At 33.5% G+C, this 72,089-nt stretch overlaps 1 protein-coding gene across 2 annotated transcripts; it reads right to left on the bottom strand.

The window, feature by feature from the left end:
* Window positions 1-19,579: 19,579 nt before the first annotated feature.
* Window positions 19,580-47,863, bottom strand: LOC146993792 (uncharacterized). Of its 2 annotated transcripts, none has more exons than XR_015043895.1 (3): window positions 47,812-47,857; window positions 32,012-35,357; window positions 19,580-20,466 (listed from the first exon to the last, which is right to left on the bottom strand). XR_015043895.1 is itself a non-coding variant. In XM_085826542.1 (3 exons), the coding sequence occupies exons 2-3, from the start codon at window positions 32,193-32,195 to the stop codon at window positions 20,426-20,428; spliced, it is 225 nt and encodes a 74-aa protein (XP_085682668.1). In that variant the 5' UTR covers window positions 32,196-35,357; window positions 47,812-47,863; the 3' UTR covers window positions 19,580-20,425. The 2 variants fall into 2 exon arrangements, 1 of the variants encoding a protein (XP_085682668.1); XM_085826542.1 differs by having other exon boundaries at window positions 47,812-47,863.
* Between the last annotated feature and the right edge of the window lie 24,226 nt (window positions 47,864-72,089).

Raw genomic sequence — 72,089 nt, forward strand, 5'->3', positions numbered from 1 at the left:
GATGAAGAACGACTCAACCTACTTCAAAAATACAAAAAAGAAAAGCCTCCTATAAAAAGCAAATAATATCTGCAAAACGTTAAGCATGGTGCAACTATTGTTTAAACAACCAGGATACGTATGGCTCATTGTACAAAATTTAAACCAACAAAATCTTACACCCAACGCAACTTACAGTCACTAATACGGGAAATAATGATAAAAATGTTACGAAGATCACTTTAGAAAACATCCTTGATGTTATTCTACCAAATGAAAGCATATGTGATGATTCAACTGAACAAAGATTAATTCGTTTTAATCTACTTCCACGAAAATGATATCCCATTTACATCCATGGAACTCAATCGAATTATTAAAAAACTCAATAACAAAAATGCTCCTGGAGCAGATAGAATCTGCATTAAAATTATACATAAAACTAATCGTAAGCTAATTCTAATCTGCAATGAATGTCTTCAACTTTGTATTTTACAAGACTGCTTAAAAACAGGACAAATCACACTCTTCCTCAAAAAGAAAAAAGCTCCTGATAATCCTAATTCCTATCGGCCAATTAACCTTCTTCAAGCTCTTCGACATATACTTGAACGTTGTATTATAGGAAGACTTGAATACCATTTTCACCATCAAAAATTCATCAAGGAAAATCAGTATGGATTTAGGCAGCAAAAATCTACCATTCATGCAACCAATGCAGTCCTAAATCAAATCGATGTTAATAAAATCAATAACCTACACTCCGCAATAATCAGCTTAGATCTTAAATCAGCCTTTGATTCATTATAGCGGCCTTCAATTAAAGAAGCACTTAGAAATATTGAATGTAATTATAATATCTATCAAATAATCAATAATTTCCTTGATAATCGCCATAATCTCATTTTATATAATTATACTTTTATCAGAAGAAAACAAGTTCGTGGATGTTCACAAGGTGCATGTATGAGCGCAGAATTATGGGATATTACATTTAATAAAATTATAAAAAGTGTCTGGCTTCCTTTTGCTAAAATTCTGCTTTCGCCGATGATGTCGCATTTGTTATCAGTGGAAGGTCCAATTTAATCCTTCGAAGAAATTGTCAAGAAATTAAAGCCATATTCCAGCAAAAATGCAAGAAAATTAAACTTGAAATTTAATCCTCCAAATCTAGAATCATGACAAATAATAAACCTGGATAAAATATTACTAAGCAACTTTCTGTTAAAATAAATGGCGAAAGAAATCAAGCATACTAAATCAATCAAATACCTAGGAAATTATAATACATGAAAACAACATCTTATCGAATATCTCAAAGAACTTAAAATTCGTACACATTCTATAAGTCAAAATCTTTGACATGTGCATGGCACAAACTGGGGTTTAAATCGCCATATCACCAAATTACTATATCGTACAGTAATAACCAAAATTATTACCTACGGCTCTGCCATCTGGACATTCCCTATAACCACAAGAAAAAAAAATTCTTACCTCAACACAACGACAATTTACACTTAATATTACGAGAGGCTTTCGAAATACCTCCAGTACTACTCTTAATATCTTAGCTGGAACTATTCCACTCCATGTCGAATCCATTCAGGAAGCAATTTATTTTACAATATATCAACTTCGCCATAATATTACTTATAACAAAACCATATACATCACAGAGGATTACGAAATGTGCCCTGCTCCTTACAATAGAACTCTCCTGCTGTATCACACACAAAAATAAAAACAGCAATAAACACTAAAACTAAAAACAATTCAATTGAAGTATTTAATTATAGAATCAAATATTAATACTGACCGTCAATCTGCCATCTATGCTATCTCTAACCCAGAAAATCAGACTTCTATTGCTTATGACATCAATAATATCTCTAAAAAAACAGATAATTTAAAAATTCATATATCATGGATAAAAGGCCATAGTAGAAATGCCGGTAACTTGCAAAGAAGACAAACTTGCAAAGAAGCTGTTCCTAATCAAGAAAGCAATTTTCTATATACGAAATTTCCCAAATCTTATCTTCGACTGCTCATAAAAGAACAAATTCCCAAATATGCCAAGAACAATGGAATAACGCATCTACAGGTCGACGAAATTACTAGTTCTAGCCCTATTGCAATACTGACACCAAGAGTACATAATCCTTTTTAACATGTAATATTACTGGCCATGGGCCATATCGTGTTTATTTTCATCAAAGAAACTTAATAGACACTGACTTCTGTATATGCTGCTAGAAAGGAGACAGTGATCACTGTCTTTTCTCATCTCTTCTCAAGAACACTTTTCATATTCGCGCCCCCAGAAATATTGATATATCATTCAAAAGAACGATCAGCAAACTTCAACATCTTCATTCTAATATGAAACAAATTTACCAAAACTTAACACAATTGGATTAAATCTATGCAGAGTAACCCCATCTACAACAGACGAAATATAACAAAATATTTAATTTTCATCTCTGTAGAATTTTAAGATAATTCTCGATCTTTGTCACAAATACTTATTTGTACTGATCGTAATAAAAAAAGCCTTGCAAAATCCATAATAAACAGAATGAAATATAAAACTGAGTCGTCAGAGTAAACTAGAACTGAAAAGGTGAGCCATGATATTGATTTGCTGTGTCATGACAAAAATGAGCTATGAATATTGTATGAGTCATGTAAAATATATGAACTTAAACGAGAAACTTTTTATGATCTCTGTAATCATGAACACTTTAGTGACTTATGAACTCTGCCTAATGAATACTGAAAACTATTTGTGATCATGAACTCTAAAATACAATTTTATTCTCTTCTACATATTATACTTCTATTTTATTTATTTTATTATATGATGTATCATATATTATTCTATATTTTAGCACTTTATTCAAAATTATAATTTTATTATATGATATATTATGTACTATTCTATACTTTATTCATTAAGCTATATTTTATTTCCCATATTTTAAGTATTATTCAGTATTTTTCATGATATATTCTGTTTTAGCATTTTATTCCAAATTTGGAAAATTCAAAATTTTGTTATAATGGCACATTATGTGTTATTGTATACTTGATGTATTATTCTACATATATTTTTCTTCTATTTTAAGAATTATTCCAAATTTGCCATATGATATCTCTACATATAATAAAAGAAAGAGTCTGTCTGTGTGTTGTGTGTGTTTCTTTCGTTCGCGCTGCGCGTAAGCTAATAGACACACGGCTACAAAATTTGCTACATAGGTGTATCTAGACAAGGGCCGGTGCACCTTGAAGCGATTTTTTCGAAATTCGAATTTGAATTTTTTTTATTTTATGTTTTGTGATGAAATCGCGTCATTTTGAGACATAATGGGCTATAGGAAAGCGAGATTTTACTCTACACACTCCATTTTCAAATCGTCATGAAACGTAAGCACTTAGATATTTTACGAAAATTCTGCGCGGAATTTTATGTTTTTTGAGTTGTTTTCATGTTAATTTTTGCTTATTTCACTGTTTGTAAGATACTGAAAAGTTTTGCAAATTTTTAACGCAAAGTTGGTTAATTTTTTATTAGGATATAATTATTTGCATTAAGGGGTGTAGGGTTTATATTTATTTTAACTAACATTTACTTTAAGTTTAAAATATCTTTCCTTTCATGCCTTACTTTCCTCTGGAATTGCCAATGCCAGAGTATGTAAATTTTAGTAGAACACGCAAAGGATTCAAATTGTCCGGGGAAGTACTCTGAGTTAAATAGAAGGGAAACGAGTTCGAAGTTGTGCTTTCTTGCTTCACGAGCGTGGAGGTGGCTAGTTAGAAATTGAAGAACCACGCGTTTCGGCCTGTGTGCTTGCCTCGGTAGATTGTTAATTTTTCAACGTAATATTCAGAAGTTTGCTGAATTATCAGCGGTATCTTAGAACGCGGTGAGGTTAGTTACGTTTAGAGAGCCTCGTAGTTAGTCACTTGTTATTATTCTTTTTTTAGTTTCTTATTTTTATTTTACCGCCGGGTCGGCGTAGTTTGTGAGCGTCAAGAGCACGCATTTGTAATTTCTAAAGTTGAATAAAAAGGGATATAAACCTTTGCCTACTTTCCAGTTCTTAGCAGTCACCACTATTGTTGCGTGCAGGTTGGAAACGCGCAACATAACATTAGCGCCCCAACACTTGTCGAACTGAAATTGCCGAAAATTGGATGGAAGTTGGAACAACAAGAAATGGCAAGCCAATTGGAAGGATTTGGATACCTGGTCCAGACGATAACAGCGTCAATCAAGCCAAACGTCAATTTCGACGGAAAAAATTCGGTGGCGATATTTCTAGAATGCCTCGACAATCACTTCCAGCTCTACCCTGTGCCTGAAAGACAAAACGTTGGCATCGCCACATCTGCACTAAGAGGACAGGCCGCGCTATGGTGGAAGAATATAGGCAAATTTTTATTAGGAGAATTCGGAGGCCAGACATATACATTTGAAAATTTCAAAAAATCGTTATTAAAGGCCTTCTCCATAGTGAAAGATCGAGCAAGGCTAGAAGCCGAACTGTATAGTTTTTACCAACGGAATATAGAAGAGTTGATGGACTTTATTCTGCGAAAAATTAAGCTGACGGATATGCTGTATGGAAAGAAACCCGACGCGGAGATTATTGAAATAATCTTACCAAGATTGTTACCTGCAGTTCAAGACTACTTCGAAATTAGAAACCCAAGCACATTGCAGGAGCTCTTCGAATTAGCGGTCAAGTTCCAAAATCACAGAATAGCGGAAAAAGCTAGAGGGGCATCGTATTCTCAAAGTATCCGAAGGCAATCTTCAAATGAGCAGACCAGAAATGCAAACCGCTCTTATGGGGGAAAGAGCTATCAAGCTAACTCATCGAAGCTCGAAGGTCAAGGCCCAAAAAGGAAATTTGAAAACAACCGTCCGCGTACCCAGAAGGCAGAAGTTGAAAGAAAAGCTTTAAGCGAGTAGAGAGGGGCCTGTGAAAGCGAGGGTCCAGACCCCGGAAGTTTTGAAAAACCCTCAAGAAGACACTTAAATACGGTCATCGTAAAGAACTCACAATTACCAATTATACAAGTCCTGGTTGGCCATGTACCAGTAGAAGCCCTCATCGATACAGGAGCAGAAGGTAATTTTATGAGTGATATTTTTTTAAGAACTTTAATAGGTTTCGATTATTTAAAAATAAAAACACAGAAACCATAGCAGCGCAAGGACAAACTTGTCATTGTATTGGAAAACTATCTTTAAAAATTCAAGTTCAAAACGAAAGCCTTAAAGTATTAATTTTTGTAGTAAAAAATTTGCAAAGTCCACTTATTTTAGGTATGGAGTTTTTAAAAGCCGCGAAGGCCAAACTGAATTTGCAGGAAAGTTCTATCGTGTTGGAGATGGATCGGAGGGTGGTGGAACCAGTGGAACAACCGCAAGTTGACCTTAGCCATTTGAGTGACCATGAAAGTCAAGCCATCCAGCAAGTGGTGAGTACTTTTTCAAAACTTGTTTTCAGAACGGCCTGGTAGCTGTCAAATATTTACGCATGAGATACAGTTAACTGCCGACAAACCCTGTAGGACTAAACCTTACCGCTATGATAAACAAAAAGACCAAATCATAGAACATATTCAGGAAATGTTAAAGAACAAAATAATAACGCCCATAAATAGTGAGTACGCGAGTCCAGTCGTACTATGTAGGAAAAAGAACGAGTTTCCTCCTTCGGATAAAAGGGCTTGGAGGTTTGCTATCGATTACAGAAAACTTAATAGTATTACTAAATTCCCAGTTTACCCTTTGCCGGTTATAGAGGAAATTATTAGAGAGATTAAATCTACAAGATACATGACTACTTTGGACTTAACGTCTGGCTACTATCAAATAGCTATGAGACCCGAAGACATACATAAAACCACGTTTATAACAAAATCGGGCACTTATGCATTTTTACGCATGCCCTTTGGGTTGTGTGGGGCCCCATCAACATTCCAGAGAGCTATGGACATTGTTCTAAAGCCTGTCCTAGGAAAATCGACTTTAATATATCTAGATGATATAATTATAACGAATAGTACGTTGAAGAAGTTTCAAAATTATTAAAAGAGGCCGGTCTTACAATTAACGCCTCAAAATGCAAGTTCGCAACTAAAGAATTTAAATATCTGGTTTATAAAATTTCGCAAAAGGGTATAGAAACTCAAGATTCAAAAATAAAAGCAATCAAGCATTTCCCACCTCCCAACACCGCCAAGAAACTTTCTTCTTTCCTTGGGTTTATGTTCTTATTATCGGCCATTCATAAAAGATTTTGCTGATATTGTTGAACCTTTGTTAGTAATTAAAAGAAAGAAAAGTAAATTCACGTGGACAGCAGAAGCAAATACCGCATTCGAAAGGTTAAAAGAAGCGCTCATCAATGCCCCTGTTTTGAAATTCCCGGAGGGGGACGAAAACCTGGAAATTGCAGCAGATGCGTCGGACTATGCTGTGGGTGCGGTTCTTATGCAAAATGGCCATCCTTTGGCATTTTTTAGTAAAACGTTGAATCATACACAAAGGAATTATACAGCTACAGAGAGAGAAACATTAGCCGTATTAATGGATGTACACAAATTTCGAGTTTATTTCGGCAAAGCGCCAGTAACAGTCTTTTCGAATCATGCGGCTGTTGGTAGACTTTACTCGGGGAAAAACCTAACGCCCAGGTTAATAAGATGGGCTTTAAAACTCCAAGAATATAATCTCATAATTAAATATAAACCGGGTAAGGAAAACAATGTAGCTGACGCACTTTGTCGTATAAAACTGGACGATGAAGGCAGTGAACTTAAATGCGCTGTGTTGACTTCAAAAATTTTAGTTTCTAGAGATACAATTATTGCTGAATTTAAAGCTGATCCTGAATTTGGAAGTATCTATGCGTATTTGAAAGACCCCGAAAGCTTTGAACACACAGATATCGATGCGATAAGAAATAGAGCAGAAAACTATGAAATAATAGATAATTTATTATTTTATACGAAAACAACAAACGAAAATCTCGAATACAAACCAGTCATCCCAGCCAAGCTTCGGTTAAGCGTTTTGAAGGAATTACACGACGCGAAAACAGCGGGTCATTTAGGGGTCAGAAAGACTTTAAAAAGGGTACGCGAGGCGGTATATTTCCCGCAATTATACAAAATAGTGACTGCGTATGTCAGGTCCTGCAATAAATGTCAGTTAATAAATTATATTAATTACAGCCCGGCCGGTACATTCGCGCTACATTTCCGAATAAAATTTTAGGCATAGATCTTCTTGGTCCTTTTCCCCAGAGTGAGTTAAATAAAAATCGTTTTCTTTTAGTAATTGTAGATCATTTTTCAAAATGGCCGGAAATTCTTCCACTTAAACGCGCGTCAGCCAAAACAGTCGCAGATGCATTCTTACACAGATACATTTTAAAATACGGTGCACCGATAAAAGTCATTAGCGATAACGGTAAACAATTCGTTAGCCAAATATTTGAAAACATATGCACTGGACTTGGCATACGCCATATCAAAATGGTTCCGTATAGACCACAGGCAAACATAGCAGAAGGAGTTAAAAAAAACATTGTAAAAATAATTCGAAGTTATGTTAGCACTCATCACAAGCGCTGGGATGGCTACATAAATGTGTTAGCTTATGCTTTAAGAACGGCAAATCACGATACTACGGGAAAACTCCAGCAGAATTATTTTTAGGACGAAAGTTAATTACGCCATTAGATAAATTATTCTTTGTGCAACAAAGAGAGCAAGAATTTAAACAGAAAGATGTGCAAACACTTATTGACCAGGCGGTTAAAAGCTCGGATACGGCAAGAAATAGGCAGAAAGTATATTATGATAGAAAACGCCGTGAAGCAGATTTTAAAGTTGGAGATAAAGTGTTGAAGCGGAAATTTTCTTTATCAAGTGCCCCAGATAATTTTACTGCAACGTTAGCTCCAAAATTTGAAGGCCCCTATGTAATTCAGGAAATCAAGGGAGTCGTATTGTACCTTAAGAACGAGAGAGGGGAAATCTGTAAAGCAAGTCCCGACCAGGTGAAAAATATTATAATCAAAATGATTTTGAAATCCTTGTTTCTTGCAGGACTGTTTTCTTGCAGGACTTCTTTTGAAAGTTTCTTGCAGGACTCAAGCGTAAAAGAAGTAGAAGGTCCAGAAGTAACGTCACCCGTTCCACAACCCAAGAAGCAGAGAACTGAAGAGAAACCTAGCCCTTCTATAAGTCATGCGACGGTACCGAAAAGAAGAAATGAAAACGTCAGACTCCAGCATTTTAATGGTCTTATTAAGTCTATTTAAATGCTTTTTCGTGTTGGAATCCCAGGTTAAATGAAACCTCTTTCTAAGCCTATTCCGTTGTTTAATTTGTTTTTGATGTGAGGCGGCAATTTGTCAGGGAAGTGAAGAAAGAATCTTACGAGCGGCTTTATTATAAGCTGTATGAAATTTAATGGTCAGCTTGCTAATAGCAAAATTAATATCCTGAGTCGTCTTGAGGCTATTAGTGTCTGGTGGATTTTTGCAGAGCAAGCCATTAAAAGGTTTTCAGGCAGTGGTCTTAAGATAGTCTATATTTTTAGTAGTGTCTGAGGTGGCGATTATAGGATAGTGATCTGAATTTAACGCTTGAAATACTTTCAGATAAATTGGGACAGAAGTAGTGGAAATACCTAAGCCTAAGATGTCTCCTCTTGCTGGATTATCTGGGAGGAATGTGTACTCAGTTTGTGCGTAGAAATAAACAAGGTGTATATTAAGAAATTCGAAGACTTTTCACCATTACAATTAGTTTTTCTGCAAAAACCACTGAGTGGTTTTTTTTTTTTTTTTTTTTTTTTTTTTTTTTCATTGAGATCACCTGCAAGTATTACCTGCTTATCTGTATCCAAAATACTTGCAAGAATGCGCTCTTCCAAGGGATTCTGCCCTACGGTAAAATAATATCATAATATGGTAATAGCACAAAAACAATGACCAGTTCTTGTCCGTTATTCCTATTTTCATTAATCATGCAGGATTGCAGCGAATTTTTAACATAGATGGCGACCGCTGCCACCTCTGTGACTCAGTCTATCGCAACGATAACACTTGAAAGTTGGAAATATTCACTCCAGTGCTTGGTGTAGAATGCGTAGTAAACATAAGACTGATATATCGATCTTATGTTTAATTAAAAAATTAGTGAGTTCCTTAAGTTTGTATTGGACGCTGCATGCGTTCCACGTCACTAATTTAATAGTGTTCCTGATGGGTCTGATTCTTCCCATAATCAGTGTTTAGGAGATTGTATTTCTGTTGATTGGTTTGTGCCATTATCAGGATATTAAAAATACTAGAAGGCCGGGCTGTCATACGAAATAACCGCTGTTCTAGATATTATAAATTGTAATTAAAATGACTTGTGCAAAGGTGTCTGCTAATTTAAACAGAATTACCCAGGGCAGTCGGCGACGACACCCCTTTGCTTACTGCCCCACGGGGTTTCCCCGATCTACTTGCTTAAATGCTTAAAGCAGAGTGCAATGAAGACAACCAGTGGCGGCAGTGGCGGTGCATTTCTTAAGAACCACCGCTAGCTCAATAAATAATAGTAATTTAAATAATAAAATGTTAATTCACATGTCAAAGATCTCTTTGTACAGAACATTTCTTGTGTAGATCTTTCCATCATTTTTAAGTTCGCCTTGCAGAGGACCATCCATTATTTTTAATTTTACGTCCGTTCTTTCATGAACTCTTGAACAGGCAACATAAAGTTTACCGTGTCCAAATGCAGGCTCAGGTAAAAAAATGCCAACAAGCTTAAGCGTTTGACCCTGAGATTTATCTATGGTCATAGCAAAGGTAAGTTTTACAGGAAATTGTCTACGTCTCAATTGAAACGGGAACCCTGTGCCGTGGCAACTTCGCCCCATTGGCTAGTACAGTTACGCAAACAACCAATAAACTATCGGCGACAAACAGACACTTAAGCCGCATATATATATATGGGGTGAAGTAACATCATCTTCTCCGAAACGGCTGGCTCCCGGCCTTAGCGAAGCACACCGTTGGATTCCGCAGGTCCGTGGCACGCCATTTTGACCATTCGCGTCTTCTTGGGGGCTTTAATTAGCCGAGATATTAATTAAAAACTAATTTTCCCCTACGTTTTCCGTACATTTTCCACTTTCGTTTTTGGGTTTTCCTTATTAGAGGGATTTGGCTACGTGCCAAATTTTTTTTTCTCGACTATCTACGGAACGGCGCCGAATCGAAATTTCAGACGCGTATCTTTGGATTCCAAAAAATTCTCCGAATCCATCGATACCGTTCTCATCTTCATACGACTTTAATCGGCAGATATATTAATTAAAAACTGCGAAAACGTTAATTTCCGCGCTCATTTTTCCGAGTGGCAACAATAAACTAACGGCGACACACACTTTAGCCGCTTATATATAAAAAGATGTGAATTCAATATCCACTTGGAAATATGCCATGTGATCAATGACACATAAATAAAACCTTTTAGTGTGCGAGGAAAATTTTCTGAGTTTCTAGTTTAATTCATAAAATGATTATTGTACGTACTACTTTTAAAAAGGACGTGTTTAAAAATGTGAACTGCGGTCCTTATCTTTAGAGTTTGTCTAGAACTAATATATGTACTGTAGTGAATAGTGTGTGAAAACTAATGTATGTGTAACAAGGAATATGCGACAACAGTTGGTAAATAACAGGAAACAGCTTTTGAATTCCCACCATATTTTTATTGATCTATTTTTCCCTTCATCATTGCTTTCATTTCACCTTTTAGGTACTCAATATGTCAGGCCTATGATTACAAAAAATTATCACATCACACGTTATTCATGGCTACATCAGTTAAACACGTATTAATTTAAATACCCTTTTTTCACATATTTCAGTGGAGTCAGTGTCATGTGTCAACTAACTATGCTGTGCCTGTAGTTCAAATTTTTCAACTTGCTGCCCTATGGGAAAAAACTGGTTTTGGAGCTGGGTCGGCTATGTCAGTTTTCCCCGTTAGCTCAGATAATCCCCCGTGGGAACAGTTCTTAAAAGATTTTTTAAACCATGTACGCTAACTGGTTTGTCCACTAATGCTTAAACCGCAGAGCTGGCTTCGGCCCCCGATATACTATCTGGGTATACTCATACGGAATTGCATGCCATTCAATTATCATACTGCATAAATCAATTAATAGGGGATTACAACTGAATATCGAAATACTTACAATGTTGTTGCATTACATATGGTGAAGAGATACATGTGCGTAGATTTACATCGAGTTACAAAGTTAATAATAGGCATTCATATGATATTGGTACAATTATATGTATAGAAATTCAAACAAAATATAGAGAAATGCTAGTAATTGCCACCTATGAGGTACAGACAGAACAGTGTAGGAGCTTTACGAATATACATTAGTTGAGAGTTATGTACTGTGTAGGTCATGTGCTAGTGCACACCTCCATATGAAGATGATGCATTATAATGTAATTACAGTTGACAGTCAGAAGTAAGTAGCCGTGCGGTAGCTGATGTCTCTAATTAGTAAAGTTTGATGAGTCAATGTTGGCCATAGTCACTGAGATACGATGTGACTAGTCAGCAAATGTCTGCCAGTAGATGAATGCTGAATAATGCAGGGCCCAGGAACAGGAGTGCAAATTTGCAGTAAAGACCATAGTGGTCAACTTAAAAGCCCTTAGGGTTCAGTGCAGTACACACACTGGCAGACATTTGCTGGCTGGTCACATCGTATCTCAGTGACCATGGCCAACACTGACTCATCAAACCTTACTAATTAGAGACATCACCTTACTAATAATCTTACTAATTAGAGACATAGCCTTGATCTTTAACTGGTCTTGTCTTAGTCTCTTTGTAGCTTGAAACCTTTCTGTAGTTTGTAGTAGTCTCTTTGTAGTTTACCATTGGTGCCAGTAACTGTCATTAGGCTTTTTGAGCCTGTATTGGGCTCTGAGGGTGCATGAAAAGAATAGATGGTCAGGGTCAGCTACTTCACCATATTCGCAGGTGTCATTATCTACGAATCCAAAGCGAAATTTGTACGTGAGGAATGGGCCATGCCGCAGTTGAAAACTGCATCATAAAATATGTGTGGGACTGTGTATCGGTCTTGACTTTTGGGATAAACTGAAAGATCCGACGACTCGTGGTGCCGTGATCTTATCTTTGTTGCCATGAGACAGTAATTGTTCTTGCGTCTGTCTTTTGATGAAAGAGATCGGCTTTAACCCTTTTGCCGTCCTCTCCTGTCCGTGAAAATTTGCTCCCAGCGGCCGTCTGTTTTTCGTAGTGTGTAATATTTATTTCTCTGTACATCATAACTTTCCATACATGACTTTCGTAGTGGATGAACGTCAATGAATATTAAGTAAAATTATAAGGAAATAAAGCATAATGGGAAAATAATATCTCTGCTTATTTCTAACAGTAGGATAATTTGATAACATTTGATCCAGGCGGTCCACTCCCCCCACTTTGTTGTTGTAATCTTTTAGAATATTTTTTTTTTTTACAGTTCTTTTCCCTGTTCCAACATCAATCATCGTTATTATGGACTGTACTCATCAAACGTATATCCTTCTTGTCTTTCCAATCCACAACCTCATTTTTTTCTCTTTTTGTGCTGAGTAGACGTTGAAGCCATCTCATCTCTCGCTGTCTTGTATCTTATGTAAAATGGCGCGAATATTCATAAAACCCGGGGCAAATTCAATTAGAAATAGAATGCTTGATTAGTGCTACCCTCTAGGAGGTACAGAAAACGGCGCAGCTCCCGTCCTCCTAATCGACTTGATTTAATGACTTTTTAGGGGAGCGCCGAACCATAACCATAAACGAGGACATCCAGCAGCCCAGCCATGTTCCATCCTCTAGGAGGTATTAGAACAAACAAAAATAAAAACTCAAGCAAGTAAACATTTAGAAAGCGTTTTAAACGTTTGAAAGTTTTAAAATGTAGAACGCTTGAGCCGCGTTACGGACGACGAAGTTAATGTGCCTTTTTCATTGACGTCAGTGGAGCAGGCTGCCTCCTTTGACGACTGTGGAAAAGTACAAAGTCGAGCAAATGCAATTAAGATTTTCTTCTAATATTTGATCTAAAGAAATGTCCCTATGTTGTTCAAATTCACCCACTTTATTCTGCAAGGTAATTCTTATACTGTGTATATTATGGTATGTGCATTAAGTGTTGATATCACTAAAACGTGTGCTGAACGAATGTTTTGCACACACTTTTTAAATGTACACATAAATACAATTAAATCATTCGCAGTAAATCAATAATAGAAACTTTTATTCTTTGATGAAACAATTTACTTAACTTGTTAGGTTTTATGCATTTTTATCACACACATATATTTTCATGTCATTTTACATATCTCCTAATTAATATTTCTTTCTTTCACTTTCTCATTTCCTGAAAACTAGTGCTGCTGTTTAGTGTTTCTTATTAAGCTTTAATTAATATATGTTCAGATTTTTTTCCTCAGAAATTTACCTCATGTTATATTACAAATAGGCATTATTTCAATATGTTTGGAAGAGTAATATATTGAATTCGGATCTTCACTTTATTGTAATGTATACACATGATGTCATAAACTATGTCTTCAAAATTATCCCTACTAATATGATGGTGAAAAACTGCAGTTGCTTATCATACTGTCAAGCTCAATTTTCCATCTGTTAAACTATTAACATGATCCAAGCCAGTCTGATATTTATAAAAAAACATACTGAGGTAACACAGTTTAATGCATAGGTAATTATTTTAGATTTGGATGTAATGTTAATGTTTATGTCAGGACAGTACAGCTATTTTGTAATTGTAAGCCTCTTCTTTTTTTAATTGCAATCTATTGGTGTAAGGAAAATATAAAATAAAATTATGTAAAGTGTCATGCACATATTTCACATAAACAGAATTTACTTTTGCTTTGGATATATTGCTATATTTATGTCAGGACAATCCAGCTATTTTAGATTCATAAGTCACATTTTTTTAGTTGCAATCTACTGGTATGTGGGAAAAGTATAAATAAAAATTATGTAATGAATGGGTGGTCAACGCCATAGATGGCACAATGTTTTTAAATTTTGAGTTATCTATTATATATTAAAGGTTATAAATACTGCATTCATATTTTTTAATACAATAAAATTCTACTGTCTCGTGAAATCTCTTAGATAACTGTAAATCAACAATATAAATTCTTTCATGCAGATGTATTATTATTTAATAACTATTTAACAGGAATTAAACAATAATTGAAATTATGAATTCCTTATGTCAACTTTGTCTAAAAATATCATAATGATCATTTCCAGGTTTTTGAGTGCTTTATATTTTTCCTGTTATTTGCATAACTTAGCATGCAGTCAAATGCCCACATACAAAACAAACATTCATTGGTTTTCGATACTTTACTAGTGACCAAATAATGCTCCACTTTGTCGTCACATACCTTTTCAAAAAAAAGACATCATTAGAAGTTGCTTTATACTTTCAAATAATCAAAAACAATATTCTTTTTCAGAATTTCAGTTATTAATGTAAATGCTAACACTATTACATTTTATATTTTCAGAAAATATAGACATACCAATGAAATATTAACCCCTTCTTCTGACAAAAATTTAAAAAAATGCAAAAACAATTTTATTATAAAGGAAATTAAAAAAAAACATCTCTCCATCTCAAGCTCCCGCTCTCCAAAAACTGAATAAAATCTCCCATGTTATTTCACCATTTGTGATATTTTATACGAAACATTCGGCAGTATTCTGAAGTCCAATTATAAATACTTAAGTTCTGGTAATGAAATTTCCTGTATATCATTACATATTTTGTTCAACGAAATTTCTCTTCAGTACTTTACATGTATAATAAACATTCTCTTTTCGTAAAAAGCAAATTTAACTTTACTATATTCTTTTAAAATACTTCATGAGTTAATGTCTGAATAGCTCCGTGTTCTATATTCCTTGATAGCTATAACTTTTAATGGTTTATTTTTAATTTGGAATTGAATATGCATACAAAGTTTATTTTGTTTTATCCAGCAACAAATAAATTAACTTCTACATGTTCCACAATACGTTTTCATCTCACATGCAATTGTTTTTGTCACGTGACCAAACAAGTTACGCTATTATATATGAGTCATTCAGCATTTTCTCCACAGGGGTACTGCGAGTACATGTTAGGAACATGCATATCGGATTACGTGGAACTATCCTTGCTTATCTATCATCTTTACCAGACTTCAAGAATTGACAAATATTAATTGCATCTCTCCTACCCAATTTGGATTTCAGAAAAAACATTCTCAAATTCTTGGCATTATCAAATTAGCTTAAGTTTTAATAATAAAGAATGTGTTATTGGCTGCTTCCTCAACATTGAAAAAGGCCTCTGAAAAAGTATGGCATCCTGGAATTATCCACAAAATGATAAATTATAATTTTCTTACTTACGTCATGAAAATCATCAATAGTTCCGTCCAAAGTAGAAAATTTTCGAGTAAAATCAGGAACTCTCTCTCCTCTTAAATCAGTTCAAGCTGGTGTTCCACAAGGCTTTGTTCTTTCAACTATTCTCTGTAATATTTTTATTAATGACATGTCTAATCCTCATCGCACTCTTTTTCTCAAATCTGCAGATTACACAACTCTGTTAGCAGGTCATGCAGGCCAGACACTGCTTTTCAAATTCTTGAGAATGCACATAATGAGGTCGATAACTGGTGCATTAAAATCAACCCTTTTGAATCTGTTGCAATTCTTTTCCACATAAAAAAAGCTACAATTTAGAAATCAAAATATCAAAGTGCAGTTCAACAAATCAGTAAAATATCTCGGAGTGTATCTGGACAATAAATTAAAATTCGAGGAGCATGTAAATAACATTTGAATCAAAGCACAGAAAGCTTTCATGGCAGTTTATCCCTTATTAAAAATAAACTCTCACCTAAGCATTGAAAATAAAAGAGTTATTTCTCTATGTACGATGGACCCTGTCATTCTATATGCAGCTCCAGAAAGGGTTGGGACTCCAAACTGAAACCGAAAGAAGTTACAATATAGTAAGTTTCTCCACATCATTTCTGATGCCCCATGGTTTTTACGAAACAGTATCATCCATGCTGACCTTAAGATCACCAACACTGAAGAGGAGCTTTCAAAGTCTTGCGAAAAATAATTTCACAACCGTGCCCACGTCTAACTTACCTGAAACTTTGGAGATTTTAAATTCCGACCAAACAGATATGCAGAAGTACAAACGACCTTGCACTGTACATCGTAACTCACCTGAAGTCTGAATGACTACCCTGAATTTTCAACTTTTCTCCACACTCACTTAGCACAACACAAAGTTCTCACCTCCGATCAGATTCAGAGTTCGAGGTCCACTTTTTCTCTGGTTTGTATCATATTTTTACTTACGGATATTTAAACACGCTTCTTCGGACAACTAATTATCCAATATTCTTTTATTTCTGTGTTATGCTTTTGTAAAAAATGCAAAGTCTTACTATCGGAGATTTTTTATATCATTGTCAACTGCAATTTTAAATTTAAGCAATGACTACAGTTTATCATCTCATAATGATTTTTATGATTAATCTTCGGCTTTTAGGTGACTTCATTCTTTTTACCCAAAGTACCTCCAGCTCAATTTTTCAAGATGATCTTATTAAAGCCACAAGGCTGATACGCGACACACAACTAAGGTAATGGTAATGGTATCGCTGCTTGCACACTGATGCATAGTTTCAGCATGCCCTCTTTTTTTTAGCAATTGTGACTCCAGTATTGTGCTTTATTTTAATTTTGGTTGTCTTTTGGTGATGCAATCTCTAATTAACATGTAAACTGCTTGTTTATTTTCCCTTTTCACATTCGTACCTTTTCTTTTAGCATTTTTTCATTTATTTTCACAAAATAATTTACAATTTGTGCATACATCTTACATTGCTACAATCAGAAGTCTTTAGATCATATTCTGAAAAAATAAAAAACTGGGGAGAGGGGGGGAGAATATGTGAGTAAATACAGTATATATATCTTGGTAACTGCCTAAGTCATCTGTGCTTCAATCTGGCCCTGCCCTTCTTATAAAATAAAATTCGCATGTGAGAAATGTGTGTTATTATTTGTTTAAAAGGACATATTATATTGTAAGCTGCTATTGGAAAGAAAAAATAAATATAATTTCAAGTCATTAAATATAGAAGAGAGAAATGTTAGTATGATTGAAAAGGCCTCTGTTTAGTTCATATAAACAACTACTTGTATTTAACCAGTGGAGAGCTATGAAGATTTGAGCAAAGGATTCATACACTATCCTATAAAGACAAAATGTTTTTTTTTTCTAATAGTAATATGTTTTACTTTTTACAGCAACAGAAATGACAAGTCAGTATGCAGGAATAGAAAACATTTAAAAATTAAAACAAATCACAAAATATTAGAGATTATAACTGAAGTTTGATAACAATCATCAGCGCCCAGTCTTAAAAAATCCAACTTACAAGTTGATTAATAAAACATATTTATCATTCAATGCAAAATGCTTGCATAGAGCTGGGTGACTTCTCCAAATAGCAAGAGTTATACAATGCAAGCTCTCATGTTACAAAAACAGTCAATTTTTTGTTGTGCTAAATATAGAGTTAATCTAAATTCAAAGGTCATTTAGCAATTGCTTATTTACTCTCATGAAAAAACAAAAGAAAATGTTATATGCAATAAATCATTTCCATGCAAGAGTGACTTAGCTAAGGAATGCTGCCTTTGCAAGGGGATCTCTCAAATTTAATCTTCAAATGTTTGATGTTGCATGACTTCTGTTTTTGTGAAACTTCAGCTGATTTTCATAACACTTCTTTATATTAATCACCATAATACCAAGTACCTCTGATTCCAAGATGATCTCGTTAAAATCGCAAGGCTGAAGCTGGACACACAACTAAGATAATGGTAATGGTATCGCTGCTTGCAAGCTGACGCATAGGTCCAGAATACCCCCCTCCCCTTTTTTTAATAATTTTGGTATGACTCCAGGATTGCGTTTTATGCTAATTTTGGTTGTCTGTTTGCATTCGGTGATCCAATGTTTACCTCACGTGTTAACTGTATGTTTCCATTCCCCTCTTTACATTTGTACATTTTCTTTTAGTGTCTGCTGCTTATTTTTTTAACACAAGTGCATTATGTCACTTATTTCAATGGTCTTATCAATTTCAACAACATTTCTTTTATTTACACAAAATAATTTCTATCTTTGGATACATTTTCCATTGTTACTATCAGTCTTTAAATCATATTCAAAAAAAAAAAAAAAAAAAATGGGGAGCAGGGAAGAATATATAAGTAAATACAGTATACCTTTATGTATCCTGGTAACTACCTAGGTCAACTGTGTTTCAATCTGGCCCTGCTCTTCACATAAAATAAAAAATCAAATGTGAGAAATGTGAGTTACTATTTGTTTAACAGGGCATATTTTAAGCTCCTATTAGAAAGAAAAGATACATTTCAAGTTACTTGTGTTAAATATAAAAGAAAGAAATTTAAAGACCTTTGTTTAATTCATGTCAACAATTACTTCTATCCATCCAGTGGAGAGCTATGAAGATTTGATTAGAGGATTCAGGCATTATCCTATAAAGACAAAATGTCTTTTCTAATAATATATTTTACTTTTCACAGCAACAGAAAAATAAACCAATCAGCATGCAAGAATAGAAAACATTTTAAAATTAAAACAAATCACATAATATTAGAGACTATAAGTTATGTTTGATAATAATCATCAATGCCCAGTCTTAAAAATTTCCAACTTACAAGTTAATTAAAAAAAACACCTATATTGATCATTCAATGCAAAATGCTTGCATAGAGCTCGATGAATTCTCCATATAGCAAGTGTATAAACTGCATGCTCTCATGTTCCAAAAACACAGTGGTTTTGGCTGTGAATTTGAGATAAATAGGAATAAGTTTATCAAAAAAAATTTACAAAATAATTCTTTTTATGCACATTTCTCTACCAAATCTTCAAATTATAAACAATGTGGTCCGAGTTTCGATTTGGGTAGTAAAGTTGTATTTTGAGGTTTGCATTTTTAAGAGGTAACACTGTGATAAATCTGAACACTACTGGTATACGTAAAATGACAGTTTCATTGGAATGCACTCTATTGCCTATTTGGGAATAAAAGTTTTCTCTGCAATGCGTGTTGACTTACATTTCTTCATTTATTTTCTAAAAGATTTTGAGTTAAAGAAAAAACAACTTTTTTAAAATTAATTATTTATAACTCACTCATATGAAAAATGTATTACATAACTGTATTCTTAAAGAACAATACATATTTTTCCGATTTTAGCTTACGTCTGATAAAATCAAACAACAGTTATAAAAGGAGGTGGAAACAAAAAGAATATGTTTGCTTTTTCTGTCTGAAAGAAGAATGCTCAACTACACAGTACACTAATTTCAAATTTATATTTTATTGGGACTTACTTTCCTGAATACAGGACAGAGAGGAAAAAAAATATTTATTTACATTTACATGTAACCATGAGAATCGCATATAAAATGTGAAACTCTTAATTTACTTCAAACATTTCTTTTCATTGAAAACATGTCTTATTATTTTTTAACTGGTTTAAATATGGATTTGCGGCTCTCGAAAATTCATGAAATCCACCATGAGGCTGTTGTCGTCATAAAGTTTGGCCACCCCAGGTATATATAGTAAGTTATTTGCACATGCAAGTATGTTAAAGGTACATATTGCTTTCCGCACAGGTACAAAACAACATGAGTGTGTTCATGCCATTTATACTCAAAAGTCATATTAAATCTTTATCACACATGAACAAGTTGTATGTGATGAATTATTTGCATCATTAAAATAAAATTGTTTACACACACTGGAGGCAACTTACATGAATGCAATGTTTGTAAATCATCTGCACACACAAGTGCATTAAAGAGACAAATACTTATCCAGCAACAATGAGAAATGACATGAATGTGATATTTGTAACTAGATATTCACAGTTAAATGTGTGTTAGAAACACACATATTTTTACCCACACTGGTGAGAAACTATAAACATGTGCTAAATATAGCAGTTCATTTAAATTCAAAGGTTATTTAGCAATATATGTGCTTATTTAATCTCATGAAAAAGTTATATGCAATAAATCATTTTCATGCATGAGCAAATTAGCTAAGGAGTTTATTAAAAAATGCTGCGTTTGCAAGGAGATATCTCATATTTAATCTTCAAATGTTTCATGCTGCATGACTTCAGTTCTTGTGAAACTTTAGCTGAACCACGCTTCACCATAATGCCATTTCTTGCAAACTGTAAATACAAATAAGAAAATATCTAGAATTACAAAATAAGCTTACTTTTAAGTTCTGAAATATTATTTGAATTTTCAAAACTGAACACAATGTAAAGCCAACAATAAAGTCGAGAAATTATCCAAATTGGTGTACAAATATTTTTAATTCATTTTTTAAATCTGGAACACAACACAATATAAATCTGATTTAAACTTATCAAAAACACAAAACTGTAATTAAACTTTATTAAGGTTCACTAGAAACTATGAAATTATGCGTTGTATGGATATTTACCTAAATGATAAGTGGAATTTGGTTGGAAATTAAGAATACAGATTTGTAAATAGATAAAAAATAACTAGAACAAAAAAAAAAAGGAGTTGAAAAGAAGTATTTAAAAAAGACTGATGAATAACATTTTGAATAACTCTAGAGTTCCATTTAATTAAATGAAATTTTAAAAAAAATTGTGTACGTATTTTCATTTAAAATGAAATTACATTGAATTACCTAAACTAATATACCTCATCATATTATTTATTTAAATATGATTTATAATGTAAAATGACACTTTCCTTATAATCAAATAATTATAAATACAGTACAAAGTGTTTAATCCGGGAGTCCATAATCCGGAATGATCTATAATCTGGACCTCAAAGCTACAAACTTTCTGCACATGCTTGGCGTTTATGCATGCGCATAATACGTTTACACATGCACGTTTAATGTATAACGGACAGTATAAGCTAGGCTAAAATGATCTAATTATCTATTTCAGTTAATGTTGCAGATTGTGTTGTTCCTTAATCTTCTAAATGGATCCGGCTTATTATTTTTTGCAGACTATTAGAGCAGTTTTATAAAAAGTAAGCTTGAACTTTCGATTATGTCAAAGAGTTTCCGATTCTGAAGCTGCCAAAGGATCTACAAAGCGAAAGCATGTTTCGATGTCCATCAAACAAAAAATGGATAAAGGCATGAAGAAAGTGACAGAGAGGTTAGTGAAAACGACAAAATTTCGACTGACAAGTTAGTCGGTATTCTCGGCACAGCAATTACAGGACTTGAACAGCGGAACTTTGCAACTGAACAAGAAATTTTGTCTGTTTATAGAATTAAAGAGAAAGTATTAGCACATAAAACGAAGCAACTTAAACAACTTACATTGAAAGAAATGTTTAATAAAGTAAAGAAATAACTATTAAGGTTTTTTTTTTTTTTTTTTTTTTTTAAATTTTGATACCCTTTAGATCATAATTGCTTTTTATTTCATAAATTACAGTTTCATATTTTGGTACTTTTCAGTTTCGCTTGCACAAAACTCTCCAAGCAGACTTTGTTGCCAACATCATACAGTACACACATAAAAAATGTTAAAAAATGTTAATTCTAAGAATTTTTTATTTTGAAGCCATAAATATTTTAATATGGTTTAACATTTTGTAAAAATACATTAATTTAAGAATTTACTATGCTTTCATGGTTCTACATCCTGATTTACCGGTTTAAATCGCGTGACCCCAAGTGTGACCATCTCACGTAAACTGCGCTACAAAAATCTAATTCTCTCAGCAGTTATCTACATTAATTTCAACTTAAATCTTAATTTGGAATACAAGTTTAAATGCAAGAATTATTTCAATTTGTACAAATAGCTTACTCAGAAAATATGTAAACCGCAGTGCTTTACTTCGCTAGTGCATTCTCATTAGAATTTATGAATTTAACAATTGATTTTGCCTTTTCTATATTTTTGCCTTCGGGTGTGCAGTGTGATTGCATTCTAATTGACTTAATTACCATGAATGGTCTTAGGGCATAAAATTTAACTATCTTGTAAAAATTCTACATAATTGTATGCCAGTATTGAAAGAAATAATCAATCGGATAAGAAATGGCTGCGACTTGTTTTGAAAATGAGGCGTAAAAGGTTATCAGCGAAGATATTTTGTTTGGCATCAGTTGTACCATTATTGGCGACTTTATCTATTGCGCCGGCAAAACGGAAACGTACCCCTATTTTTAATTGTATAATTTTTGCATGCCATCTTACCAGATTTAAATTGATGATCTATCATCCGGAAAAACCTCTAGTCCAGAATCGCTGAAGTCCCAACGAGTCCGGATTACGGAATTTGTACTGTATAATAGTAAATAACTATCTAAGATTGATGTTTTAATTTAGATGAAAGGTTAATTTCATATAATATTTTTTATTATTATAATTTATATAGAAAAGGCTAAACATGACTGAATGGAAGCGTAAGAGTAAATAACTATTCCAGATCATTATTATAATTTATATAAAAATTGCTAAACATAACTGAATGGATGCCTGCATCGCTATTTCGCTACCCAGTTATCGCTAAAGCATAATTTCATCTCGTTGGTTGTTCAAACATAATTTTCTATAATGAAAAATGCTTTTTCTTTGAAAAAATTCTCGGTAAAGTACAGAATCGCCAACTTATTTGTTTGCTGCTTTTTACAAGGGTCAAAACAATTGCATTTTTGTCAATTTTCTTTTACTTTTCAAGTGAAGATAGGTCGATGTGTACATAGATAAAGTCAAGTTTGTGTGCACAGTGCCATTTTTCAGCAATTCTGGGATTTTTGTTTTTAAGTGAAAATAGGTCGCCGTGTACATGGATACTGAGTATGTGCAATTCTTAAAAACGTGTCAAGCAGTGGGTGATTCTGCACTTCACCCAAAATTTTATTGCAGACTTTTCATCATGGGCATTTCCCATATTGTTAAATCCATAGGATATCAAAAAAGGATTTAAAAATTAAACTAGTATTTCAATGGCATCTTAAGAAATACAGAACTATATAAGCTTACGCAATCTGAAATCAGTGCGTACGCTAGATTACGCGAGCTGTTAAATGGGCGCATTTGCGCTGCAATTCTTTAACGGAATTATAATTCAAAACGGAACAATACCAAAAATTCTTTTGTACAGATAGCTCTCCATGTAATAAGATTAGAACTATTTTTGCAACTTTCGGTATAGGTGTCTAATGAAGAGAAAGTAAAGAGAACATAAACACGGGTAAAAGTACATTTACGGGTAACCTCTTGACAAAAAATGCAATTTTTGGCGGTACATGGAGACCAAGTTTGTGCGAATCTTTGACTTGTTATTTTGGCTTTGTGTAGCGCCAAAAATTATTTTAGCACCAAAAATCGCTGCTACACAAAGACAAAATAACAAGTCGAAGAATTGCACGAACTCAGTATCCATGTACATATTAACCTATTTTCACTTAAAAAAATATCAGAAAATCTCAAACTTGGCATTGTGTACTCTCTTGGCTTGGCAATAAATGAAACAAAAACTTTATGATAATACATGGGGTACCCTTCAGTCTACACTAACCTAAACATGTTAAGAGACCAACTTTCAGAATCAAAAATAAAAAATTCAAATAATTTGTTTTCAATGTCCTTAAAAAAATTCTCCAAAAATAAGATATTCATCAAAAATTTCTCACAAAATATGACCATTAAATGATAATGCCAACAAGACTTAAATCATTTTGTCACATATTTTAGAAATCGTATGCCTTTAAATCCTGAGTATGTGAGTTAATCGAAAAGGCACCCCTACAAACTCTGTGAGAGCAAACAGATGCAAGACTTGTGAATTTTGAAAAGAAAAGAAATCAGAAAAGTGTAAAGTGAATTTTACAGAGAAAACTGATACACATTTAAATGTACAGAAACAATTACACAGTATACAGTTCTCACGAAAAAATATTAAAGATGAGAAATGAAACTAATCTTAAAATAATTTCAACAATACTTTTACCTTTGCTCAGTACTTCCAAAACCTCCATACTTTCCGAAGCTCCTAGCAAAAAAGCTACTGCCTATGACATTTATTAAATTGTTTATTTTTTTTAACATGTGTGCTTTAGCATTTATTATTTTATTTTATTTTTCAGAGACAAACTATTCCTAACTTCTTAAAATGGAAAACAATTTCATCTTATAATATGATAGCAGAAAATACAACTGAATTACTTTAGCTTTCTTTATCTATTACATGAAAAATTATAAAAGTTTTCAAAATAAATATCTATCATGCTTCGATTTCTTACATGCAGAGATATGACGCTACACAAATTTCTTCTTATACACACTACACACCTGGTGTCACTAATCTTAATATGTCCAAGATTTGACTGAAAATGTCGGAGATTTCATTTCACTTTTCTAACAATGCAATGGAACGCTTCACTTATTTTGTAAATTTTATACACTGACACATTTGATACTCGAGCCCAACAGGCATGGTCTTTAATACTTGTTCAGGATGAGTGGAAATATCTAATATAGTTTTCATGACAGGTACCAAGAATGGTATTACTATCTGTAATGGCATGGTTGTAATACGTAACTGTGTGAAATTCAGAAACAGTTTAAAGCAAAACACAGGGTTGCCACTCAAACAGGAGAATGAAATTCCCTGACTTTTCCAGGTTTTCCAGGTGTGTTTCAAGAAAATTCCGGTCTATCCGCGTAATGTACGTTGGCTGTGCTAAGAGGTAAATTAATTATGGTATTACTTGTATTGTGTAGCAAATTCACTTAATTATTCAATAAATCCCAGAGGACATTTATTCTTAATTATTCTTGGTATACTTTGTTTGATAATTTTGTTTAGTTTTCCACTTAAGAAACTTAATAAAATTTAAGATATATACATTGGATAACAAATGTATGTTTTATTTAATTATTACTCATGATCATCACCAGTTCAACACGAGGCTAATCCGGTCCTTATAAATCACAACACAATGCTAAATAGTTAGGCTAGATTTTAGGTAAATTTAATTTGCGTGAGGTATGTTCTTAAAAGGCACCTTAACACTTGAAAACACAAATATAATTATAATAGTTGTTGTTTTCTCCACTGAAGATTGAGATTAGAATCTTCCCAATCTGGAATAAAATAAGGCTTTTTTTGCAGACATTCTGCAGCTAAACGAAAGAAAAAAATCTATTTTAATAAATTGAGGTATTTTATATTTATTTCGCAGCATACATAAGGAAAAAATATGTGCATTAAATTTCGTGATGGTATGTCATCATACTGCTATAATTAATTTCAGGATTATGCCAGAGAAAATTTCCTGAAATTTGGAAATATTATTTACTAATAATAAATAAATTTAGAGGGAAGAAGCAACATTAAATTATATGAATAACATAAAAATAAAGATAATTACTTAAAAATTGAATTAGAATAATCAACGATATTTTGGCGAATATAGTTACATGGCTAGCCTAGATGACTGATTACTATTTTTTTTTTATTTTACTGCAAAATGGCAAGGTATTTATTAAAAAGAAAAAAAAAAAGGTTTAAAAAGATTTTGCGGTAAAATTCTAGTATACGGTAAGGCTTTGGCACGATTTTAAAAATTGTCGCCAAAACCAAAATGACCCGTTTACTGCGCATCATGATGTCGCCAAATCCCATTATTATTCTAACCAAAGAACGTCTATGTAAAGAAGAAATGGTTCCATACAAGTAAAATGCTATTACGCCGCTAGAATGCGGAGGGAAAATTTGCCAAGGGATTTGGCGACGGAACCTGGCGGCCAGAATTTTCCTCTCCGCGACGTGTACAGGAAATTGAGGACACGTGTTAAGAAGAAACGCTCTTTGACAAAAAAACTACGAAAATCCGTTTTTAAATTATTGCGAAAAATCCAAGAAGAAACATTTTATCAAAGGACGTTTCTTCTTGGATTTTTCGCAATAATTTTAAAAACGGATTTTCGTAGTTTTTTTTTCCCTTGAAAATAACTAATCCATGAATTAATTTACTTGCGCCAAAAAATATTTTCTTTTCCTTTAGAGTTTAACCACTTGCGCTAAGACTAAACTTCACGGTTGCGGTGCCGTGCGCTAAGCGGTAAAGTGTCTCATTTACGCCGCTCCGCATCTGCGAGTGCAATCCAGAGCTGTAACTCGAGAAATAAACAATGTTGTTGTTAGGCGACGTGTGCACCATGTTATTTTCATTTTTGCGATAAATGCTTATCGCAAAAATGCGTGTGACGTGGTGTTCACGTCGCTCGCGGTTTGAGACAAAAGCATCTTGACGTGCGTGTGCGTGGCACGTCTTTTTAGCGCAAGTGGTTAAAGAAATTTTAAACGATATTCATTTTATGAACTCTTGATAACGTGACCTTCGAACTTCGACACCGGTTTCGAGCTTTGGCGACAGATATATCAGACATGCACAGCTGTTTCCCTCTATGATGGAATGGAGCCACGTCTGTTGCAGAGAGGTTTACCTTCTTTCAGGGTTGCCACTCAAACAGGAGAATGAAATTCCCTGACTTTTCCAGGTTTTCCAGGTGCGTTTCAAGAAAATTCCAGTCTATCCGCGTAATGTACGTTGGCTACGCTAAGAGGTAAATTATGATATTACTTGTATTGTGTAGCAAATTCACTTAATTATTCAATAAATCCCAGAGAACATTTATTCTTAATTATTCTTGGTATACTTTGTTTGATAATTTTGTTTACTTTTCCACTTAAGAAACTTAATAAAATTTAAGATATATACATTGGATAACAAATGTATGTTTTATTTAATTATTACTCATGATCATCACCAGTTCAACACGAGGCTAATCCGGTCCTTATAAATCACAACGCAATGCTAAATAGTTAGGTTAGATTTTAGGTAAATTTAATTTGTGTGAGGTATGTTCTTAAAAAGCACCTTAACACTTGAAAACACAAATATAATTATAATAGTTGTTGTTTTCTCCATTGAAGATTAAGATTAGAATCTTCCCAATCTGGAATAAAAAAAGGCTTTTTTTGCAGACATTCTGCAGCTAAACGAAACAAAGAAATCTATTTTAATAAATTGAGGTATTTTATATTTAGTTCGCAGCATACATAAGAAAAAAATATGTGCATTAAATTTCGTGATGGTATGTCATCATACTGCTAGAATTAATTTCAAGATTATGCCAGAGAAAATTTCCTGAAATTTAGAAATATTATTTACTAATAATTAATAAATTTAGAGGGAAGAAGCATCATTAAATTATACGAATAACATAAAAATAAAGATAATTACTTAAAAATTGAATTAGAATAATCAACGATATTTTAGCGAATATAGTTATATTATATGGTTAGCCTAGATGACAGATTACTATTTTTTATTTTACTGCAAAATGGCAAGGTATTTATTAAAAAGAAAAGTTTAAAAAGATTTTGAGGTAAAATTCTAGTATACGGTAAGGCTTTGGCACGATTTTGAAAATTGTCGCCAAGAACAAAATGACCCGTTTACTGCGCATCATCATGTCGCCAAATCCATACATGGAGATTATTTTAACCAAAAAACGTCTATGCAAAGAATCTCTAATTCTTTGCTCTATGTAAAGAAGAAAATTTTCCATACAAGTAAAATGCTATTACGGCGCTAGAATGCGGAGGGAAAATTTGCCAAGGGATTTGGCGACGGAACCTGGCGGCCAGAATTTCCCTCTCTGCGATGTGTACCTGAAATTGAGAAACGTGTTAAGAAGAAACGTTCTTTGACAAAAGAAAGCTACGAAAATCCGTTTTTAAATTATTGCGAAAAATCCAAGAAGAAACGTTTTATCAAAGGACGTTTCTTCTTGGATTTTTCGCAATAATTTTAAAAACGGATTTTCGTAGTTTCCCCCCCCTGAAAATTACTAACGTAGGAATTAATTTACTTGCGCCAAAAAATATTTTCTTTTAATTTAGAGTTTAACTACTTGCGCTAAGACTAAACTTCACGGTTGCGGTGCAGTGCGCTACAATATAGCAAGTGGTAAAGTGTCTCATTTACGCCGCTCCGCATCTGCGAGTGCAATCCAGAGCTGTAACTCGAGAAATAAACAATCTCGTTGTTAGGCGACGTGTGCACCATGTTATTTTCATTTTTGCGATAAATGCTTATCGACGTGGTGTTCACGTCGCTCGCAGTTTGAGACGAAAACATCTCGGCGTGCGTGGCACGTCTTTTTAGCGCAAGTGGTTAAAGAAATTTTAAAGGATATTCATTTAATGAACTCTTGACAACGTGACCTTCGAACTTCGACACCGGTTTCCAGCTTTGGCGGCAGATATATCACGCATACACAGCTGTTTCCCTCTATGATGGAACGGAGCCATGTCTGTTGCAGAGAGGTTTTCCTTCTTTACAATACATATTCTTTGATTCTAACCTCCATGGTACCGTATACTAAGATTAAACCCATTTTGTTTTATACGAGAACAGGTACTTTCTTTAGTTCATGCACTGAACATGCGATTCTCGAGAATACTGGAAACCAAAAGTTGTGGGAAAGTTGCTTTGCCTTTCTAAAAGACAATCAAATTGGAGCTGCAAAAATTGGCTGTATGCCAGCTACCCGAATGACACTCACGTGATACATAATTCGCCAAAAAAGTTATCTCTTCCGACGTCGGCGCAAAAATTGCTTTTTTTGGCGGGATCGTTGTATGAACTTCCCTGACTTTTCCAGATTTTGACAAAAATACTTAAATTCCCTGACTTTTCCCTGAATATTTTGGTCAATTTTCGAATTCCCTGACTTTTACCTGAATATTTTGGTCAATTTTCGAATTCCCTGACTTTTCCCGGTTCTCCAGGTAGCGTGGCAACCCTGAAAACACAAATAATTTACAGCATATATATTGGATGAAACATTTAGCCACCATTTAGAATTTCAGTTTTTGAAGTTCTTATCCAGACTTCATTATGCAGCAGATATAAACATTGAACACTTATCATGTAAAAATATATTGAATATTTAATCTTGTGGAAAAAAATAAATGGTTTATAATTTATTTTCATCAAATGTGAATTTCTGTTTCTTCTACAGGTTCACTAGTATGCTTTACACTATTCAGATTTTCCTATCTGATTTCTAAGAATTTTGCTATATGAATATTCTGTCAACCTGTGAAAAAATTCTAGACATGACCTCAAATGAGATTTTCTAGCTACAGAGACAAGTGCTTACTGCAAAAGCAAGTAAAAGTTGTTTCTAACATATGTTCAAAACACTGGAGGCCACTCTTCTGCGCAGATAACATATACATTTTTGTCATCGCACTAAATGGCTCATTACACATGTAACATTTATCTCTTATGCTTATATCCATATTTAAATCCTCTTCGTGAAAACGAATGAACATTTATGCACTACATAAGACTTCTCGATACAAGTGACAACAGCGGTAACCCCATTTGGTTACATCATTCAGAAAGCATACAGGAGCTTTGCAGGAGGAAGTCACTAGTGCGGAACGTTCACGATCTGGGCACCACTTTTAGTTCTTTGAGGGAGGAACATAACACTTACCCACTCTCATAAATTCATACCATATCCTGGAGAATAAGCCTTTGACATACAATTGGGGGCTTTTCTTTCCTTAAAAGTCTTAACCTCTGTGCAAAGCTTAAGTGCAAGGGAAAGACAGGCCTACATTCAGAAGTTAGAATTGATTTTTAAGGCATCTTTTACGATTAACGGTGCACTCTGGTTGAAATTATAACTTATCACGAAAACTGAGAAGTACCAGAGCCGGGCTCCAGTGCAATTTAAGCTCTGGGGCTCCTGGTTAAAAACCTATCCCAGCAGAACAATTTTTTCGATTTTTCAAATGTTGACGAGCATCGTATGGGAAAGAGTAATTGCAAGTCTGATATAAAGGTGACCATGAGTCGATGTTGACGACAAGAGTTCTAAAAATAAGCACCGAGTAGGCAAGCAAATTCACTTTCGAGAGATAGCTGTAACCGAGTGTGTAGCTGGATGGAGAGCTTGGGGAAAAGTAGCAAACCTGGTGCCATTTATTGGCCATTTCAGGAGGTGTTGAAAGTGAGGAGTCAGAGCAGTCATGTGCAAAGGAGGAAGAAGGTGGTAGGTGGGCGAGAGATTCTCAGTGTGCAGGGGGGCTCTTTTCATTGCCATGCAATTTTGAAGGGGAAGCCAAAAGCAAGGGGAGGAGTTAGTCTAAGACATGGGAGTTAATAGAAGTTTAATTAAAATGAAGAAGAGTTGCAGTTAGGAGATATCATCTGAATTAGTTAATTGTTGGGATATTAAGTTAATTAGAATTTGAGTTATTAGCCTGTAAGAGGATTAGGAAGATTATGTAGATTTTTTCAATAACAGTTTGAGCATTTCTTAATTTGTTTAATTTTTGGTTGATGAGCTTTGTTAGCTTAGATAAGAGAATACTGAAAATTGTTTCAAGTTCTTTTATAGCATTAAAAAATTCTATGAAGGCTGATGGGGAGTTTTTGGAGGTTTTCGGTTTTGACTGAGTTCAAGAGTGGGATAAGGTTGATTTGGAGTTTTTTCTATCTGCTGTGGTCCAGAATTTTGATGTTTATTGAGTAGTACCTCATAGTAGGTTTTTTTTTTTTTTTTTTTTTTTTTTTTGCTGATTTGCACTAATAGTTTTGGGTTTGGGGAATTTTAAGGAAGCACGATAAGAAGCAGAGTGAGAATTACTGCTGTTTACACAGATGGGATTTTCTAAGAAACCTGCTTTTGGGCAGAGTGAAGTTTTGCGTTCTCCTGCACACTTGACACAACATGGGGCTAGGAAACAGTTTTTGGAAGTGATGCCATTTTTGGCACTGTGAAATGAGGTTTTTGTTTATGTACCTTTGAATTTCAACTATGAATAGTGAGAAATGTGTAATGTCATATAGTAATGTCATATAGAAATGTGTAATGTCATATAGTCAATATTGGGTGTAGGAAGAAGTTGAACTTGACATAAAGGCATGGGTTGTTGTGTACATAAACATGTCATTTGTACTACTTTATGTACGTTATATCCTGGTTCAGTTAGAATGTCACTAATTTTTGTGGTGTCCATGTCAATAGGTAATCCTCGTATTACGACTTTAATTGTTTTTTTGTGTAGTGCATTGATGAGGTAGTGTTTTTAAGACATGTAGTGAAAGTTCTATGATCATCGGAAGTGTTTGAAAAGATTTTAAGAAATTAACCGCTGAATGATTTTTAAGATAAGTAGTGAGAGTTCTGTGATCATCGGAAGTGTTTGAAAAGATTTTAAGAAATTCACCGCTACTTTTGCTGTAAAATTTAGAAGAGGATTCAGGGGCAAGTTGCTTCAGATATACGTTTTGTTTGATGTTGCTTGGGAGTTTTACCATAATAGGAGGTACAGATTTTTTTTTTTTAGTGGAAGAGTAGTTTGATCCTCAGGAGCTTTAGAAAGAGTATTTTGAGTATTATCGTTATCCTGATGATATTTCGCATTGTCCGCATTTAAGATATGAAATTTATTGCTAGTAGTTATGGGATTTTTTTACGTGTTCTTTTTTTCCTATTTCGGCTACTCGAGTGGGTTTAATGAATCCATCAATTTGAGTTGAGTTATTATCAGAAAGATCAGAGTTATCTAATATTTTCCTTTTTAGATGTTGCAAGTCAACATTACTAGCCGATTTAGAGGGGAAGGGTTTAGTACACTGAGAAATTAAAATATCTCGCTTACCTATTAGGTAGTCCTTCTGCAGCGTGTCTTCTCGTAACATCTTTGCAAGTGCCTTGGTGTATTTATCCAGTTCAGTAACAGGTCTAGTAGTGTCAAGTTGTTTTTTCGTATCCTTGATTGTGTTAATTTTCGATTCCAATACCTTGATTTCCAAATTTAGTTTTTCAATCAACAGAAGGTCCATATTCAGTAGCGGTCATTGTATCATCAGTGAAGTCATCCATAGGCACACTCCAGTTGGAAAAGCTTTTACCCAGAGGAAGAACACCATGGTTCGACTTAGGATCATGGCTCGCCATGAGAGCGGCGGAAGAGTAACCTTCACCCATGGAGGCTTAAGGCAGATCTCCAGAAATTCTCATCCGATTCGCAAGGTTTTGTTTTAGATATAATGTAGAGAAAATTCAATTCATGGAGGTAGGAAAGGAAGGAGGGGCCATCCGGCGCTAGAAGTGAAGCACTGCTTTGAAGCTTGGGTCACCAGATAGGGTGTTCTTTGTTTACATTCAGAAGCTCGCTTGACACGGTTCTGATAGTATTTCGACAGACGACAGTACCATACAAATCGAAAAACGGGACAATTCCGCATAAAAGAAACATTCCTAGTATGATGGATAATAACAATTTGTATAGTTTAGCGACATTTAAGCAAAAATCACATCTTGGTTATTTTTCGATAACTAACAACAGTGATTTTGATTATAAATTTGTTTTATAAAATTCTAAGCTGTTGAACTACAAAAATTAAGATTTTAAGATAAATGTTATGCTTAAAGAATGAAAAATACCTTACGGTACATTTAAAATTGTATACGTCTTTCGATACACTTGATAGAGTATTCGCTACTTTTATTTTATTTTGCAAATGCCAAAATGTTTTAAATAAAACAAATTTTTTTCACATCCAAATATTATTGTAACATGTACCTTTTAAATTTTTAGAGGAGAAGCTTTACTGCTTCTCATTTTAAACTCATCGTTTTAATTTTATATATCTTATTTGTAATTAGGCACACAGGTCAGAATAAGTTTTTATTAAATAGAGTAACACATGCAAGGGTTATCTGCCTAAAGAGAGAGATGCCATCGCGGAGAAATTTTGAAGAAAAACTGACCTTTGAGTGGGTATTAAAAATAATGCATATAATTTTCATTCAAATTTATTCATATATATTTTTTATGTAAAACTTTCATGTGTATGCTAAATTAGTGTAAATTACTTTACACGAAAAATATAGTGAATGCACAGAAATTAAAGATTTGCACATGCCGGACATGAAAAATAGGAAATATGTATGGGTATTTAAGCATGTGCTTGCAAAAAGCATGTATCAGCCTTTGACAAAATACATAAATATTCATTAAATTATTTATAAATGTATTCGAAATAAAGAATTTATTCACTGTGAAAGTACTGTGAGGAAATCTAATGATTAAATGTATCTAATTTATAATGATTATAAATGTTATCTAAATATATAATAACCTTAATATTGAATTGTAAACATAAATTGAAATCCTGTTGACAAATACGTTATAAAACGATTTAAGCAAGAATTGTACAGCAATCTGTTAAAAGGTATTGTAAAGCAAATAAGCAAATGCTATGAGATGCGCACTTAAGAACATAATAAAGAGTTTTGGAATATGTATTGTTGAAATGAAGGGTTAAAAAAAAAATCTGATAAGTATAATTAAAAAAATTATTCCCCTTACATTTTATATTAACTCAGTTACAAGTTTTAAATAATACTAAAAAAAAAAAAAAAAAAAAAAACTTATTTTATTCCCTTTCAGAAATGTTCAGAGAAAGTTAAGTACTATTTAAAGTATTTCCTAATAATTCGTTAATTTAAAATGAACCGAATACAGCATTAATTATAAATTGACTTACAGTTTTGGATTTAAAAGATGCCTCAAAAGCCAAAAAATCATGTCATATTTCAGAAAGTATTTTAGGAAAAAGCTCTATAAATAGAAAAGAAATAATGCATAATTTTAATATTAATAATACAATAAACTTTGATCTTAATTTTTGTACCTTAACCAAATAAAATCGAATTACCTTAAATTTTTTTTCTAATCTAATTAATGAAAACTTGTGGAAATATTTCATTCAAATTAAACCATTCAGAGAAAACTGTCCTGTGAAAAGTATAGCATTTAATTCCGTTCTGAATGAAATGTTGTTTAAAAATATGTTGTTTTCATACACTTAGGACTCTGAAGTGCTGTAGAAAAAGAAAATATATACATTTATATGTATATTTAAGACGTAATTACAAAATATTTACATTCGAACGCGTCAAATCCCATTGAACTCAATGGTAAATGACCCAATGTTTTGGTCACCACGTAGGGATCGCCAGTGCTTCAGAGCAGGGTACGGGAGAAACTTGCTTAGGGCTACTCCATCTTACTTCCTACCTCCATGCTACAAGAAGGGGGGAAGAAAATCTAACAAAGGTCACTTTCAGGACAATTTTAGTTCACTCTAAATGAAAAAAAAAATTGTAAACATGATTAATTTTTACTGCAGTTTTCGACACGTAAATAGAATCGAATGCGAGTCGGGCGGTGAGTTAAATAAAAATGGGCAATTAAAAGCTACCATTCTGCTAAAGAAATGCACGAACTTTGATGCTAAGCTTCACCATGCCAGCCGAAATATCACATATATATATTTAAGAATACTATTAAAACCTTAATGTATGATACAATACTTCAAACACGCGTTTTAAATACATAAACTATAAACGAAGTCCCCAGTCTAAAAGGAACTTATTTAGGTTATCTCCTACACTACGCTTATTCGCTGCGCTGCCCGCATTCTTTTCATCCCTCAAATATTGTTTAAACATTATTTTATTGACTAAGTATGTAGGCAACGGCAAACTGCTGATGCCTTTAATATTTCGAATGTTCTTCCAAATTGCGTTCAAACATAATTTATTTAGTTGAATGCAATTCTTTGATTTTCTGGACATTGTTTTAAAAACTGAAGCATTGTTTACATTGCCATAGATAATGATGCAATCCTCCCAGCTGTGAGCGTGAAGGTTTGCACAATCTATTAGCAACTCTGCCAACAATGCAACAAATCCCCTGTGATCACGGATGTCGATGTAGTTATTTCCAATCAAGAACATTTTGACCAAATTTTCTTGATTCGAAATTACCACCACGTGAAGAGAGGATTGTCCATTTGAGTTGGTTATCTTCACATCCGCTCCTTTCTTCCTTAATTGTTCACATATTTTTAAAAAAAAGAGGATTGTTTCGTATAGGAAGCACGTTCCACCGCCATCAACAGAGGGGTCGTTCCGCGACTTGAACACTGGTTCACCTAAAAATTAAAACCAGTTTTAGTATTAAATGCTAACTAAAATACTTTAACAAAAACAAAAGCAATAAAAGAGAAAAAACTATGTGATGAAACATAAAGTTTCATATACTTTTCAGCAAGTATGTCCATTTTGAAGAAACGTTTTAAATCTAAAAAATCTTTACATAAATAAATACAGTACAAAGTCCGTAATCCGGACTCGTCGGGACTTCAGCAATTCTGGATTAGGGGGTTTTCCGGATAATAGATCATCAATTTAAATCTGGTAAGATGGCATGGAGAAATTATACAATTAAAAATATGAAATCGTAATTTATGAAATAAAAAACAATTATGATCTAAAGAGTATCAAAATTTACAAAAAAAAGCTTAATATTTATTTGTTTACTTTATTAAACATATCTTTCAATGTAAGTTAAGATGCTTCCACAAAAAATTCAAAAAGTTCCTTTTTCTTGTGTCATATATAGTGGACTTTCCAATGCCATACTTCTCACATAATTTTGAGACGGATAAGCCTTTATCCATTTTTTGCAGCAATTCCACTTTTTGTTTAATGGACATCGAAATATGTTTTCGCTTTGTAGATCCTCTTGCAGCTCCAGAATTGGAAACTCTTTTTGGCATAATCGAAAGTTCAAGCTTAATTTTTATAAAATTGTTCTAACAGTCTGCAAAAAATAATAAGCCAGATCCAATTAGAAGATTAAAGAACAGCGCAATCTGCAACATTAACTGAAATGCCTTAGATAATTTTAGCCTAGCTTATACCATCCGTTATACGCGCATGCGTATAAAGTTTGTAGCTTTGAGGTCCGGATTACAGACTTTGTACTGTATCATCAGGTATCGTTTTTCGTATAAGTTGTTATACTTTATTAAATATTTCTATTCCATATGTACACAGGGGGTCTCAGTACCACGTTTCAGAACTTCTAGAAAGGGTAGAGCCAAAGAACGTCTATTCTTTGCCTCAACGACTCTGAATCATATACCAATGCAGGGTCTGAAATACTTTTTTGATGCTGTAGATGGCGTTCCGCGAAAGTTCCGCAGGAGTTCTTGCAGGGAATCGTCACTTCGCACCAGGACAGATAGTTAGTAGAATGAATAATTATACAAATGGAAAGTTAGCCAATATGCATTTGGTATATGTGCTACAAACTGTAGTGGGCCAGCCGCACAGCGCTTATACGCGGAACGACAGGCTATGAGGTGTACACCTAGCCATAATTTGTTTGCAATGCTGCACAGGAGGTTAGCTGAAACAGGTTCCTTTCTAAGAGCTGTCATGAATCGGGCATGATCAGCATAGACTCCAGACATCAAACAGAATGTCCTAAATCAGGTACAGGTAACTCCATGTTTAAGTACGCAAAGTGTTCAGATTTCCATTAGGTTTTTGAGGTAGATTTACGTGAGATCCTCTTTTTGCAGGAGAAAATGTGTTCAGAAATTGATACATGTTTCTGTAGAAAATTCGCACTACCTTTGCAGCTTGTTAAAGAGCGAGACTTTCCGATTTCTACGAAATGTATAAAATTTTTAAGTTATATTCTTTATCAGTATAGGATCAAATTTTTCCTGTTTTTAATTATTATGCGTAATTACAAAATGAAGGCTCGATTTCAGAACTAGAAATTTTCTGAAACTGAGTGAATATTAAATATTTATCAAGCATCATCTGTTACAGTTTATGTAGTTGGCCACGAGAAGGCGCAGCGTTTTTTACTTTAAACTTGTTATATTTTTCTTACCGCATTGCGGATTTTTGAGATAGATGTAGTGGCAACCCGAAAAACATGTTGAACGTTCTAATGTAAGCATACAATTGTTGTACATAGCTGTAAATAAAGCTTCTGTGTGATAAAAATTAAAAGGAATTCCAAGCGTTCCTGTGGATATTTATCAAGAAAGGTAAGCAAAAATTCACTTATCGATGTTGTTAAATGTAAATAATAATAATACGAAAAAAGATCAAAAGTTGCAACATCATCCACCTGATTAAATTTCATTTATACTGTTTTCAAACAAATATATTGATATTTTGTACTCATTAATAATTTATTCATCTGAGTCTGTTAAATAGTTCATAAATTACAAGATGAAATTTCTATGGAGAAATTAATAACTGAAACCTAAGTATGAACTTCTGTTACTATATCAATATATATAAGGTATTTTCTCTCTAATTTCCGTGTGCCTTCTTGGTGTAACAGTAACAAACTTCGCAAGTATTCGAGAAGTCCAGATTCGTGTCCCGGGGAAGGCGTTGCTCATTTTTCATGTCTCCAGCATCGAAGAAACCCTAATGACTCTACAAGTGGCGCCCGAATTAAAAGGTGGTAGACAATAATTCGTCCCAACCAGAATTTGAAGACTGGGTTCCCTAATCCTCACTCACCCTTTAAAAGGGGAAGTATATAAGGTATTTTCTCCCTTCTTCCAGCATGCCTTCCTGGTGTAACGGTAACATATGCGGCGCGTATTCGACAGGTCCAGATTCGAGTCCCAACAAGGCTATTGCTCATTTTTTATGTCTTCTCCTTCAAAAATTAACTTAATGACTCTACATATTTATTTACTATTAAAATAGCATTCAATATATTCCAGGATTTTCTGCATAACTTTTCTAATTTAATTCCACATTTTCATTGTGTTTCATGACAAACGCACATAGACAGTTCAAATTATCAATGATTTAAACTAAAAATTTATTTAAAAACATTTAATTAAAAACCTTAAAACGTAGCTACAGTATCTCAGAAAATCCTTAAAAATAAATACAAAAAAATGTGCACTTCAAAGAACCAAACTTTTATCTTCATTTCAAGTTTTCTCCAAACAAAGCGTTGGTTTAACTAAGTAAAATCACAAAAGATTATTTGCCGCTTTGCATGGAGATAGTTTTCGCATGCTTTCATGAAAGACTTTCTAAGGGAAACGGATTCCCTTGGTTGCGTGAGCTACATGGCAAAAATCAATAAAGTATTTAAATGCTAGGCTATTTTATCGCTATTTGAAGTGGCACCTACCGGAAACATCATCATGACAAAAACATCGCAGATGAACACATCTAGAAGGGAAAAACGCAAGGCGAAAACGTCGTCTACGTGAGACAAAAAAAACAGCAAGAAGCATCGCAGCTTTAAACAGTTTAAAAACGTATCAATTTTAAACATAATAGTAGAAAATATTGTGGTAAAAAGTCATAGTTAAGGAATCAACATCCAAATTTTTGATTATGGGAAAGCACCTACAAATCATCATATAATGATAACATCAGACGCCTAGACGGTATAGTGGCTAGGGAAGCCAACTGAAATACCAAAGGGCCCGGGTTCGAATCGATGGGCGTATGCATATTCGTCCTTTCATAGGAGGCGGAGGTGGCCCACCTCTTAGGTGCCTCCATAATAAAAAGACCACCACTTTTGGCCTTAGTAGTAGGACGGTTTGGGTCATTGGGGAAAAAATAATGAGAACATACCTGACATTAGTTTTTTAGGTCAGACATAAGCTTTAAAAGTTGTAAATGTATATTTGCATAAAATTTGTGAGCTCAAGAGGGAGTAAGGAATATCTTTACCTCTGCGTATTCTATTTTTGCGCCATTTCGAATCGGCGCCGTCGTGCTTAGCACGACCTTCCACCTATTGTCGGCGCAAGCCAGTGAGCTCATAGCCGTCATGGTGGAGGGACGTGCTTCTTTTACCTCTGTGACAAATGTGATTTTTTCCTGTTTCTTAAAGATTTTCATGTGCGCAATAAATTGTATCTTGTGTGTGAAATGCTTCTCTGCATCTTGACACGTGTTTCATATCAACGTGATTATTATTGTGCGTATGCTAGTTCTTTAAATCAAAATTCTCAAAGTCCAAATTTCCAGCAACCATGCCTAACTTTCATATCAATGCTTTTTACATTTTCCCTTCAAGACATCGTTTTCATCCCAAATCATTTTTCTTTTTCTAATTGGAAGAAGCACCTACTGCACAAGGCACAATAGACTTAATAACATAAACTTTCATTTTCTTATAACTATCGTTCAATTTACCACATCTGATCCGCCACCCGGCCCTTCGCTGTGGTGCGCTGATAGTGGTTTCTTCCTTCTGTGCAATGGCATCATCCTGCTCATTGTCCTGCAGGACAGCTTAGGTCAGGAACCATCTCGTTGGGTAGAGCTGTCGGCGCGGGCCTGGTTAGCATAATGAAAACCTATTCTCATTGTATCAAAAAGGCATGTTATTAATAATAAACAGTGATAATTTTTTATCCCAAAATTGACATCTTAAAAACTCTCAGGCAGATTTCCAGATTCTATACATATAGGGTCGAGGATTCTTAATGTTTCCACACCCCGCTTCCTTGTTTCATTTGTTGGTCATAGTGGTGGAACCATACTTCATTTCCCTCTCCCCAGCTAACAAACAATAAAAGCTTTTTATCGGCGTTTATCATGCAGAGCTATTCTCGGACTTAATGCTTCTTCTTTCTGGCTTCAACGTTCTGGACACCACATAGCGCGGAACTTCGACATCCCCAACTTTTCACACAGGATTTGTTTTCCAACCACTGCCCATCTTTCCAATCTAGGCCCATTTCCACTGCTGCGTATGCATTGTGGTGTCTATGTGTTTCTCCAATCAGCGAGCGAATTCACTTTGATTGACATCTGCAATCCGGTCGATGTGCGGTGACGGATGACATACAGATGGAGTTCAACAATGTTCAACTTCTATTCGTATGTCTGCGGATGCGTTGGAGTCACGTGGTAAAAAAGGAGCAATCAGGTGTTATCACCAAAAACTAATGGCGGCAGAAGTAGCGATAAACGCTGGCTTAAGGAAAGAATGTTTTGCTAAAAAATACTTATTTCTGAATTAACATTATAGCGAGAAATCTGCGAGCGGAAAAAGACAGCAATCAGCTGAATTTAGTTTAAAAAATCTGATGTGTACACCACATGACTTCCTTGTATTGGAATATTAAATTATACGCATTTTTTCTTGCATTTCATTTAAACTTATTGGATTGAATGAAATCTACTTCGCCGACAGCGCATAAACCACAATAGAATAAATGCATTCTTTAAAATTCACTATAGTATTTGTTTACCATAGCGACACTCTGGCGCTAGATTCACTTAACAGTATTAATAATTATATAACAGTTAACTTATATAATAATTATATAATGGAAACTAAGTTAACTGTTACATAATCCAATAATTATATAACAGTTAACTTATATATTTCGTTCATATTATAACTCATAATGCACAAAATTTATATCATTTAAAGAATAAAATTATCTAATCATTGCCACATGTTCTATTCAAATACCATAATAAAGCTAGAATGATGTATAAAAGAAATTAAGCAAACAAAACAAAAAAGAAACAGTTTTTGACAGACGATTGAGTATTTCTCATTTAATTAATTCAGTTCTCACTTCGCGAGAAGGCAAAAATAAACAAAAACTCAAAATATCTATGTTAAAAATTACAAAGTAAATCTTAAACACTTATTTCTTCGAAAAAATTCCAGAAAGAATTAAGCATGATTTAATTGGCAATAATAAATGAATGCGTTATCTTTGTTGTTGCGAAGCTGTTTTTCTAGATTGGCAACAAATCCACTAGTCTCCTGTTTCAAATGTAAACATCAATGGCCGCCGTTAAAAAAAGGCTCAGCGGCACTTAGACAACTTTAACCCATTTATGCCTACTGTTCCATTTTTGGAACATCCCTCACATAAAAGTTATTTTTAGCCCACGGGTTCAAGGTCACACACATGGTTTGATTTGTGATGTCAGCCAGTTTGTAAAAGCATATGGTTTTGCTTAGAACACAGAGTTTGTCACTCCTGCAGATATTTGGCTGCTGTGATGTTGTGAAATTTTGGTCTTCATTTTCGTCATGGTTTTTGTAGATTCATCTATAAACAGATAACTATAACTCTGTTGCATTATACTTTAAAATTGTAAAAAAAAAATTGTGTTATTATTCAATTAGTTACTCTTTATTACTGTAAAAAGAAAATGAATTAGTTATAGGCTTGAAATTTCCATTTTGGAACACTAGGCAAAACCACTACCACAAGAACGCATATATTTTCTCTTCATATTTTTTTAGTTGAAATAATAAAAATAATTTTCCAAGAAACAAGATGTCCGAAATAGCCTTACATGAGTTAACTGATCTTTTAGAGACGTGTGACAACATAGAAGCAAGTGCCATAACCATAGAACCACCTGAAAATGCTACAGCGTCTGTTTCTGATGAGGACTCCGGTGAGGAATATGGGGGAACAATAAATAATCTGCCTGGTTCTTTGCTGCGCGCACCTGCTTATCTTGTTCGGGATGGTTCTTTTGATGCTGACTCTGACCCAGATGATCCTTCATATTTCCTTAAATTTGATTCTCCTGCAGATGGGGTTCCATCGACTTCTTCTACTTTGCAGCAATCACCTCTAACAAAGAAGAAAAAGCTCGAAAAAGTTGTACGAAAATGGGAAAAAGCAGATCTAAATGTGTAACCCATATCAGGAAGAATTACTCAGTTACCAATTACCAAAGTAAGAACGATGTCATGTCATGACATCGTTCTTACTTTGGTAATTGGTAATGACGATGTCATGGAACTCATTGTAACATACTCAAATTTATATGCTTCAACTAAGGGTGTAAACCTAAGCTTGACAAACTCTGAATTGAAATGTTTCCTGGAGATTATATTTCTGAGTGGATATGTCTCTTCCTAGATGGTGCATATTCTGGGAACAAAGAACCGATTCACAAAAAGCCCTTGTTAGTATTGCCATGAGACGTGACTGCTTTGAAACAATATTTTCAAATCTCCATGTTGCAGACAATGCAAATTTAGACCCACTTGACAAGTTTGCTAAATTACGACCTCTTATACACAACTAAATGAGCTGTGCATGAAATTTGTTCCAAATGATACACTTTTCAGCATTGATGAATCCATGGTTCCTTACTTTGGTCGACACGGATGCAAACAATTTATAAGAGGAAAGCCTATTCGTTTTGGATACAAGTTTTGGTGTGCGGCAACTCGTCTAGGTTACATTTGTTGGTTCGAACTGTTATATTGAAAAAAAACTATGTTTGTAACTTTAAATACTTTATTCCATTATAACTTAAACTTAACTGACTCACTGTGGTGCCAGATAAATTAACAAAAAAAAATCAAAATCAGATAATTCACATTCAAAAACTATTTCATAATATTCATATATCATTTCGACATTCTTATAAATATTCGTATATCATATCTATCAATCAATCGTATAGTGGTATAGTACAATTTAACCTTTTAGGTTTGCGTTATAAGTAACCTATGTAAAGGAAAAATCAATAACTCCAAATTCAAGTAAACTCCATGTTTCTTAAAAGCCCCCCAGCTCAAACAAATGGAGGGACATGACAGACCACAGAAACTACACTAAATTAAACAAATGAAACATAAAATACATATCAAACACATTTATTAATTTCTAGAATATTCAAACATATGATAACTAGGTAAACTGATCAGTCCCCTACAAATTAACCTTAAGATGTAAATTAACATATATATCATTTTAAATCTTATACTCATGTTAGGTGTACTAAATTTTTTTTAACATTACATAACTCACAATTTAGGCGGTTGTACCGTATATTAATATAGTATCATTACTCGGTTACAATTTAAATACAAAAGACAGAAAAAAAAATTCACTCACAGGGTGAAGTTCATACATTCAACTCCTATGCCATCATCGACTGAATATGGAGTGCTGATAGTTCAACAGATCGTCCTACTTATTGCGTTGACCATTCGAAGAGATCGAGAATGCCATCATCGACGGATTACTACGGAGTTTTAGAGAGTTCAACAGATCGTCCTACTCATTTCGTTCACCATTCGAAGAGATCGAGAATGCCATCATCGACAGATTAATACGGAGTTTTAGATAGTTCAACAGATCGTCCAGCGTCCAAAGTTTACTCGAGCACCACATTATTCCTGCTGTCCTTTATTCACAAAATCATCGTTAATGGAGGCAGACAGTTCTTGCGAATTTTAAAGATGACTTGGTTGCAACACCATTGAAGCTGTCCTTACAATAAATAAATTCCAGAGCATGGAATGATGAAAAAAAAAATCGACGCAGCTGGCACAGGCAGAATAAACAGCAATGCACACCTTAGAAGGGTCCTACACGAGTCTCTTTCATTCTGGAAGCCCCGAAACTCACCATAAGCGTAGAGCACCTTTGGAACAAAATCTAATTAGGAAGTCAAAGCCGGTAAAAACAGGAATACCGCATCAGGATGTCAGGATCACCAAGAGAATCTGCCGAACAATTCTTGGGATAAGAGAAATCGAAATTCTTCTGCTGAGCTCTATGCCTTATGCCAACGCAAATTCTCGACAGCTGAAAGCCGAGAGAAAAATCATACCCTCTGCCGGCTGTTCACGCGGCTCGCGAGAAGCAAGACCCGAAGGGTCAAGCCCCCGCTTTTTCTCCTCTTACTCTTCTTGAAAATCAGAATCAGAAAAATGAACTCTAGCCTGGTGCAAGCACCCAGGAAAACTCGGTTTCTCCTCTGTGAGTTCATAGGCTTTCAAAAAAATCATAAAATTATATCTTACCAATCCCGGAATTTTATGTTATCTAAATTGAGAAAATGACACACCCATGACGAATCAAACACCAGAAAATCTGACAATGCAATCCGAAAAACATCTGCACTCACATAACGTGAGAAAAAAAATAGACCCCCCCAACTAACAAGTGAAACTAAGCTTTTACGAAAATCCAATTACCAGCCACCCCCACTGTCTTGAAGTAATAAAACTGCAAACTTACAAAGCGACAAGAAAACAACTTCCGTTTCACACGCATGAGCTAAAAGGGCGACATTGTTAGTGAAAAGGCCATAAACCAGATGTGTGTCCTCGCAACCGTCTCTCGCCTTTGTTACAATTCCCACTCAAGAATAATGAGTTAAATAAAACCTTAAGAGCTTAAGAATACTTTTTTTCCCAGATTAAAATACACATGAATACAAATAAAAATATTAGAATAATAATAATATAAAACACATATTAATAATTTAAATTCGCTACATAACAGAACCCTATCAAGGTAAAAACCTGGCAAACAAATATAAGGAGTATGATGTTGGTGCTTCTGTTGTCTTATGGTTTACGGATGCACTAACAGAGGAGCACCCTGGGCAATATCATTTTGTTTTTGATAATTTTTTCACAAGTATTGCCCTGCTTGATAAACTTGGTTCAATGGATCATCAGGCAATAGGCCACAGTTAGAAAAGGTCGTATTGATAAACCACCATTGCAATCGGATGTTGCCCTAAAGAAAATGGAAAGAGGCTCATTCGGTTATCGAGTTGATGGCAAAGGCAATATTGTCTGTAGATGGCATGACAACAGTGTTGTGACTGTTGCATCATCTGGTGCTGGTGTAAATCCACTGTGTCTTGTAAATCGTTATTCACAAGAACAAAAAAAAAAAATCCAAGTTCAGCAGCCAAACATGATAAAAGTATATAACCAATTTATGGGAGGTGTGGATAGAGCAGACGAAAACATTGACAAATATAGAGCATCAATTCGTGGAAAGAAATGGTAATCAAGTCCATAGTTGTTCTGTTTCGAATTGGCCTTACAAAATGCTTGGCAATTACACAAAACTTATGATGCAAAACCAATGGATCTTTTAGAATTCCGTCGTCATGTAGCATGCCATTATCTTGAGACTCATGGTCATCCTGCAGAACCTGGCAGGAAAGGAAAACCCTCTCAGAAGCGAAACATTGATTCACGCTATGATGGCATAAATCATAGGATCGTAAAGCAAGGAAAGCAAACTCGCTGTGCTCAATGTCATAAAAACACCACTTTTTGATGTGGAAAATGGCTTTACATGTTAAGTGTTCTTCCAATTACCATACCGAATAATGGGAATAACCACATTTTTCGAGGAAAACCATGATTTTATACATTGTAACATTATAGCAATGGTTTTGCCTAGTGTTCTATTTTTAGAACACCATATAACTTGTAAACTAATTAAAATAAAAAAATTTCTTCTTCAAATCATTATTTATTATATTTTTTTACTTAACATATAGAAATTTCATGCAAAAATTCCAATTTTTAAACCTTCGGCATAAATGGGTTAAAATTGTTGATAATTCTAAAAATATTGCATACAGATTTATTAAAGGCATAAAAACAACATAATACGATCATTTTTAAAGCAAAAAATGTACAATTTACAAACATATACGAGGTGCACATCTACATGTTATAGCAGTCCTATATACAAAATTTCAACGTTCCGAGGCTACTCGTTTTCGAGATACGTACGTACATACGTTCGGACAGACGCCGCGAAAAATTCTCTTCAGAATTAATTTTAAAGCAGTTTTATAATTTTTTGAAGGAAAAAAAGTATTTTATTCTGTTACGTACAGATATCACGCAAAAACATCGTTAAATTGCATTCGATAGCGGTCAAAATGGATATTTTCGTTGAAATATGCTGCCTGAAACTTTTTGCGATTACAATACTTCCTTTTTACTTTATACAAGGAAGTAAAAAGATAAGAAAAATAAGAAAACTGCAACTATAGTACTTGTCCGCAGATAAAATCAGGCGTTCAAGAAATTCAGTTCAAGAAAATCAGGTGCAAAAATTATAATTCCAAGTCCATGAAATAGCAAAATTTGTCCTGAAAATTATTTCTTAGTTCTGCATACATATTTACCTTTAATGAAAATGAATGCCTGACTATATCAAACTGCTATAGCAAATCAGATATTAAAAGATTTGTTATTTTTTCTTTTGAAACAGGTAAAAGCTAAAAACATTAATTATAAATTAAATTTGATAGCCTTTTAAACATTCCGCTGCATTAAAGAGTATGTTAAATTTGTATTTCTCTATTTATAAATATACATTTCTGTCTAACATATATTTGTAAGCACATGGAATATATTTTTAGCAGCCCGTTTAACTTCAATCAGAACGCCACTTTAAAAGATAATGTTTTTTGTAAGAAATGTACTAGAAGCTGAAGAACAAACTCTGGTGAATTTTTTAGACGATAGCACACTGAAATAGGACCAAAGAATTTAGTTTTAAAAATTGATTTACTTGATGATGAATATAAGCCAAAATATTCATATTGTTCCCATGTGATGCTAGCTTAGTGGTAAAGGCTGATCGGTAACAACACTTAACTTTTGGGGTCATGAGTTCGAATCCCATGCACTTTTTCCACCCTGTCTGCAACTTTCTTAGCTTTTTGTTCAAATTTGATCTATATTCGTGTTTTATAATTTATTTCTATTATTATATGCATTAAATATAATGTTTTATTTATGATCTCATTTATTTAAATTTTCCCCGCAAAAAATTTTGAAAATTATATAATACGAATTTGAAGCATAACCTGTACATATATATACCCTTGACTTTATCCATGAACACATCGACCTATTTTCACATAAAAAAACATCAAAGAATTGCACAAACTATGCTTTACGCACTCCCTTGAGTTTGTTCATGTACACATTGATATATTTTCACTTAAAAAGTCAAAGGAGCACACATTTCTACAGTAGAGGCAAACAAAAAATGCATAATCTTAATAAACTGCATTTTAAACCAAACAATAAAATAACACAAAAAAGGAAAAACCCGTTATGTATTTGGCTAAAGTGCAGAATCGCCCACTTATTTGGCGCTTTTTACGAGATTGATAAATGCGCCAAATGGTATGCAAGTCGATTTTGCCGTTCTGGAAGGCGAATTTCAACGCATTTTCGGGCGCGTGCATTTTTAATTTTATCATTTCTGCATGCCATCTTACCAGATTTAAATTGATGATCTATAATCCGGAAAAAACCCTAATCCAGAATCGAAGACCAGATTAAAGACTTTGTGCTGTATAATGTAAATAAACCAGAAGAAAATAAAAAAATATTTTCACATTACCATCCAAGGACAATGGTGATACTTTTTAATATTATTATTGAATTTTTTCTGTTTTGCATTATAATCAAAGGTACTATTCGGTTTCGAGGGCCGTAAAAAACCGCCAAACTATTGTTGATGATAATGCTGCCAAAAATAATTGCAGCAACCCTAATAACTGTGGCAAGAAATAACATTGATGTTTTAATTTAGATGAAAGGCTAATTTCATATAATACTTTTTAATTATTATAATTTATATGAAAAAGGCTAAACATGACTGAATGGAAGCATAAGAGTAATCGTGTTAAACTAAGAATTTACTTTATTCTCGTTAGCATCCTCTGACAATATATGAAATTAAAGTTAATTTATATCATAATATATATTAAATAATAATATTGTATTAATAACAAATTAGCACTTACTTTGTACACGAGACATCCTTTCCGCGCGCGATCGTCGTGACAATTTAGACAGACAGACAGACAGACAAAGTAGACAGATGTCTTGTTTTGCACCCGCTAAGTCTTTCTGCACCGATGGGCGAAAAATCAAGCATAGGTGCGAAGGAAAGGTATATAGAAAGAGGGGCAATTTCGTATTTGAGGAGAGTAAAAAGGAACTTCGTACATCTTGTACGAGTTCAAAAGGCCAGGAAGAAAAGATGGGACAAAATAAAATTTTAAATAAATGGCCCAAAAATAATAGAGGGAAAAAGAAAAAAAAAAAAAGGGCCTATAGAAAGAAAAGGAAAAGAAGTAGAAAATATCCTAAAATACGATTGTGTCCATGAGTGTAGTTAAAAGGAGAAGAAACTGTCTTCATTTACAATAAATAGTGTCTCACAGGTGTGTTTGTGTAGTGAGTGTGTTTGGTAATGGTGAATAGATGTGTTACTGGGGAAAAAACAAATATTGATGGTATTTATTTTCGTATCAAGGTATTTAGCATGGAATATAAAGTAATATGTACGCTTGCATCCTGAGATATCAACAAAGGTCATCAAACAAAAGTATATATTAATTTAACCAAAGTAACTTATGCTACTTTCATTTTCAACATTTTCATACATTTTTCAAAAAGCAGCAGCAGACTAACAACATAGAACCATATACAATACAAGACCACAACCGCATACACCCAAAAAAATAAATAAATAAATAAATAAAATAAAATATATATATATATATATATGTATATGTATATATATATATTTATGTGTGTAAATTACTGAGTATATGTATTAAAAACGCAAATTAAACAGTATTTATTAATTTAACTATCATAATTTATTACAAGATTAATTATTTTACTATCATAATTTATTACTAGTTAAATAATGTTAATATAACACAATGAGCCACACTGTTATTTATATAAGCTCATAGTTCTAAAAATTCATTTAAGGCGGTGAAGAATAAACCATCCCTTACATATGGACATTTAACAGATAGCAAAGAACAGTATGAGAAAAAATCGGTGAGGTATAATATTATTTAAAGGCAAAACTATATTCAAGCGATCTAGAAAGAAAAGAGAATCCAGAAGATCCGAGAGGGAAATAGCGCGATGCCCAAATTATCCCTCTCATCCCCGAATTTTCCCTCTCTCGAGATTCCTTAAAGGGCTTTGTAAGTGTTGACAGACGTGAACTGATAACGCTGGTGTCTGTTTCGAGTTGATACACAAAGGAAGCCACAAGCAATGGCAATTTCAAGTATTTTTTAATGCTTTAAACTGATGAAAAATTAAGATTTATTGATTTAAAGGCACTTATTTATAGAAATTTGATTTACTTTAGATGAAAGAAAAGTACTTATCATAAAATTCCAGGTTTTTGGAGTATATCCTTACATTGTCCGCTGTTTTATTCTCGTCAACATCGGAGCCGAAATTCATTGGAATGATATAGGTTTTGTAGGGAAAAAATAAACATTTTTCAAAGAAATTTAATTGATAATCACCAAGAGGAAAGGAAAAATTTTCACTTTTTTACGGAGCGCAGCGATCGTGCTGCCGCTTGCCTCGGTGATCACACAGCCCCCCTCGACGTGACAATTTTGGCGCCCAAAGTTACGGTTACAAGTTACGGTTGCAGTGAACGATGAACTCGGATCGTTAAGTTAATAATTTTGGCAAAATTTATTAAGAAGTTCTGTAAGTTATTGTAAATAGAATTATTGAAATTAGAACTGCTATTTATTGCCAATAAACAAATATAAAATTGTTATATAGTATAATTTTTCTTATATTCCTACTCTTATATTTAGTCACAATCTACATTTCATTATATTTAAGGTCTTGTTTTTTTCAGTTCAGAATGTATAATTAATAATATTGCTTTCTAATTTGATTGAAATAAAATACAGTAAATTATTTCAAACAGAATGGTATAGGTTATTTCGCTGCAAACAATTATACTAAATATACTTATTTATGTACATTTGAGAATTTAACGCCGAGCAGTTATTAATCACCCATGATGCTCTTCTGTCTGCCTATTTACAATTCTAAATTACATTTTTGGAAAGAAAAATTAAATTCAAGACTAAAAAAACTTTTTTTAATGAAAATGTAACTTTTATAAAAGCTTCATTTATTAGCTAGAATGGTTCCAGTTTACTTATCAGTATTATCACAGTGCATCAAATATTATTACTGGCTTATCAAACATTAATAACAGTATAAATAGAGTTTGGCCCGATTAAATAAACGTAAGAAGACCAGCTAAGAAAAATTGTAGTCGCATAATACGGTCTTAAAAACGATGTTTGAAATTTCAGCTAATTTTCTGTAATGCATCCCCGTCATTAACTCCACATGGATTGCCAAATATTTATAAAGGCACCTTCAAATTCGTAGCTTAATAGTAGCCACTTTTGCAGTTATTCCAGCAAGCCCTACATCAGAAACAACAGCCATTTAATGCACATTGGTCTCAAGTGTCTTTCCAGTGCTGGATTTAAGTATAAGCTACACATATAAGCTACTATTACATATAGCTTAGGGCCCCCACTTTCTTCGCCCCCCCTAAAATTAAGATATAGTATAACAGACTTATAAAGGACCGCATATTTCAAACAGCCTAGGGCCTTATCAAGTCTAAATCTAGCTCTGTGTCTTCCTCAGAAAGGAATTCGTGCTAAATAATTCATGTGAATATAGGAGCTTCGACAGAGGTTCATCATGCCCCAACCCATTGCTTTACAAAATTTCACTTAATACTCACATGCATGAATGACATAATGGGCTGAAGCCACTCGGGTTGGAATCATAAACAGTGGCTCAGAGTCATTGGATTAATTTCAGAAATCATGTGAAATCTCGCCTACAAAATTCTTACTCTCCCTTCTTGGGTAGTAGTAGGTATAGGCTCAGTAAACAGTCATCCACTTACATATTAAATGGCGAAGCGGTGTTAAGCAACATGGGACTGAGTAGCAGTGAGTTCATCTGGATCCACAGTCTGCGCTGAGATCTCGAAGACCTTTTTATGAGAAAGGAGGAAAATTGAACTTACATAAGTGCATCCGTATGTAAGTTCAAATTTTGTTTTCATTACTGACTAATTAATTAAGCGAAGGATCAAATAAATCTTCGGCACCTTATGCAAATTCACTTTACTGGACTTTATCATCTACAAATACAGCTTCGAAATTCTAGATCACAAGGGCTCTGTTAAAAGAATCAAGCAAGCCAACGAGATATCTAGTTTGCCTTGAATCAAGATGGTTTGATAAGGAGTACATCATAACAGGGCCGTTCCTAGGCCATTAGATGCCAGAGTACTTTCGAGATTGCCGCCCCCCCCCCGAAAATTTAAAACAAAATGCTTAATGAATAATAAAATTTATATTTCATACTCACTAAGTACTTACATATGACAAATTGTATAACAAGTATTGACATATGAGAAGTATTTACAATGAATTTGAAATATTTAGTTATCGCGAAAGTCCGGCCGCCCCTAATTTTCGAAGCCCGCTTACTTTTACGCTCTCCACCCTCACTAGGAACGGCCCTGCATCATAAAGATACTTGCAAACCTGTGCAAATCGTGGTTGTTTGATAATCCTTGTTACCTAAAGAAACCTTGTTAGAAATGCGCCTGCCTTGAAGACGAACGTCCCTGATGAGTATCATTTACTAACTTCAGAAAAGCACTCTTCATAAAAGTGCATCCTTATGTAAGTTCAATTTTTGTTTTCATTACTGACTAACAGTGGAGTAGCTAGGGTGGGGCAAGGGAGGACATCTATCCCCGGGCGCAGAATTCAGGGGGCGCGAAATTGATGTTACAAAATTTTAGAATGAAATGTTTTCCGTTCTTGACACAGAGAAAGGGCGCAAAACCTTCAGTTGTCCCCGGGCGCCGAAAACCCTAGTTACGCCTCTGCTGACTAATTAATTAAGCAAAGGATCAAATAAATCTTCGGCACCTTTATGCAAATTCACTTCACTGGACTTTGTATAAATGTACCCTTTGAGAAATGTGTGACGAGCGTTTCCGTAGAAAGATCTTGTTTTTCACAAAAGTGCCGAAAATAAATTCCATCCCCTGCATCATTAATTAATTCATCTGCAATGCAAATGAAAACCCCATTCGCATAAAGAGACCTGCCTTAAAGTGTCCGTATCCTTACAGAGGTTGCATTTTTCAAAATTACAGATTGATTTTTGTAAGGTTCACATGCCTTTATGCCAAGGCACCCTTATAAAGAATTTTATTTCTTCGAACAGCGATCGATCTTTATAAAGGTGTATTCACCATTACATCTGGGTGCCATTATGAAGGTGTCTCTAAGAACCACTGCAAAAAAATACCATACATTGCAGATTATCATCGCAATAACTGGGCACATTGCAGATTAAATTAAAGAAAGGCAAGGTGAGCTGCATAATATCTATTGATTCTAGATACTCCTGTTGGAGCCACAATTGCATATATGTCTGTGCATTTTAATTTTGGTATAAGCATATATACAGCTTCCATAACATGCGACCCATCCTCCTATATATCAGGTGTTTCGGTTGATCTTTGCCATTTGCCATTCTATATTCTTACCCTGAAGAGACCACGTTCATTGAAACAGGTTCTGATGCAAATGTGCAAACATTAATATTATGATACACATGTGGTTGGGCACCTTTTCCCATATATTCTTACAGTGGCTCCTTCTTTGCCGTCAGCTGTTTGATACACGAAGTGAATGTCTGCAAACTCTGAATTCGTAAAACGGTATATACTCTGTGGTTGGAATCAGAAAGCTCTCCAAGTGCCTACCAGGAGCACTGGTACAAAATACAGATATATTTGTTTTTTCCATTTCTGGCCTTGTAGCCCCATATAAATACGGTTTATTTCGTTTGATTTTGTTAAAGATGACTCAGCCTGTATATATAACAGAAAGATGAATTATATTTTGCCGATGCACATGAGAGGTTACCTTTAAAGTGGGGGAACTTAACAAAGCAAGGTTATTCGTAATTATGTCATAACGAAAAAAAATTGTCTTTAATATTATATAATCCTAACTAATATTATAAATGCGAATGCGAGTTTGTTTGTTTGTTTGTTTATTACCCTTTCACTTTTTAATTACTTAACCAATCACCATGAAATTTCCAAGAAAGATTTTTGATGTATTAGAAAAGGTTATAAGCTATATAATGTAACTTATCAGTTGAAACTTAAACTATACAATAAGTTTTATAGTTAAAATGATTGTCGTTGTATAAACATTAAATGTTAAACGATAGAAAAGTTTGTCTGCGCGCGCAGGTGCTTGGCTTAAACCACGCAAACATTTTATAGACAATAAATATTTAATAAACATTTTATTTATAACCTTTTCTAATATACAGGGGCATAGCTAGAGTTTCCAGCGCCTGGGGACAACTGAAGCATTTGAGCCCCATTCTATGTGCCAAGAATGGAAAACATTTCATTCAAAAATTTCGTAGCATCAATTAGGCGCCCCTTGGATGCTGCGCCCAGAGACAGATAGCGTCACCCTAGCTACGCCACTGCTAATATATCAAAAATATTTCTTGAAAATTTCATGATGATCCGTTAAGTAATTAAGGCGTGAAAGCGTAACATTTATTAATTTTTATTTGTTTAATTTATTATTTGAAATCCTTCAGGATTTACGGGTTTCGGTTCATCTTTCACAAAAATTTTTCAGTCATTAAGAAAATATACGTAGCAGTTTTACTAGATTTCATGGCGATACACTCCACGTAAATACAAAATATCCGCAGTCTATAGTATTGAAGAAGGGCAGTATTTACTGAAATTTTACGCAGAGTGTATTTTTAAAATTCACACGAAGTTGATACTTATTTAAGGACATTAACGCGAGCGAAGCCGTGGGTAAAAGCTAGTAAAACTATAAAACATGACGCCACATTAATTTACTGGAAAACAAGGGGGCCACCAGCGGCCGAGCGGTAACGTCGCTGAACACTGGTAGTTCGGTCCGAAGTTCGAATCCCGCGAACGGGCTGGCTGCATGGGCGTTTTCGTGGTTTTCCCCATGTGTAACGTGTATACGAGCCAGTTTCCCTTAAAAAGTCCTCCACGAAGGCATCCCTCCCTTAAGGCGAGATAGCTATCGAGTGCTTTGCCGTAATTTAATAAACCAAACCAAACCAAACTGAAAAACAAGTCTGAGAAAAACTAATCATTATTAATAGGAAGAGTTATAGGTATTTTTTCCTCTTTAAAGCGGTCTTTAATGGTATAATCGGAAGCCCGCCCGCCTAGAAATCATGAGGTTAGGAGTTTGAAACTCGGCCAGAGCAACGTATATTTTTTCTGCCTATTGGCGTCCGAAGTAAAATGTGGTACTTCGGACGCCAATAGGTCACTATCAGGAGTTATATCAGGAGTATAATATGTCATTTATAATATGTCACTATCAGGAGTTAGCAACATCCTTACCTTCCTAGTCGCCCTTAAAGTGGGGGAGAATGTAAGAAATTTTCTCCTTTATCACCGCATGCCTTCGTGGTGTAATTAGAAATAAGTACTGCTAGCAATGGAAAATTCGGCTAGGGTATTGCACCTTTTTCATATTCTGGCTAGGCATAAGAGTACCAGGGGGAGCAGAACAGCCAGGCCACTGATTAAGAGGCGAGGCCTCCGAAGAACCTTAAGTTTTTAAGTATATATTAAAAAGGATGAAGCTAAAATGTGGTCTGTATTGGAAGAATCAATCCCTAACTCATATTTGGCTCTAAAGATTTTTTTTGGACAGTGTATGTTTCAGTTGCTCCATGCTAGAGAAGCTTTTCGAAGTTGAAGTGGATTAAAAGCTATCTTCGATAAAAAATGTGCCAAGATTTAATGGCTTGTCAGTCTTTTTGCATTGAAAATACAGTAGCTAAACATGTTAATGAATTTTTGACAAAACTATAAACAAACTTTCGTAAGTCAAAATTCACTAAAAACAGTTATAGCTTTTTTATTTATAGAAAACTTAACAATATTTTTTAAATCATCAAAAATAGCTGATTAATAAGCTTTTTTAAATATAAATTTGTTTGCTAAATGTAATCTTTTCCCTTAATCTTAAGACTTGCTTTTCAAATCAATTCAAATATTTAATTTTAATTAACTAAATGTTAATTTTATATTTGTGTTGACATTTTGTATGGTGATCATTCCGATATAGGGTAACCAAGTAAGATTTCCATCCTGAGCCTCGCTAATTAAGTCTGGCACTGCAGATAGGATTTTGCATATTTGCCCTATTTCTTACTTTGACAAATGTAATGATTTTACAAAATTACATTTTTTATTTGTACAACTCTTTCATCCTTAGAACACTCAATATACTAAGCATAAAACCTATTTCAAACATTCTGCGTGTGTGTATTTATGTTTTATTTAAGCTAATTGAAAATATTTAATTATGGAAATTTCTTTCATCCAAAGTCAGTTTACAATCCATAAAATACAATAAGATGAATATCAGTAATAATGTATAAATAATGTAAATAAAGTGTAAAATGCATAATAGATTTTAATAAATGAAGCTGGAAATTGCAGATGTGTGAATCTTGAAATAAATATTGTTAACCAAAAAACAGAATAGAAATTTATGCTTACTTTAAAATCGAATGATAGAGGCAAAGTTAAAATAAAAATAAACATTATCAATGAAGAGTAACATTACTTATACTACATTAAGGGGCAGCAAATGTGTAAATGTAAATGTGTGCATTAGTGGTATTTATGACTTTGCACTCATGGGGGGGGGATCAGAATTTTTTTAATAGGTAAAGAAGCTAATGGAATAAATGTAACTAAGGGAATTATAGATATGGGATCCTCTATTAAAGACATATGTGTTATTTTGTCCCATTGGCTAATTCATTTTCACATTGGTCTTGTAATTGAATTTTAAATTAAGAATGAATCTGTGTGCTTTTTCAGGGGAGGGAAGTTATGCTTTATAAAATTATAAATATGCAATATTTACAATTAAACAGAAAATGACAGCTGTATGAAAAAACTACCAAAAAAAGGGAATTTTTAATTTTTTGACAGGATGAAATTTAAAATGCTTATCAGCAATTAAAGCAGTGCTTCTCAATTTTTAAGATAAATTACAATTTTAGCCGGAGTGCACTGGAGCCCTAAATAAGATGAGCTCCGGTACTTCTCTTTATAAAACTGAACCACAATTTAAAGGGAAAAAATTTAGAATTCCTAACAATTTAGTTTAACAATAAGCAGACTTTGCAATACTCTATTTCCCTAGAAATACGAACTCATGAGAACATGAGACGTTCAAGTAAAGTTCCCTCACTCACATGCGAAAACCTTTCCTTTTAAGAAAAGCAATAAATTTGGGGGAGTTTGTTTAGGAACGCGTAAATTTCTCGCCATGCCATCGTATGTAGTGTATTGTTATTGATGCTTACAGTTAGTTTAATTTGTGTTCTTAAACGTACGTTAAGTGATAGCGAGTACAATAAGAGTAAAATACTGAGATAAACTGCTCAAGCACGTCCTGTACATCGTCTTTCCCACAGTATCCACTAATGGGGGGAAGCATAACCAGCAATTTTACTTTCACCCTTAGGAGTCAGATTGAGGACTCATTTTACCCCTTAAACACATCTGCTTGACGGCTATAATTATATCAGCAGAGAGCCCCGGTAAAAGAGAACGTTCTCTCTCACCAAGATTCCTCTCATTTTTTTTTGTTTTTGTTTCTACCCACTTATACCCTCTTTCTGGAATTTTCATCAGCTTTTATTTAAGTATATTTAATATTTTGTGATGATAAAGAACTCTTCCCCCTACGATCAGAGCTTAAACTGGGCCGGAGCCCACCGAGTTTCGGCTCCGGTGCTTCTTAGTTTCTGTAATAAATCATAATTCTAGCCAGAACGCACCAGAGCCCTGAATAAAGAAGACTGTGGCACTTCTTTTATGTAATTGAATAACAATTTCAGTAGAAATTTTATCTTAACAATAAAATTATATTAAAAACCGCATATTAAATTTTAACTTATCTCTTTACATTTTATTTAATTTTAATTATTTAATTACTTTAATCTTTAATTATTTCAATAAATAATAATTAATTATCTAATAATTTACAATTAAATTATAAAATTATTAATTATATAATAATTATTGATTAAATAACAATTTATAATTAATTTGATAATTATTAAGACTTTAATTTTAAAATTATTAATGAGTTTAATAGTCATTTTATTTATTTATTTACTCTTGTTCCTCTTTGCTGACAGTCTTCCATAGGACTCCGGTACTTCTAATCTTAGAAATTAAGTCCTGAATTAAAGTCACGGCTAATAAAACTTAGCTGAATATTAAATACATGTATCAAATTTATTGAGAATAAAATTGAAGCTAACAGAATAATAATAATAAATTAAAAAATTTATTTACATGCATACAATTTTATGTTAAATGTACAGAAAGTTTTTATATGAGAATACAAGAATAAAGAATTGTTTTATTAAAGAATCTGGAAATAACTATAGCTTTTTTTTTGAAATTCAATAACTTTTAAAATTATAGTGATATTTATAAAAACATAACCAAAATAATTTGATTAAACATTCCTTTTACATATTAGGTCAACTAATATAACTCATGAAATGTTTCTGGTATAGAAAAAAGGATCCTTCTAAAAAATTTTTCTTTACATATATATAACTATAAATGTATCAGTTCATATTTTCTACAATTATGTTTTATGAAAATATTCTTAAACTATTGAAAAGAATGAAATTTCCTTCGTTTTCAAATGATTATGAGATGGATTTTAATGTAATGCTGATAAAGAAGACCTTTTTAACATTAAAACAGAAAAATCTAAAATAGCTAAAACATAGACACCTTGGATAAAAATTTGCGAGGGAAAAATTATAAATATTAATGAAAATAAAATTTTCATAGCACATAATTTTAGCATTTTAGTAAAAAATTATAAAAATTGCATCATTATACTTTACATACAGCCACTTTACTGAGATATTTATTTCAATATTAAATATATAAATTTCATGTCTCATTTCCTATTTATCTACTTCACTATCTTCTAATTTAACGAATTTTGTTTCAAATCTCAGATAATGCATTAATTCCAGATTCAGCAGCAATTACTTTCACAAAACATATATAAAATTAACAAGATGCTATTAATTTTGCATGAAGGCTTTCCATATAAAATTAACTTCTCAGAGTTTCTACATTTATATAGTTCTATATAAAAAGAGCATCCATTTTGGAATCTAATATGACCAATATGAAGTAATAATACATAAGTTATAATTTTAATAGTCACAGCATACTGAGATATTACATTTGGCCACAGCCTGCATACCCAGTAATGCAATTATTACCATAGTCTTCATATCCAATGATGCAATCATTTTGCTTATCATATGATAAGCTTGCTTTAAATTGATTTCATTAAAGGGTCCAATAGAATACCTCCCATAGCTTTTCAGTTTATTGGCATCTAACTTTATGGCACTAAGCACAGCAACTGGAAAATTGGTCACAAGATTTGTGGCTTAATTGTCTGATTTTCCGAGATTTAGGTATTATGTTTTTATTTTGACTGACATTCCTCTTTGGAATGTCACTGGGTTTGCTTAATGCAGCCACTTGCCCTGAAGATGGTTAGCTTGACTGTTCACAGCTTAATGACACTAAAATGAAGCTTGCCGCAGGGTGGTGAATTTTACTGCATAACTAAGCAAATAGCTCCTTCACATTTACAAGTCTGCTGCTTCTGCACACCTAATCAGCTGGAAGGGATAAAAATTATAAACATAAATAATTACAAAATCAATTCACAATAAATTTTATATTTTTGTTAATTTATTTATTGAATAAAATAAATGTTAAAGTAATTAAAAAGCAGCACTGAATTAAAATATTAGTAATACTCATAGCGTAACAACACTGATACTGCAAATGATAAATTAAACGAGTGTTGGGCAGAGTCGTAGCTAGGGTTTTCAGTGCCCAGAGACAACTGAAGATTTTGCGCCCCCTTCTGCTTGCCAAGAATGGAAAACATTTAATTCTAAAATGTTGTAACATCAGTTTGGCGCCCCTTGGATTCTGCGCCCGGGCACAGATGCCCCCCTTGCCCCCCTCTAGCTAAGCTCATGGTATTGGGACTTTAAAGCATTAGAAATGAGCGAGTGTTGCATACAAAGGTTAGCATTTTGGATGCATAAATTCATGTCACACATAGAGAAAGTTATGAAAACTTCCATGCAGCTAGTCTATTTGGCAGGATACAGATATAAAACATGTTTAATAATGAAACATAACTGAATAAAAATATTCATAATTAATGAGGGGAAATTTATAGTTTTGTTACTTTTTATTTCAGTTAATATTTCTATTGTGAAAACTATCTGACTTAATACACTATTCACTTTCTCTTTGCCAGTATTAAACATTAATTCTGAATTATAATAAATTTTCTAGCAGCTCTGTTATTCATTCACAATGGTAATGGCTTGAGTTAATTTCTTCTGCGTTTATTTCATTTATAACCACCCAAAGTTTTCAACTACATTTTATCCTATAGTTCTAATCTGAGGTAATGTGGTGCAAATATCCAGTGTTAAACTGTCATAATAATAGTACTATAGACAACTGAAGTTAACAAGCACATATTGTAAAGCTTCAATCATATGAAGAAGTGATTTATATGCAAGTATATCTTTATCATTTGGCCAATTTGAATTCAACAAAATAATCTAATTTTCATAACTTTCTCAATTTTCAGTGTCTGCAGATAATCAAAACCATTATTAAAGAGGGACTAATGCACATTATTGTCAAGAAATATATCACATTTACATTCTTCAGCTTTATTAGTTTTTAACTTTAACAAGTTAATATTTAAGTACTAAAAATTAAATTTAACACAGTTATAGCTCTGAAGCTATGTGACAGATGCAACGAGGGAAAGCTCTGAAGTCAGATTCCAATTAGTCTGGGTAGTATTTATTTTGCATATAAAACAATACATGTGAATTCTAGTTAAATAGAACCAATGACTAAACAGCACTTGTTTTAAAAAATACATAATAAAAAATGTAGTTTTCATATTGCGTATCAATACAAAATAGCATATTAAAGTAAATTCATAGCTGCCCGGATGGTATAGTGGTTAGGGAAGCCTGAGTACAATACCGAGGGACCCGGGTTCGAATAACGAACAAGGCATGGATGTAAATTGTTTGTCCCTTCATAAGAGGCAAAGGTGGCCTGCCTATTAGGTGCCTCCATAATAAAGAGACCACCATATCTGGCCTTGGGCGTGGCCAATGCAGGCATAGGCAAGCGCCCGCCATTGGAAAAAAAAAGTACATGTTCAAGAAATGAAGTTATTCTGATGCTAATGGTTTCCTAAAATTAATCATTCTTTTCTGATAACTCAATTCATAATTATAATGTGGGGAAAAAAGGAGAAATATAGAATATCAAATCCCATTTACTTTCCTGAACCAAAGTATGAAAGTAACAGCACAGTGTATAAAAATGTTGAACAACTGCATCGTCTGTTAACACAATTATAACTGAAGTACTGTTTTGAAGAAGAGTATGGAGTTTTAGGGCAATTAGCATATATTTTGATGCTTCTTATTTCATTAAAGCTAATTCTTATATATAGGCATAGTAATGTTTTGTTCATCAGCATTTTATGAATTATTGACAATTTCAAAACAAGTATAAATATGCAAAATAAAATAAGGAGCTGTATGACTTAGAGCTCATATAAATTGGAATACCTTATGTTGGAGCATTGCTGAACTCATACTTAAAGCAGAATGAAATGATAAATGAAAATCAAAACACTACTATATATGCACTGTATGTTACTTCCTTATTAAAGTTTACAGCGTCAAGTTGTGCTCTTCGTTCGACATTTCCACTATCGGGATCAAAAGTAAGTCCTTCTTTTATATATTAACTATATTAACTGAGAAAACTATAATTGTTTTTATGTCTGTTAATAACATGATTAGCATGTCAGGCGTTACAGCCAGTAGACACTGAGAAAGTATATTTCATATGCAAATGAGAAATTATGGTTCTTTTTTTATCAAGATATAGGAGATATTGCATGTTAAATGAAAGTTAAAATAGTTCGAAAATATGATATCAGAAGTGATTCTGAAGCATTTGATTGTTTACTAAGGGTTACTAAGCAAGGTCGAACGGAACTTTTTGTTGTCTTGTTTTATCAAAATGTTTTAGTCACTGAAGTTAATAAGTTGATTATAAATTAATTAGTTTAACCATTTGAAACAATACGTTTAATATGTGTGTCAATACAGGAATGCGTAAATGCGTTACGGCGCAATGCCGCAGTATTCAAAGCATTTTATTTTCAGGCTAATTTAAAAGATTAGCATATTTCTTTTTGTATTTATGTGTTTAACAATATATGGTTAAATATATGTTAAAAGTTTAATATGAGAATCTATTATTCATTATTGTGTTCCCTAATGATAGTGTATGCTAAATGAATAATGGTAGTATTCAGTAGTAATGAAATATGTACGTTTGCCGGCAAAATCAAGTGTTATTATTGTATTGCATGTGTAAAGCTGTAAAACGGAAATATCACAGATTAATAAGGGTCTTAAAAGGAGAAATAGGGTGTTAGAAGAATCAGACGAAGTCATAAAAACCATGCAGACTTAAATTAAGTTAAAGGAAATGGGGCTACAGCTAGAAAAGTGTAAGTTGGAGGCAGATGAGGCTAAAAACCGGTTAAAAGAGATGGGATTTAGGGAAACACAATTAGAGAGAAAGCGAGATAAAAATTAAAGAAATAGAGCGTAATAAAATAGATAAAGAAGGAAGCATATCGGAATCAGAGGATAATGTGGTTTCAGATTCTAAGAGTAAGGAAAATGATTATTGAAACATTTGAAAATAATGAAAGGAGTTATGATTGACCCACCATCTAAAGCTGAGGAATAGCCGTTCTTGTTACTTCATGCTGAAGTGATGTTTAATCTCTATAAAATTTCTGAAGAAGGGAAAATTATTTTGCAGAGTTTAAAAACAAAAGTTCCAAGTTTGATCGCGACTCTCGATGAAATGGGTTTAAATAACTATATTATGATTAAAGACACAGTATTAAAAGAATTCCAGATTCCTCGGAAAAACCGATCAAGGCAGGCTGGTGGGGTGAATACGAGACTTGGTTCTTTAGCGATTGGACCGGCAGCCATGCCGTGTGGAAAGAGATGACTTAAAACATGTTAGTCGCCTTATATTATGTATACTATACTAGTGATATGTGTTTTATTGTGTATTGCGTACCGTTATGTGTAATAAATTAGAGAATAAAATTTCAAAGATAGAGATTATTTTCCTACTATGGCGAGTGCATAGACGAACCTGCCTCGTGGTTGAAAGAGCGCGAGCTAATAGATGTACTTTAATTACGTAAAAACCTTCAAGCCTGTAAGAACAGCAGATTTTCAGAAAAGGTAATCCAAAAATGGCCAATTTAACATTGTCGCTATAGGGTTTCCAACACCCCTTAATAAAAAGGAGTAAAATATTTTTAAAAAATGTCATTTATGGAAATACAAAAAAGAAATATATTTAGCTTATAAGAGTAAATATTTCTGTAAAATAAATAAAGTGAGCATTTAAAAACAATTTTTTAAAATAAAAAGCCAAAAGGAAATATTTATAGTTTTTAAAATAAGTATTACTTTTGTAAAATGAAAGAAGTTAAAATCTTTTTAAGGTAAAAATAGCGAAAAGAAAAATTTAAATTAAAGTTTAACGTTAGTAAAGTTAAATACTGAAGAGAAAAACATTTTTCACACGAGAAAGGGAAAATAAAAGAATTTTAAAGTCAAAATTGCATTTACACAAGTTGCAACTTTGATAGAGATTCGCGTTCCTTTAAGCCTCGGGCGTCTCCCTATGACGGTCGGTTACTATTAAGCTTGTTATTGTAAACTGGCTATTCAAATTACAGTCGGTATGCGCAAAGGGGGCCTGAATCTTCATCCTGAAAAATAAACAAAATTATTGTTACACATCACATAAAAATATCAGTTAAAATGATAATTCAATTCTGAGTCGCATGCATGAGAAGATTTGAGAAAGTGTATATATGGCATACGGAAATAACCAAAATGAAAGGTACTCGAAACGGATGACTATGCACTGTCTGCAAAAGTTCAGACCGGATCTTGGTCGTTTGTGGTAGGCATTGACTTCCAAGTACAAAAAAGTTTTGAAAAACAAAAATGTTTGCGCTTTGGTACTTTTAAATTTAAAGTCATTTGTTTTGTAAAAATTACGAAGCCTAGCTCTTCATATGTTTCTCCGACACTCATAATTTTAGGAGGTGATTTATATTCATTGTGGATGTGGAAGAGAATGTTATTCTAGGGTTTCGATAAATAAAGAACATGATTTGGATAAGAGTGCACTTTCGACCAGAGTGAATTTGCGGAATTAGGAGTCATATGTTTCTTCTTTCTGTAGTGATTTGAAGTCGTGGTTCTGATGTGAACATCAAAGACTTAACGATATCACATTTGATTTTAGTGAAGTGCAGTTCATCCAGTGCTTTCTTCAGCAGTGGTTATGGCTTTCGCCGAGCGAAACAAACACAATGCAAGTTTCAAATGCCAAGTCATTCAGTTTGCGAAAGAAAATGGAAATCAGCAGTTTGGTTTTAGTGAGTGCTTCGTACACGAGTAGAAGAAACATGAAATTTTACAATGATTATTGCGCCAAAGAATAAATGTGCATAGCATAAAGAAGTAATGAAATAGCTTACCGTCGGCGAAAGTGTTGGAAACTACATTGTAGAAAATCCCCATTATCTCTAGAATGGATTAATTGTAACAAGAAACAGCGTACGTTTCTTTGCCTTCAAAATAGAAAAAAATGAGTGAAAATGGAAGTGAAAACTCTAAAGCAAACTGAGTTTGTGTATTCGATTTACTTCACGGAATAATTCAGTTCTCCGAGAAAAAAAGGCAAAATTTTTTCAAAGGCTTCGGTAATATAGAGATAAAACTTTGATGAGTTTATAAAAATATGGAAAAATTTAATTACTATCAGGTGTTGCAAATATTGATGTCATTCCAGTAGTTTTGATACGGTAGGAGATAAATAAACAATGATATGAAAGAAAAATAACGGTTAACATAGAAACAATAGGCCAACGAGAAATCTCAACTCACCGTACTGATCTTCTGCTTAGCCGACCGTACGAAATGTGCAGTTTCCCGAAAGTGTTTTCACCCGTATTCACGAGAAATGATCGGCGGAGAAAAATGTTGTGAAACTATGGATAAGAAATATTTGGAAAAGCTTCCTTTTGTATCAGATAATCAAGAAAGTCCAATACTTCGGGACATGTTCCGCCTCCATCTAACGGATAACACAAATATGTTGTTGAAAGAGTGTTATACAGATATGACAGTTTATCCAGGCGGATTATTGCCATTAGTTCAGATATTAGACATATATGTCAATAAATCATCGATAGAATATTTTAAACGTTAGTGGAATACTCGAACAAACGTGAAGGTGAAAAAAACATTTACAAATGGAGACCAAATACGTCATGCCAGTCCATAAATAGAGTGTCAGTAAATAATAAAAGCACGGAATAAAATTAAACCCATTTAATATATGTGGTATATCTGACGGTCTAGATGAAACGGAAGATGATTATTTATCTGTGGATCAGAAAAAAAGTGACGGCGAAAATGAAACAGAATTCGATGATGTGCTTGAAGGTATAACTTAAGCCGAATATGAGGAACTTGGATCTATGGAAGTATGGATCAGATGTGAAGGCGAAAATGAAACAGAATCCGATAACGAAAATTTTTAAGTACATAAACTGTGTTATTTCTTTTAAAGAAAAAGAATTTAATTACACGCAGAAATCTAATTTTCGTATGCTCACTTTTTCCATATTTCTAAACATAACATTTTTATAGCTGACGTACAGCGCGCACCCATAAACTTCCATCTTACATTTTGTTTTAACAGTGCGTCTTATTCGCCTGAATATACGGTAACAAACAGAGTTGAAACTTTAGTGATATGGATATTTATATGCTTGCTGAACCATTATATTCTGTTTTTTCCCTTCTATTAGTTTACAAATGTTTTCAAAATTTCGATGTTACGTTTTCGATCTTTGTGTTGAGAAAAGAGATAATGAATTCAAATTTTTATCTCGGAAAACAAAATTCCAAATCAGATTTCTAATGAAGAAGTGAAATTTTCTATAGCTTTACTTTCCGGATTATTTAAAATTAAGAAAAAGAAAAGAGGAAAAAAAGAACTGATTTGGGTAACCAGAATATTTAGCCATTCAGTATCTATTGATGGGAATGTATATAACTCTAATGAATAGTACAGAAATATAATAAAATTACGTTTCGGTTTGTAGGCCTTACATTTCAAAATGGTTTTATATATCTTAAAGCGCATAGCAAAAGATTAGGCTCTTAACCGCTTTTTGAGTAATAACGTCAGAGAATAATTCTTACAGTTGCAAGGTTTTCAAATAATCCATTCCTTCAAAAGTAATCTTTTGTGTTAAGATAATGTGTTTTCGAGGGCAGAAAATGAAACAGAACGGCGAGATCCTTCAGAGTATGATCCTGTAATGCTTTAAAAAATCTTTCGCGGTCTTAAGTAATAGAAAAATGTGGTAGAGCTTCATCTTACACTATGGTAATGTAGTCAGATTATTTATATTATGTGACTATGTGTCTCTATTCGATGTGTGGGAAAAAAACGTCTCCAACAGGTTTATATATACGATACTATTCAGATAAACGCAAAGAAAACCAACATTTCCATCTAATAATTTTTATTTTATTTTAATTATAACATTTTCTAGTTAGATAACCAATTTGTGAGCAAGAATTTGTATCGTAACAGTGAATTATATTGCTGCCAAATTCCAAATATACACTCATGTCCATAAATTAAGGATAATTCGGAGTCACGCGGAAATCGAACTTAAAATAAATATATCACATGTAAAATCACTACACGCAATCTTCAAGAATCATATGCAAATTTCAGGAAGTAACCAGATGACACCGATGGTACGTCACAATGACGAGAGAGTAAGAAAGTAATATATAAGGAATACAGGCAAAGAAGTAAAATTGGTCGCAGGAGCTTTATAGGCATTTCAGTGCAATGACCGAATAGTTATGACACAAAGGACGCATTTGGATGATTTTTACGTGGTAGAATTATCGGCCGTCTGGAATGTGGGCGTACCCAACTGGAAGTATCAGACAAACTTGGAATTGCCCAGAGTGTCATCTCCAGGCTTTGGCAACGATTCCAAGATGATGGTAATGTGAGTAGAATTTACAGCACAGGTCACCCCAGAGTTACAATGCCGAATGAGGGCCGGTATTTGGCAGTTACTGCCAAAAGAAACAGCCGGAGCACAGCCTCAGACCTGTCTCGTCAGCTTTCTTCAGCCACTAGTACGACAATTTCAAGGCAGATCGTGTGCAGACGCTTAGGGCAGATTGGTCTACATGCTCTTAGACCTGTCAGATGCGTTCCACTTACTGCAACTCACTGTCGCCTCCGGTTAGCCTGGAGTAGAGAGCATGCATTGTGGACACCGCAACAGTGGGCTTGTGTGATGTTTTCTGACGAGTCTAGGTTTAGCTTGCAGTCTGAGTCTCGCGGATTTTCATATGGAGAGCTCCAGGTACCCGTTACCACCAAGAAAACATCATTGAACGACACCGTTACGGTGGTGCAGGAGTGCTCGTTTGGGGTAAAATTATTCTGGGTTCCAGAACTGACCTGCATGTTCAAATTGGAACCATGACAAGCCAAATCTATCGGGACGATATTCTGGAACAACATGTACGTTTGTTTCGGGGCGCCATGGGCGCACAATGTGTGCTTATGGATGACAACGATCATCCTCACAGTGCAAACATCGTCAGCGAATGCCTTCAATCATAGGATATCACCCGTATAGACTGGCGAGCATTCTCACCGGACTTGAATCCAGTAGAGCACGTGTGGAACATGCTTGGCCGACGAGTTGCAGCCCGTTAACCTCCTCCTACATGTCTACCGGAACTTCGAGAGCATTGCTTTTTGAGTGGTGTAATATCCCCCAAGATCAGATCGATAATTTGATACTCAGCATGCCTAGGCGTTGTACGGACTGTATTGCATCGTCTGGGAGACATACAATGTATTAACGATCATACCAACCATGTAATATTGGTTTTTTTAAATAGGGTTTTTTTTTTGTAATTTGCTCCAAGGAGAAAAAATCGCTAATTTTTTTAATAATATCAAACATAAAGTATATTTTTTTGCTCTTTACCTTTTGTTTAATAAATAAGCTTTACAAATAAGTCAAATTTGTTTTGCTTCTAACTCTTCCTTTGCCTGATTTTGCATTATCCTTAATTTATGGACATGAGTGTAAAAAACTAAAGCTCACGAATCACAAACATAGATTTTCTGTGGGATTTGTGAGGTGCGAAGGAATCTCTATTTTGAAAGAAATCGAAATTGATATAAATTCGCTTTATAACATATTATTCAGTTTATTTATCTAATTATATTATGATTCTGATTTAATGTATACACACATTTTAAAAGTTATTTCTTTCGCTCATTTCAATATTTAATCTTGAATTTTTACACTAGAAAAATCCTGAGTAGACACGGAAACTGTGGTATGTCAAACTACATTTAAACAAGGTGAAAGCAAATTAAAAGCTAATGTACATACTACAATAGCTTTTAATTTGTTTAGAATTACAATCTTAGTAATGCAACTCAAGCTGATTAACACATAATTAAAAGCGGATAAACATTCCTTTTTGAAAGTTTCTTTGAATCTTGATATAAAGTTCTATAAATATCTTCAGTTGGATAATACAGCTCAGGGTCAAACAAATTTTAAAAAGAATGATTATTTAGAATATCCCTAGTGGGTGTATGAATGAAATTTTTATAAATTAATTTCATGAGTTCAATTATGAAATATAAGCGCTGCAATATTTGCACAATTTAAAGCCAGTAGCACAACATAAATGTATTGTTGAAAAACACTTTCAGGTGTAAAGCTATGAGTTAAAAAAGTCAATAAACTGGGACTTTCCAGGTTAAACGGAAAGATCTGGCAGCCATAAGAGGCATTGAAAACATAGATCTGAACTACGAAAGAGTGTACTTAGTTGCTGCTAAAATAATGCTGATATCTTAAAGTTAGCATGACTAATTACTAGCTAATAATATATCAGTAGCTACACTTACCGAGCAAAATATTATCAAATGCTGTCCACATACTAAGAATACCATAAAGTTCTTGATAATAAAAATGTTATTGATAAGAAATTTTGGTAAAATGAAGCAGGTATATGATTTATTTGTTCTATTTTTCTTTTCCTGGTCTTGCTTCGTTTGGTCATTAAATCAATCGTTCTACAGTCGTTATCAAGTTCTCGCTCTTTTCGCAAGTCATCCGGTTTCCTTTTCGGGTTTGACAGTTCTTTTCCGGTTCCAGCTTGTTTTTCAGATTTGTATTCTTTTCCGTTTTTTGCTTCTTTTCCAGGTATTGCGTCTTTTCTGACTCGTCTATATTTTCCAGTTCTGGCATCTTTTCCGGCTCTTGCTTCTTTTCCAGTTTTTGCATTTTTTCCAGTTTCTTCTTTTTTTTCAGTTCTACTTTGTTTGTTGTTCTTTGCATTTTTTCCAGTTTCTTCTTCTTTTTCAGTTCTTCTTTGTTTTTTAGTTTTTGCATTTTTTCCAGTTCCTTCTGCCTTTTCAGTTCTTCTTTGTTTACTAGTTTTTGTATCTCTTTCAGTTGTTTCTCCATTTTCAGTTCTTCTTTCTTTTCTAGTTTTTGAATCCATTCCAGTGTTAGCTTCTTTTTCAGTTCTTGCTTCTTTTCTAGTTTCTGTTGCTTTTCCAGTTTTTGTTTGTTTTTCAGTTCTTCCTTCTTTTCTAGTTTTTGAATCCATTCCAGTGTTAGCTTCTTTTTCAGTTCTTGCTTCTTTTCTAGTTTCTGTTGCTTTTCCAGTTTTTGTTTGTTTTTCAGTTCTTCCTTCTTTTCCAGTTTTTGCTTCTTTTTCTGCTCTTGTTTCATTTTCAGTTCTTGCGTCTTTTCCAATTTTTGCTTCTTTTCCTGCTCTTGCTTCTTTTTCATTTCTTGCTTCTTTCCCAATTCTTGTATCTTTTCTGGTTCTTGCTTCTTTTCTAGTTTTTGTATCTTTTCCAGCTTTTGCTTCTTTTCCAATTCTTGTATCTTTTCTGGTTCTTGCTTCTTTTCTAGTTTTTGTATATTTTCCAGCTTTTGCTTCTTTTTCAGTTCTTGCTTCTTTTCTCGTTTTTGTGTCAATTCCAGTTTTTCCTTGTTTTTCAGATCTTGCTTCTTTTCCAGTTTCTCCTTCTTTTCCTGTTCTTCCTTTTTATTCAGCTCTTGATTCTTTTTCAGCTCTTGCATCTTTTCCTGTACTCGCATCTTTTCTACTTCTTTCTCGTTTTCCAGTTTTTGCTCCTTTTCATGATCACAAGGAGGGTTTTCCAATCTACAAAATAAACAGTATATCTTTATTTCAGTAGTAAAAAAGTGAAAGTAATGCAACGACGATCACGTTTAACATGTACAACACTTCCATATTTAGATACTATATAACACTTTTGGCTCAGTTTCACAGCGAAAAATCTCCCCGTAGATTTATTGCCTGACAGAATGTTTTTCTACATAGGGCGAATTTGTTGCTTTCGTTGTTCTGACCTATAGCCAAGCAGAGAAGTTAAAGCATTTGGCGTGATTTGTATGCAATAAGCGACCTCCATGAATCTCACGTAGAGTGTAATAATTTGCAAAGTTTCAGTGCCTTACTTTTCCTTACTTAATTTTTACATAAGTTGAAATAATAATAATAGTAATAATAAACAGGTGGCTTAAAACAGAGGCAAACAATGGCTAAAATTGCAAAATAGGAGAAAAAATGAAACTGAAATGAAAAATGAAACAACTACAAACAAAGGATGGTAAAAGCATTTTAGAAGATATACACGTAACGTTCTTTCTGAATCAGCAAAACCTGTATTTAAACGAGTATAAGTTTGAGAGCTTTGGATTCATTTATTTTTTGAATCAATTACTATTTCTTACGTATGCCAGATATTTTAAATTTCTTCAATTTTTGTATAATTTATTTACGTATTTTGTATTTTAACCTTTTCTTATTATTATCCGAGTAGAGGTAACCTTACACATCATTAAATTATCTCCGAGTTTCTTCATTTAAGTCAACTTTCTCGCAGATCAATCTCTTTGCATCGCAGGCTGCACAGGTTTCAAATTTTCTCTCGTTATTCCGAATTGCTGGTCTATTTCGTCGAACAGCAGAGCAGCACTAGGATTTTTGCTACCATTTGTTTTCAAATGAAAATTTTATTTTCATTCTTCAGTTGCATTCTTAAAGTTTTAATTATTTATACAGGAAGAAAGAAAGAAATCAAACAAAGCAAAACAAATTAGGAAAAGAAATATCTGTTTTCTCCTATATTTATTGTTCCCTGTAATTTCTTTTGCCTGTTCCATTAAGTTTATTGAAGGAAAATTTGCTAAGTCTTTCAAAATGTATTTCCTAAATCCTTATGCGAATTACTTTCAATCAACTTTCTGAGCATTTCGGCTACACTTTAATTACTTTTGCAATTTAATGTTTGAATATTGACAGCTGCCTATACTGAAATATTTTCTCCATTGACCTCGAAAAAAGAAGAATTAAAGTTCCAGGAGATTTTACAATGAAGGACACATATTTCTTATTTGAAGGGCAAGAGGAAAAAAAAAAAAAAAGATATTTTCGGATGGGAATATGTAGCACTTTAAACACCGTGTTTGTAAATTTCATCATATAGTCGCAACACTTCAGTCATAAGTAATTATGCACATATATGAGAGAGACGACGACGACGAAAAATGAAATGGCAAAACATGGCCGAAAACACCTTCCTGGCCGGTACAAACAACACAAAACTCAAGAAAGAACGGACACCAGTTATGCTTAGCACAAGAGAAATTAAAAAATAAGAACAAAATTAGATACTTATGGACCTCAAAGAAGGTGTTCGAAATTACGACTTGCTCCCTGATGCAGGTATCACATCTCTCGCACATCGAACATAAGATGTTCGGGAAAATACCGTGCATCCCCAGGACTTTCCCAGCAGCTGCCACGATATGTGCCACAAGTTCCTGTGTGACTTCTAACCATGGAGGTAGGAAGTAAGAAGGAGTCGCCCTAAACAAGTTTCTCCGTACCCTGCTCTGAAGCACCGGCGATCCCTACGTGGTGACCAAAACATTGGGTCATTTACTATTGAGTTCTATAGGATTTGACGCGTTCGGGTGTAAATATTTTGTAATTACGTCGCAAATATACATATAAATGTATATATTTTCTTTTTCTACAACACTTCAGAGTCCTAAGTATGTGAAAACAACATATTTTTAAACAACATTTCATTCTGAACGGAATTAAATGCTATACTTTTCACAGGACAGTTTTCTTAGAATGGTTTAATTTCAATGAAATATTTTCATAAGTTTTCGTTAATTACATTAGAAAAAAAAATATTAAGGTAATTCGATTTTATTCGGTTAAGGTACAAAAATTAAGATCAAAGTTTATTGCATTATTAATATTAAAATTATGCATTATTTCTTTTCTATTTATAGAGCTTCTTCCTAAAATACTTTCTTAAATATGACATGATTTTTTGGCTTCTTTTAAATCGAAAAATGTAAGTCAATTTATAATTAATGCTCTATTCGGTTCATTTTAAATTAGAGAATTATTAGGAATTAGCGAAATACTTTAAAGAAGTATTTCGCTAATTCCTAATAATTAAATAGGTATTAAACAGTATTTGACTTTCTCTGAACATTTCTGAAAAGGAATAAAATAAGTTTTTTTTTTTTTTTTTTTTTTTTTTTTAAGTATTATTTAAAACTTGTAACTGAGTTATTATAAAATGTAAAGGGAATAATTCTTTTAATTATACTTATCAGATTTTTTTTTTTACCTAAATTTCAACAATACATATTCCAAAACTCTTTATTACTTTCTTAAGTGCGATTCTCATAGC

This window comes from Stegodyphus dumicola, chromosome 11 (assembly GCF_044657685.1).
Source record: "Stegodyphus dumicola isolate Sdum_Otavi_A_Nest chromosome 11, ASM4465768v1".
NCBI lineage: Eukaryota > Metazoa > Arthropoda > Arachnida > Araneae > Eresidae > Stegodyphus > Stegodyphus dumicola.

Coding starts and splice junctions, on each gene's coding strand:
- LOC146993792 (XM_085826542.1), bottom strand. CDS start 32,195: ATGGACCTTCTGTTGATTGAAAAACTAAATTTGGAAATCAAGGTATTG. Junction 20,467..32,011: donor GCAGAAGGACTACCTAATAG/GTAAGCGAGATA, acceptor TTGTATTTACAG/TTTGCAAGAAATGGCATTAT.